The following is a 67039-nucleotide window of genomic DNA, read 5'->3' on the forward strand; positions in this document are numbered from 1 at the left end:
ATTGCCTGTCCATTCATCCTCAGAGGCCCACACTGCATCGCTTTGCAGGTGGTGGTGGCCTGCATGGAAGAGGAGCCTGCAGCGCCACCTATAGGGCTTGGGAGGGATGGACTCATGGACCAGAGATCCTGGCTGCAGCAGTGCCTTCTGGTCGTCGTCACACAGAACTGAAACTGCAAGGTGCATGCTGGGATAAAGGCGTCAGGGAATGATTCACTCCCTGTGAGACTAGGCAGGGATCTCTTCCAGTAACACCAGAGCCCATTGACTTTACTTTTTCCTTATTTTATTTTTTCTAAATTTTATTTAAATTTATTTAAATAAATTAATTAAAATGTATTTAATGTTATGCCCGGGCTGGAGTGCAGTGGCATGATCTCACTGCAGCCTCAACCTCCTAGGCCCAGGTGATTCTCCCACCTCAGCCTCCTGAGTAGCTGGAACTACAGGCACATGCCATCAAACCTAGCTAATTTTTGTATTTTTTGTAGAGACGGAGTTTCACCATATTGTCCAGGCTAGTTAAATTTTACTTTTTAAAAGGCTAAACTCAAAACTTCTGGGCTCAAGCAATTCTCCCACCTCAGCTCCCCAAGTAGCTAGGAGAACAGACATGTGCCACCACACCTGGCTTATTATTTTTAAATGATGTGTTTGCTTTTATTTAGTGTTTTTCTATTTTTGGAGACAGGGTCTTGCTTTGTCACTCAGGCTAGAGCACAGTGGTGTAATCATAGCTTACTGCAGCCTCGAACTCCTGGGCTCAAGCAATCTTCCCTCCTCAGCCTTTCCAGTAGCTGAGACTACAGATGTGCGCCACCACACCCAGTTTGCTTTTATTTTTTATTGACACATAACTGTATATATTTATGGGTTACAGTGTGATATTTTAATACATGTATACAATGTGTAGTGATCAAATCAGGGTAATTAACATATCCATCACCTCAAACACTTATTTCTTTGTGTCGGGAAGATTCAAAATGCACTCTTCCGCTGGGCTCAGTGGCTCATGCCTGTAATCCCAGCACTTTGGGAGGCTGAGGAGGGCGGATCACGAAGTCAGGAGTTCAAGACCAGCCTGACCAATGTGGTGAAACCCCGTCTCTACTAAAAAAAAATTAGCCAGGCGTGATGGCACTCACCTGTAATCCCAGCTACTCAGGAGGCTGAGGCAGGAGAGTCACTTGAACCCGTGAGGTAGAGGTTGCAGTGAGCCAAGATCGTGCCACTGCACTCCAGCCTGGGCAACATAGCGAGAATTCATCTCAAAAAAACAAAAACAAAAAACAAAAATTCCACTCTTCTAGCTATTTTAAAGTATAATTCAATAACAATAAGTTGTTAATTACGGTCGGCCTATGGTGCTATGTAACACTAGGATTTATTCCTTGGACCTAGCTGTACTTTCATGTCTGTTAACCAGCCTTTGGTGGTTTTACTTCCTAAATGATCCCAAGTGTGCCACCTTCTGCCCTCATCCTGGTCCAGACCTCTATCATCTCTCCTGAGAGCAGTCAATGGCCTCCCACTTGCCTCTTGATCTCCCTGCTTCCCCTGCTCATTCTCTACACAGCAGCCCAAGGGAACCTTCTAGAATCTGACACAATGGCTCTTCTGCTCACACATCCCCTCTCACACATGGCTGCCAGTGGATGAAGACTTCTCTGACCCTTTTCAGCCTCATCTCAAATCTTCTCCTCCTCACTTCCCAGATCCCAGCTCTGGCCCAGCTCCTCTTAGTTCCTCAATCGTCTCTCTCACTTCCTCTTCTGCCTACCCACCACCTGCCAGTCTGAGTTGGTGCCCGAATGCTTAGGACTGAGGAAAACAAAAGTTGATTTGGCAAGAGGAAGGATGGTGACCCAGGATGGGGAAGAGAGGACTGGATAGTATGGGAGGAAGAGGGGTCAGGAAAGGCTCCTGGGAGGAGTGGGCATCCAAGCCAAGGCTTCAGGTATGGACTGGGGGTCTGGGAGTGAGCTGTGGGGGGCTGGGGATGGAGTTGGGGTGCCCATTCCAGGAGGAGTCCTATTTGGGTAACAGCAAACATCTAGTTTGACTAGAAGGTACGTGTAGGGGACAGTGAAATGACTGTGGGAGATGGAGCCTCAAATGCCAGGGACTAGAACCTGGTCAATCACAGGGAATCAGATTCCAACCCCGGGTAGCCTCAGGCAAATCCCCCACCCATCAGAAGGGCCTCTGCTTCCTCATTGATAAGATATTGTTGGCAGGGCACTGTGGCTCATGCCTGCAATGACAATACTTTGGGAGGCTAAGGTGGGAGGATCACTTGAGCCTGGGAGTTCAAGATCAGCCTGGGTGACTCAGGGAGACCCTGTTTCTACAAAAAAATACAAAAATTAGCTGGACGTGGTGATGCACACCTGTGGCCCCAGCTACTCAGGAGGAGAGCTTGAGGTTGGGAGGTCAAGGCTACAATGAGCCATGATTGAGCCACTGCACTCCAGCCTGGACAACACAGTGAGATCCTGTCTTTAAAAAAAAAAAAAAAAAAAAGACAGGATATTGTCACAGTCCCTACCTTACAGAAGATTGCACACTTTATAGCTCAAATAATACTCAGGCCAGATCTCAAGGTACTAAACACACATTTGGGATGGAGGTGATGGACAGGCAGAAACTTGAGCCAGGGCTGTCTGGTTAGCCACTCCAGGTGTCAGTCCCAGCTTCCTCACCAACCACTGAGAGATCCCAAGCATGTCCTGCCCTCTTTTGTCCTGGTGTCCCCAAGAGAGAGAAGAAACAGAGTCCCCAGGCATCTGGTAAGAGCCCAAAGCTGCCTGTCCCTGGCTCAAGATATCTCCAAGGAATCCTCCGAAGATTTTAAGGGTAAACTTAAAATTCCTGCAGATTTTGCCCTCTGCTCTATAATATCCAGTTTTACTAGAAAAATAATATTTTGCATCACTTATTCATAGATTTGATATTATTCCTTTCTTAAATGTTCAATGGAATTCTCCAGTGAAGCCATCTAGGTCTGGAGTTTTCTTTGTGGGAAAGTTTTTAACTTCAAATTCAATTCCTTTCATGGATATGGGCTGATACGGTTTGGCTCTGTGTACCCAAATCTCATTTCAAGTTGTAATCCCCATGTGTCAGACGAAGGACCAGGTGGGAGGTAACTGGACGATATGGGCAGTTTCCCCCATGCTGTTCTCATGATAGTGAGTGAGTTCTCAGAGAGCTGATGGTTTTAAAGTGTGGCACTTTCTCATTCTCACACTCACTCTCTCCTGCTGCCTTGTGAAGAAGGTGCCTGCTTCCCCTTTCGCCATGATTGTAAGTTTCATGAGGCTCCCACAGCCATCCAGAACTGCAAGCCTATTGAACCTCTTTCCTTTATAAATTACCCAGTCTCAGGCTTTTTTTTTTTTTTTTTTTTTTGAGATGGAGTCTCGCTCTGTTGCCCAGGCTGGAGTGCAGTGGCATGATCTCGGGTTACTGCAACTTCTGCCTCCCTGTAGCTGGGACTATAGGTGCGTGCCACCACACCTGGTTAATTTTTTTTTTAGTAGAGACAGGGTTTCACTACGTTGGCCAGGCTGGTTTTGAACTCCTGACTTCAAGTGATGTGCCCTCCTTGGCCTCCCAAAGTGCTGGGATTATGGGTGCGCGCCACCATGCCTGGTTAATTTTGTATTTTTAGTAGAGACAGGGTTTCATCATGTTGGCCAGGCTGGTCTCAAACTCCTGACCTCAGGTGATCCACCTGCCTCAGCCTCCCAAAGTGCTGGGATTACAGGCGTGAGCCACCGCACCCGGCCCAGGTTATCTGTTTGAGTTTTTGAAGTTTGTATCTTTCAAGGAATTTGTTCATTTCATCTAAGCTGTACTGAGCATCCCACAAATTCTGAAATGTCATATTTTCATTCCGTTCAAAATGCTTTCTAATCTCCTGTTTGATTTCCTCTTGCTCCAAGGATTATTTGGAAGTATATTGTTTAGTTTTCAAATATTTGGGGACTTTCCAGAGATCTTTCTATACTGACTACTAATTCAATTCCACTGTGGTTAGAAAACATCCTTTGTGTGTCTTGAATTCGTTTCAATGTATTGAGAATTGTTTTGTGACACAGAGTATGTGCACTTGAAAAGAATGTGTATTCTGCTGTTACTGAGTCAACTCAGCGACAGTGTTGTTCAAATCTTCTCTATCCTTACTGATTTTCGTCTATTTGTTTTATTGAGAGAGGGGTGCTGAAATTTTCAGTGTTGTGAATTTGTCTATTTCTTGTAGTTCTATTCATTTTTGCTTCATTTATTTTGAAGCTGTTATTCGGTTTTAGGATTGCTAGATATTTTTTAAGTGAAAGCAAGTTTATTAAGAAAGTAAAGGAGGCTGGGTGCAGTGGCTCATGCCTGTAATCCCAGCACTTTGGGAGGCTGAAGTGGGCAGATCACGAGGTCAGGAGTTCAAGACCAGCCTGACCAATATGGTGAAACCTCGTCTGTACTAAAAGTACAAAAATTAGCCAGGTGTGGTGGCTCGCGCCCATAATCCCAGCTACTCAGGAGGCTGAGGCAGGAGAGTTGCTTGAACCCAGGAGGCAGAGGTTGCAGTTAGCCAAGATCATACCACTACACTCCAGCCTGGGTAAGACTCCGTCTCAAAAAAAAAAAAAAAAAAAAAAAAAAAAAAAAAAAAAAAAAAAAACAGAAAAGAAAGTGAAGGAATAAAGAATGACTACTCCGTAGGCAGAGCAGCCAGATTGCTAGATTATTAGGATTACTGGGTTTTTAGAATTGTTATTTGTTATGTTTTCTTGATGAATTGACATGTTTATTATTTTGATATGCCCCTCTTTATCCCTGGTAACATTCTTTGTCCTGAAATCTACTTCTTCTGGTATCAATGTAGCCACTTCAGTTTTTTTAGATTAGTGTTAGCATGGTGCATAATTTTCTATTCCTTTAGCTTTACACTATTTGTATATTTATTTTATTTCTTTTAAAAAGTGGTGGGGTCTCACTCTTGCTCAGGCTGGGATTCAGTGGCACAATCATGGCTCACTGCAGACTTTGAATTCTGGGGCTCAAGTGATCCTCCTGCCTCTGCCTCCTCAGTAGCTGGGACTACAGGCACATGCCACCATGCCTAGTATTTTATCATTTATTTTTTATTTTTTGATACATTTTTTGAAAATAAATTTTATTTATTACTGGCTCACTGCAACCTCTGCCTCCTGGGTTCAAGCGATCCTCCCACCTCAGCCTCCCGAATAGTTGGGACTACAGCCTCATGCCACCATGCCTTTTTTTTTTTTTTTTTTTGAGATGGAGTTTCACTCCTGTTGCCCAGGCTGGAGTGCAATGGAGCAACCTCAGCTCACCGCAACCTCCACCTCCCATGTTCAAACGATTCTCCTGCCTCAGCCTCCTGAGTAGCTGGGATTACAGGCATGCGCCACCATGCCCGGCTACTTTTGCATTTTTAGTAGAGATGGGATTTCTCCATGTTGATCAGGCTGGTCTCGAACTCCTGACCTCAGATGATCTGCCCACCTCAGCCTCCCAAACTGCTGGGATTAGAGGCATAAGTCACCACGCCCGGCCCCCTTATTTTTTATTTTTAGAGACAAGATCTCACTATGTTGCCCAGGCTGGTCTCGAACTTCTGGTCTCAGGGGATCTTCCCCGCTCAGTCTCCCAAAATGCTGAGATTATAGGCACAATCCATTGTGCCCAGCTTTATATTTAATGCAGGTTTCTTACAGTTAACACACAGTTGGGTCTTGCTTTTTAAATCCAGTCTAATGGTCTCTTCCTTTTAACTGGGTGTTTTGACCAATGACTTTTAATGTGATTAGGTATTGTTGGGTTTAAATCTACCATCTTGCTATTTGGGTTCTATTTGTCCCGTCTGATTTTTGTTCCCCCCCCCCTTTTTTTTTCTTTCTTTTGAATTAATTGAATATTTTTGAGATTCCTTTCACTCCTTTGTTGGCCTATTAGTCACAACATTTTGCTATGCTATTTTTGTGGCTGCTTTAGAGTTTATAGCATACATCTTTACTTTGTCAGTCTACCTTCAAGTGATGTTACTACCACATCATGCATAGTATAGGATCCTCACAATAGCACACTTCCATTTCTCCCCTCCTGGCCCTGGAGGTATTGTCATTTTACTTCTATTCATGTTATAAACTCAACAAACTCTTGTGAGATTTTGATTTTGCTTTATACCATTGATTATTATTATTTTTTTTTTTGAGATGAAGTCACACTCTGTTGGAACTGCAACCTCTGCCTCCTGGATTCAAGCGATTCTCCTGCCTCAGCCTCCTGAGTAGCTGGAATTACAGGCGCATGCCACCACACACAGCTAATATTTTGTCTTTTTAGTAGAGATAGGGTTTCACTATGTTGGCCAGGCTGGTCTCAAACTCCTGACCTCAAGTGATCCACCCGCCTCAGCCTCCCAAAGTGCTGGGATTACAGGTGTGAGCAATCGCATCCAGCCTATTGTTATTATTATTGACAGCAGACCAGTAGAATATCTGTCAGACAAAAACAGAGATTGTTGGCAAGTATCCCAATAAAAATTTGTTACACTTTTTTGTTTCATATTTATTTTCAACTTCAATGAATCCTGTCCTAGTGTATCACAAAATATTTTTAAACTCACAATTATAAATACAAGTTGAGTATTCCTAATCCAAAAATCCAAAATCCAATATGCTCCAAATTTCAGGCCAGGAGCGGTGGCTCATGCCTATAATCCCAGCACTTTGGGAGGCCGAGGTGGGTGGCTCACCTGAGGTCAGGAGTTCAAGACCAGCCTGGTCAACATGGTGAAACCCCGTCTCTACTAAAAACACAAAAAATTAGCAGGGTGTGGTGGCACGTACATGTAGTCCCAGCTACTTGGGAGGCTGAGGCAGGAGAATTACTTGAACCTAGGAGGCGGAGGTTGCCGTGAGCTGGGATCGTGCCATTGCACTCCAACCTGGGTGACAGAACAAGACTTTGTCTCCAAAAACAAAAAACCCCACAAATTTCAAAGTTTTTTGAGTGCAGACATGATGCTCAAAGGAAAATGTCATTGGAACATTTAAGATTAGAAATCTTCAGATGCGGGCTGCTCAACCAGTAAATATAATGCAAATATTCCAAAATCCAAAAAGATTCTAAATCCAAGACACTTCTGGTCCCAAGTGTTTTGGATAAGGGATACTCAATCTGTATCACATTTATCTCATTCATTCAGACTGTTTGACTTGCCAATTTAAATCAACATAAACAGAGTCTTCCACTTAACGGTTCATTTGAATTCATTTGATGGCCAGTAAGCACATGAAGAGATGTTCAACATCACTAGTCATTAGGGAAATGCAAATCAAAATCACAAGATACTACTTCACACTCACTAGGATGGCTATGATTTTATTTATTTATTTATTTTGAGAGAGGGTTTCACTCCTGTCACCCAGCCTGGAGTGCAGTGGTGTGATCTCAGCTCACTGCAACCTCTGCCTGCCCGGTTCAAGTGATTATCCTGCCTCAGCCTCCCCAAGTAGCTGAGACTCCTGGCACAGGCCACTGTGCCCAGCTAATTTTTGTATTTTTTGTAGAGGCAGGCTTTCGCCATGTTGCCCAGGCTGATCTTGAACCCCTGAGCTCAAGCAGTCCACCTCGTGGTGGCTTACGCCTGTAATCCCAGCACTTTGGGAGGCCGAGGTGGGTGGATCACGAGGTCAGGAGATCGAGACCATCCTGGCTAACATGGTAAAACCCTGTCTCTACTAAAAATACAAAAAAAGATTAGCTGGGCGTGGTGGCGGGCACCTGTAGTCCCAGCTACTCGGGAGGCTGAGGCAGGAGAATGGCGTGAACCTGGGAGGCGGAGCTTACAGTGAGCCAAGATAGCGCCACCGCACTCCAGCCTGGGTGACTGAGCAAGACTCTGTCTCAGGGGAAAAAAAAAAAAAAAAAAAAAAAAGAGCAATCTACCTGCCTTGGCCTCCCAAAGTTCTTAGATTATAGGAATAAGCCACTATGCCTGGCATGATGGCTATTAAAAAAAAAAAAAAGAACAAGTGTTAGCGAGGATGTGGAGAAATTGGAACCTGTGTATGCTGCACAAATGAAAAAGGCTGCACCTGCTGTGGAAAACAGTGTTGCAGTTCCTCAAAAAGTTAAATATAGAATTACCATATGACCTAGCAATTCTACTAGGAATATACCCAAATGAACTGAAAGCAGGAACTTAAATAGGTCCTTGTACACCTATGTCCACAGTGGGATCATTCACAATCACCAAAAGATGAAAGCAATCCAGGAGTCCAGCAACAGGTAAACAAAACACAGCACACACACACACAATGGGATATTATTCAGCCTTAAAGAGGGAAGAAATTCCAACACATTTACACAGATAAACCTCAAAGACATTATGCTAAGTGAAATAGGCCAGCCACGAAAGGACGTATACTGTGTGATTTCTCCTATTCAAGGTACCTAGAATAGTCAAATCATAGAGACAGAAAGTAAAATGTTGGTTGCCAGGGTCTAGGGGAGGGGAGAATAGATAATTATTATTTAATTTCAGTCTGGGAATATGAAAAGTTCTGGAGGATGAATGGTAGTTGATAGAGTTTGGACATTTGTCCCCTCCAAATCTCATATCAAATTGGAATCTCCAATGTTGGAGGTGGGGTCTAGTGGGAGGTGTTTGGGTCATGGAGGCAGATCCCTCATGAATGGCTTGGGCCATCCCCTTGGTGATGAGTGAGCTCTCACTCTGAGTTCACAGGACATCTAGTCATTTAAAAGTGTGTGGCACCTCTCCTCACCCCACACATGCTCTCTTGCTCCTGCTCTGGCCATGTGATGTGCCTGCTCCCACGTTGCCTTCCACCATGATTGTAAGCTTCCTGAGGCCTCCCCAGAAGCAGATCCAGGTGCTATGCCTCTTGTACAGCCTGCAGAACTATAAGCCAATTCAACCTCTTTTCTTTTTTTTTTTTTTTTTTTTTTTTGAGACGGAGTCTTGCTCTGCTGCCCAGGCTGGAGTGCAGTGGCCAGATCTCAGCTCACTGCAAGCTCTGCCTCCTGGGTTTACGTCATTCTCCTGCCTCAGCCTCCTGAGTAGCTGGGACTACAGGCGCCCGCCTCGTCGCCCGGCTAGTTTTTTTTGTATTTTTTAGTAGAGACGGGGTTTCACCGTATTAGCCAGGATGGTCTCGACCTCCCAAAGTGCTGGGATTACAGGCTTGAGCCACCGCGCCCGGCCTTCAACCTCTTTTCTTATAAATTACATTGCCCAGTCTCATTGCCATTTCTTTCTTTTTTCCCCTATTCTTTTTGAGACAAGGTCTTGTTCTGTCATCTGGGCTGGAGTGCAGAGGTGTGATCATGGCTCACTGCAGCTTCGACCTCAGCAACTCAAGTGATCCTCCCACCTCAGCCTCCCAAGGAGCTGGAACTATAGGTGTATGTCACCATGCCCAGCTAATTTCTGTACTTTTTTATAGAGATAAACTTTTGCCATGTGGCCCAGACTGGTCTTGAACTCCACTCCTGGGCTCAAATGATACCCCTGCCTCAGCCTCTCAAAGCGCTAGAACTGGTTGCACCATGAAATATACTTAATGCCACGGAATTGTACACTTACAGATGTTTAAAATGGTAAATTTTATATTTTGTACATTTTACCTCACAAAAAATTGATTTGAAATTACTTATTTGGAATCAAAATTTTTTATTCTCTCATATATATTTATAATTTAAAAAATTGAGGCAGAGTCTCAATTTCCAAGGCTACATTGAAACTGCCTTTGCAGAAATTAGAACAGCGAGAAAATTATGACAGTGAAATCTGATCTAACCAACTCCATCTTGCTTTTAACCTCCAAACCGCCCTTGGTCATTCCTGGGCATGGGGCTCGCTAACCTTGGGAGAAATTAGATTTGTGGTTTAAATGATAGTGACTCTTCCCAAAACTGAACGGCCTTTGCAAAACTAATGAAAGTCCACTAAGTGAGGAGGATGAAAGGGGCCTGGATTCTGCTAAGAATAGTATTATGTTGGTGCAAAATAATTGTGGTTTTGCAGTTAAAAGTAATGGCAAGAACCACAATTCCTTTCACACCAACCTAATAATTAAATGATTACCAGCCATTTATTCTGGAGGTCACAAGATTTAAAACTTCCCCGTTACTCCTGTAAATAACATCACAAATTGGCCCTTTGAGATATCTTTTCAGGCTTTTTTTTTTTTTTTTTCTCCCAGAGTCTTGTTCTGTCACGCAGGCTGGAGTGCAGTGGCATGATCTCTGCTCACTACAACTTCTGCATCCCGGGTTCAAGTGATCCTCCCACCTCAGCTTGGAGGCGAAGTAGCCGAGTAGCTAGGATTACAGGTGCCCACCACCACACCCAGCTAATTTTTTAATATTTTTAGTACAGACAGGGTTTTACCATGTTGGCCAGGCTGGTGTTGAACTCCTTGACCTCAAGTGATCCTCCCTGCCTCAGCCTCCCAAAATGCTGGGATTACAGGTGTGAGCCACTGTGCCTGGCCTGGTCTTGAACTCCTGACCTCAAGTGATCCGGCAGGCTTTGCCTCCCAAAGTGCTGGGATTACAGGTGTGAGCCACCATGCCCTGCCTCTTTTCAGGCAATCTTGGCTCACTGTAACCTCTGCCTACCAGGCTCAAGCGATTCTACTGCCTCAGCCTCCCAGGTAGCTGGGACCACAGGTGCCCACCCAACACCGTGCTCCGCTATTTTTTCTTTTTATTTTTTTGAGATGGAGTGTTGCTCTGTGGCCCAGGCTGGAGTGCAGTGGCGCAATCTCGGCTCACTGCAACCTCCGCCTCCCAGGTTCAAACAATTCTCCTGCCTCAGCCTCCCGATTAGCTGGGATTACAGGCGCATGCGATCACGCCTGGCTAATTTTTGTATTTTTAGTAGAGATGGGGTTTCACCATGTTGACCAGGCTGGTCTCGAATTCCTGACCTCAGGTGATCCACCCGCCTTGGCCTCCCAAAGTGCTGGCATTACAGGCATGAACCACCACGCCCGGTTTTTGTTCGTTTTTTTTTTGACAGGGTCTCACTCTGTCACCCAGGCTGGAGTGCAGTGGTGCAATCACAGCTCATTGCAGCCTTGACCTCCCAGGCTCGATCGATCCTCCCGCCTCAGCTTACCAAGCAGCTGCCACCACAGGTGCACCATCATGCCTGGCTAATTTTTTAAGAGAGTCTCACTGTGTTGCCCAGGATGACATCGAACTCCAGGGCTCAAGTGATCCTCCCACCTGGAAATTGTAACACAACTCACAAAGTGCTAGGATTAGAGGGGTGAGCTGCCACGTTTTCCTAATAAGACAACTTGTTAGATAAATCACTCATTTTCCCTCATGCCAGGCGCCCTTGCATCCCCTGCAGGTGCAGCACCCTGCTGAGGCCACAAGCCCAGTGCTTTGGTTTGACTTCCCATCGCCAATGCAGAGAACCACTAGAGAGTTTAACTAACAAATTTTTCCTGTTCTCTTGAAGTTTGTCTTTTGCTTCCACTGAAAAAATTCAACTTTCCTGCCACCCTTGCCTGTGCTCCATCTCCTCCAACCTTCTAAAAGCCCCCAGAAAAGCCTGCGGAGCTGGCTGGGGAGCCGTCAGTGGTACCCCTGTGGGCACAGCTGCCCCCGTGCCTCCACTGGTGGCCACTGCTCCTCCCTCTCTCTCCAGGTTGTCAAGCTGCCGCTGCCACGAGTTCTGCCATCAGCACAACCACTGCCTGCCATCTCTCACAAGAAATGCCAGGCTCATTAAAACCTCCACCTGCTGGCCACAGCAACCGCCTCTTAATCACACCAAGTGGCGGTGGTTAAACTACTTTACTAAACCCATCATCTCACCTCCACTGGCTCCCCTTCCCTGAGAGCTCACTTTTGATCCAGCCTCACACAGGCTGAAGTAGCACTAAATTAGGCCTGGCCTCGGCAGTGCAGGTGCTGCATCGATGGCTGCCCAGGGGTGGGAGCAGAGATGCTGTTCCTCAGGGGACCGCATGTCCTTGGGCCAGGGTGCCTGGTTGTTGGACCAGGATTCCCAGAGTCATGCACACCCCAGCCTTTGTCCGGCTCCCCGGCCTTTGCTCAGGCTGGTTCCTCTACCTGGGACTGCCTGACCCCAGTGTCTCGCCTACTCATTCTTTTTAACTTTTAAAAACTGTGAAATGTCATATCCATAAAGAAAAGCAAATAGAACAAAAGAACAGTGTAACAAATTATTATAAAAGGACACCTGGGTAACCAGCCATCAGATCAAGAATCAGAACACCTACGTGTTCTTTAAAAGACACTTTAAAAAATTATGGATCATTTAGAACACAGAGACAAGCACAGAGACTAAAATAGGCAACAAGCATCCTCATCTGTGTGACTCTTGAGGCCACCACCAAGGCAGCCTCCAGCAGAGACATTGCTGGTCTTCAGTGCTCACAGAGTGCCAAATGACTTTCCAGGAGAATGGGGGCAACTTACATTCCCACTGCTGCGAATATCACCTCCCCGCTGCCGCCACCCTGCCCAACACCTACACCTACCACCGGCACTGGGTATTATCAGACTTGAAAAGTTTTGCCAGTCTGACTGTAGGACCTACTCATTCTTTGGGTCTCAGGATTACATGTTCCTCCTGATGCAGGGCAGATGAGCCTCATAATCGGGGCTTAGCCTGGGAGGGTTCTTGGCTTTGCCCAGGAAAGAATCAAAGGCCAAGCAGTGGTGTTAGACAGCAATTTCTTTTTTTGAGACAGAGTCTCCCTTTCTTGCCCAGGCTGGAGTGTAGTGGCATGATCTTGGCTCACTGCAACCTCTGCCTCCTGGGTTCAAGTGATTCTCCTGCCTCAGCCTCCTGAGTAGCTGGGATTACAGGTGCGTGCCACCACATCTGGCTAATTTTTGTATTTTTAGTAGAGATGGGGTTTCACCATGTTGGCAGGCTGGTCTTGAACTCCTGAGCTCAGGTGATCCACCTGCCTCTGCCTCCCAAAGTGCTGGGATTACAGGTGTGAGCCACCGTGCCCAGCGGACAGCTATTTTTATGGAAGCAACAGTGTACAGCAGCAGCAGAGGCACTGCTCCTTGCAGGGCAGGGCTACCCCACAGGCAGTGTGCCCTGAGTAGTCACTCAGAGGTAGTTCTGCAGTCATATTTATACCCACCTTTAATTACATGCAAATTAAGGAGTGGATTATGCAGAAAGTTTTAGGAAATGAGTGGTAACTTCTAGGTCATTGGGTTGCTGCCATGGAAAAGGGTAACGGCTGGGTGTTGCCATGGCAACAGTAAACTGACATGGCACACCAGTGGTTGCATCTTACAGAAAACTGCTTGCCCCCTCCCTGTTTTAGCTAGTCCTCAATTGGGTCCAGTGTCTGAGCCCCATCTCCAGAGTCAAGTCTCACCTCCTACTTCACCCACTTCCAGGAGACCTTCCCTGGTTGCCATGGCCCACCCAGGAAGAGCCAGCACCTCCTCTGTATGCCCACAGCCTGGGTGGGCACCCCTAGTCACCACACCACCACGTACTGTGATTGTCTTTACACATCTGCCTCCCCACTGAGGCCATGAGTTCTATTCCTTGATTGCATCAGCTTCCCACCACCCTGCAGAGCCCCCAGCATGCCATCACAGAGTGAATTAATGAGTCCAGCCTTCATTTCAAGGTCAAGACCACTAATGCACTAAAGCCTCCAGTACCAGATCTGCCCTTAGTAGCTGCTCAAGAAACATCAGCTCAACCTGCATATTCATGCCTCAGATGCTACCAGTGGGGGGTACATTTGGGGGTCTCCAGGTTGCTCTGCAGCTGAACCTCTGGAATAGGCTGGGGAAGATCATGAGGGTGGAGGCAGGGAGCTCAGTATGGGCTGTAAGACCCAAACAGGGGCAGAGAAGGGGCCATGTCACAGGTGTCAGCTGCTCTTTCTACTGCTGCTGCAGCTTTCCATGGAATTTTGTGACAGTGGTAATTACCCCACCTTTCCTAGGGTTTGATTTTAATTTGTGCTAAGAACTGGGGTATTTGACATTCAAATTTTCTTTCTCACAATTTAAACTCACATGAGACCCACTTGTTATTCCTATCAATCTTAGATACATTTTCTGCTGTGGAGCTGGCTGCTGGCCCAAAGCTCACGGTGAGAGGAGAAGTGAAGGTCCCTGTTTCAGGGACTGGAACCCACTGCTGATTCATGACTCAGGGCTCTGTACCCCACTCCCAAGCTAGGAAAAGTGTGTCCCCTTCCTACAGAATTCCTTACACTTATAGCATTGTTATGAAGAGATCATGTATGACGACATGCGAAATGTTCATGGAGTTAAGAATCACATTCTTACATTTCTGGGTGCTTGGTTGCAGTATGAGTTTTCCATGCATTGACCTCTTAACAATCATAAAGCAGGTACTATTATGCACACGCTGGAGATGAGGAAACTGAGGCTAAGAGAGGCTGAACAGCCTGCTCAGAGCCACACAACTGGGATGGGGCAGGCAGGTGTAGACCCAGATCTGACTCTGAGCCCTTGTCCTATGGTTTGGCCACCAGCACTGCCACTCCCTGGCATACGCCCAGCAGAGTATGCATATGGGTCCATTATAAACAGGGGCATTTGATATCAAGCAATTGACAAACCTGAGCTAGGGTTTAAAGACTTTTTTTTTCAAAACATACCTTTTTTCCAGACAGGGCATTCGGGAACAATTAAGGTAACAAAATCCACTTTTGATTCAATGCAAATATTTTGTGAAGCACATTATTTTTAACTTATTACTCAGGTAAAGTGAGTCTAATTGGCTTAACTGTTTCTCAACTCATGATTTACAACCCAGAAAGTGGCTTGGAGAGGCCTTGCCAATGCTACTGATGGCAATGGGCTGCCTAATGGGCTGGGGCCTGCTGCCACTGCCCTTTTTGAGACAGAGTCTCGCTCTGTTGCCTAGGCTGGAGTGCAATGGCACAATCTCGGCTCACTGCAATCTCCGCCTCCTGGGTTCAAGGGATTATCCTGCCTCAGCCTCCCAAGGAGCTGGGATTACAAGAGCCTGCCACCATGCCCAGCTAATTTTGTTGTATTTTTAGTGGAGATGGGGTTTCGCCATATTTGGCCAGGCTGGTCTAGAACTCCTGACCTCAAGTGATCCGCCCACCTCAGCCTCCCACAGTGCTGGGATTATAGGCGTGAGCCGCCGTGTCTGGCAGCTGCCCTGCTCTTGAGCCGGGTCCCCACCCTCGACTGGGCCAGCTAGCCTCCACCACCCACCTGCTGGAGGACATGAGCTCTAAGGCCCTGGGTTTTGGTCATCTGCCACCGTTAATGCCACAGGCAGCACTAGAGGCCGCTCCTAACTTTACCTACTTCTTATCCTTGTCCCTCCCCGTACCAGAGCAGGGGAGGGGAAGAGAGCATGAGAGGCAGGCTGTGCTGGGGTGGAGCAAGCGCTCAGTGGACACTCAGTATTCACTCACTCACCTGTGCTCATTCCTCAGCATTGACTGGCCACACACCACGTGCTGGGCTCACTGTGGGCTTGCAATGGGTGGAAAGGACACTGAGCCAGGATTCTGCCCTCTAGGAGGTGGCATGTTGGGGAGGCAGCTGGCTGTCCTCTTTGAGGGTCTCCCTTCATCCCTGCCACTACTTTCCTGTGCAACCCTGGCCCAGCCCCTTCTCCTCTCTAGCCTCAGCTTCCCCACTGTGAATCCATGGAAATTCCCACTAGAGATCCGTAATCTCCCAGGGTCCTTCCAGCTCCAAGTCAGCCTGCCTGTGCCCATCATTGCTGCCCTCTGCTGTCCCTGCCTGCCACTGGCTTACTTCTCTCTTATTGGACCCTCTGACGACAGGAAGTAGGGAGCCCTCGTGTTCTCTGACAGTCCCTAAGCAAGACCAGGAAAAGATGGGAGAATGTCCTGTTGTCTCTACAAGAAACATGACAAGGGAACCAACTCACAGATGGAAGGAGCCCCCATTCCATAGCTGTAGGCCATATCCCTCAACCTCTCAGAGCCTGGGTTTGCTCACCGGTAAAAGGGGAGAGTCCCGGCTGTTTCCTCACGGGGCTGTTGTGAGGGTGAACTGCAGGCAACCATGCAGGAAAAGCATCAAGCACAGTGCTTGTCCCAGGGTATTCTGACATGGGCTCTCAGGTCACACGCCATGAGTGCCAGGCACAGTCATGCCTGTTGAGTGATGCTCGTCAAGGTCCTGGCACACAGCACTCACCTGTTCCATGAAGGAATACACAAATTTGGGAACAGGGCACAGCACTGTCCACCCCACTCACAGCTCCTGCGTCCACCATGCCAGGTGAAATTGATAGAAAGCTAAACTCCCCTCTCCTAAGAAGAAAAAGGAAAAGTACCTTCTCCAAAGCTCTGAGCTTTGTCCAGTACCTAATGTGGGCTGAGCAGCAAATGTCAGGGCCTTCAGAGTTATGTATTTCAGGATAGGGACAGAGAAGAAATTAGGGGTCTTTGTATTAGTCTGTTCTCACACTGCTAATAAAGACATATCGGCCAGGTTCAGTGGCTCATGCCTGTAATCCCAGCACTTTGGAAGGCCGAGGTGGGCAGATCACCTGAGGTCAGGAATTCGAGACCAGCCTGGCCAACATAGTGAAACCCCATCTCCACTAAAAATACAAAAATCAGCCAGATGTGCTGGCAGGTGCCTGTAATCCTAACTACTTGGGAGGCTGAGGCAGGATAATCACTTGAACCTGGGAGGCAAAGGTTGCAGTGAGCCAAGATTGCATCACTGCACTCCAGCCTGGGCGACAGAGCAAGACTCTGTTTCTAAATAAATAAATAAATAAATAAATAAAGCCAGGCGCGATGGCTCATGCCTGTAATCCCAGCACTTTGGGAGGCCAAGGCAGGAGGATCACCTGAGATCAGGAGTTCAAGACCAGCCTGGCCACATGGTGAAACACCATCTCTACAAAATATAAAATTAGCTGGGTGTGGTCGCAGATGCCTGTAATCCCAGCTACTCCGGAGGCTGAGGCAGGAGAATCACTTGAACCTGGGAGGTGGAGGTTGCAGTGAGCCAAGATTGTGCCATTGCACTCCAGCCTGGGTGAGAGTGAGACTCAGTCTCAAAACAATAAATAAAATAAAGACATACCTGAGACTGGATAATTTATAAAGGAAAGAGTTTTAATTGACTCACAGTTCTGCATGGCTGGGGAGGCCGCAGGAAACTTACAATCATGGCAGAAGGTGAGGCAAACACGTCCTTCACGTGGCAGTAGCAAGGAGAAGTGCAGAGTGAAGTGGGGCGGGGCGGGGGGGGGGGNTCCCAGCACTTTGGGAGGCCAAGGCAGGAGGATCACCTGAGATCAGGAGTTCAAGACCAGCCTGGCCACATGGTGAAACACCATCTCTACAAAAATATAAAAATTAGCTGGGTGTGGTCGCAGATGCCTGTAATCCCAGCTACTCCGGAGGCTGAGGCAGGAGAATCACTTGAACCTGGGAGGTGGAGGTTGCAGTGAGCCAAGATTGTGCCATTGCACTCCAGCCTGGGTGAGAGTGAGACTCAGTCTCAAAACAATAAATAAAATAAAGACATACCTGAGACTGGATAATTTATAAAGGAAAGAGTTTTAATTGACTCACAGTTCTGCATGGCTGGGGAGGCCGCAGGAAACTTACAATCATGGCAGAAGGTGAGGCAAACACGTCCTTCACGTGGCAGTAGCAAGGAGAAGTGCAGAGTGAAGTGGGGCGGGGCGGGGGGGGGGAGCCCCTTATAAAACCATCCAATCTCGTGAGAACTCACTAATTATCATGAGGACAGCCTAGAGGTAACCACCCCCATGATTCAATTACCTCCCACTGGGTCTCTCCCACGATTACCTGGGGATTATGGGAACTACAGTTCAGGATGAGATTTAGGTGAGGACACAGCAAAATCATATCAAACTTCTAAGGCCCACTTAAGAAGCCTGATTTCAGAACTGGCATTCAAGTTCTGAAGACTTAAATCACTGAGGTTATGTGAAGGGTTGATTCAATCTGACGACCAGACCCAAGGAGTGCCCCAAACCTCACACTTCTGGCCTGGTCTGAGCTGTGCTGCCTCAGACCTGGCTCTCACCTTTGGGGGCCTTTCTCTGTCCCCATTTCCTTTCTTTGCTGCTGGGTCTTATATTTTCAGCTGCATGTATCTCCCCCTGCCCCAACCTAAGGAGATCAAGTGCCTGGGAGGATGGTCAGGACTCAGGAAATCATAACCAGCTCCCCAGCCTCTGGCATCACACAGGGTAGTCGTCCGGGGTCACGTGCTGGGCACAGTCAGGGTGCAGGAGGGAGCTGAAGATCCCATCCAGCTTGGAGGGAGGCCAAGGAAGAAGCAGGTGCACAGTGAGCTCATGGGCATGGTGGCTCACGCCCGTAATCCCACCACTTTGGGAGGTCGAGATGGGAGGATTGCTTGAGCTCAGGAATTTGAGACCTGTCTGGGTAACTTGGTGAAACCCCATCTCTACCAAAAATACAAAATTAGCCAGGCAGGGTGGCACATGCCTGTGGTCCTAGCTACTCGGGAGGCTGAGGGTGGGAGGATTGCTTGACAAGCCCATGAGGTCGAGGCTGCAGTGAGCTGTGATGGCACCACTGCACCCCAGCCTGGGTGACAGGTCAAGACCCTATCTCTAAATAAATTAATAAATAATAAATGGGTGAAGGTGGCTGTGACGTTGGAATGGTTGAATTTAGGGCCGTCTGGAGATTCTAAAAATACCAGGGAGCTGTCTAGCTGTAACCTCCACATCTTTGAACCTCTCCAAAATGGTCCCCCAGTATCTCTTTGTTGAAATATTTCCCCAGGGAGTAGTGACATGAAGTGGGAAAGTCAGTGCTCCCTTCCGCGGAAGTCCTCCCCTGCTGGGGTCTGCGGCCTCCGCAGCACCCGCAGCGCCCGCGAGCCTTCTGGCCGCCAGACGGCGCTGTAGCCCAGCTGGGGCCGCATGCTTCCCGCACGGTCCCTCCCTGGCCACCAATCCTCCGCCCGTGGTCTTCCGCGCAGGCGGCGCTCAGGTTGCGGAGGGGGTGCTCGGGCCTCTGCGGGCCACGGCTGGGCCGTACAGGCGGTTGACTTCGCCTTCCAGGGTGTAACCTGTTCAGAGTAGCATTTTCTGTCTTCACCAGGGTAACTGGGCAAAATGCAGATTCCCCAACTGGCTCTGGATCTTGGAGCAGGTGGGACCGCAGGGGCAGCTTTCAAAGTACGGATGCCCGGGCCCTCCACAGATCACCGCGTAAGTAGACCAGGGCAGCCTGGCATCGGCTTCCAGTGACAGCCAGGGCTGAGACCCGCTGGTTAGAACTTGACGCAGGACCAGCGCATGCTGAATTTGAGAGCCACTGCCTTAAAGGGACCTGGGGTCTGGGCAGTCCATTCATTCATTCATTCATTCACTCGTTCATTCATTCATTCATCCATCCATCCATCCATCCTTCCATCCGTCCTTCATCTCTGCAGCCCTTCCCTGTGCCTAAGACTTTGGGTCCCCTCACGAGCTGGCCCATGGAACCACAGGGTAGAATCTGGCTGCATCTTTGATTCTCTCAATGGCTTTTTGCCGATCACTTGGCCCTGCACCACTTTCCACGCCAGGAGAGTATTCAACTAGTTCCCCGGCTGCTGGGCCTTCTGCTTGCTTCCAGTTTTTCCCAATTAATCCATGCAGTGGTGGGCTTCCTGGCAAGCCTCCTGGGGCCCTTGGGTGAAGTTCCCAGGTAGCTCTGCCTGAAAGGCACCACTGGGTCATGGGTGGGTGCATTTAACTGCCCACCTGCAGTCCAGTTAGAGGGCTTGCACTTGAAGTGCAGTGTGCAGTGGACAGGCCTGCTCTCCTGAGCATGTTTCATTCCACCGGAGCATGGGGTCACAGTGGCTGCTGTTTCCTATGCACCTAGTGCATGCTGAGCTCATGTCCTGCACTTAGAGACATCGTCACAGTCCACCGCAGCCATCATGGCACTCCCCATTTTACAGTAGAGGAAGTTAGGGTGCTGGAAGGTTAAGTCATTTACTGAGGTCACACAACCAGGGACATGCACAGTTCAAACCCAGGGCTGTCTAGTAGCCGAGCCCGTGCTCCTGCCTCCAGGCCCTCCTGCACCCATGTCGCTCCGCCCAGCACTGATGGGGCACCCAGCTCTATTTGGCCCTTTCACAGGGGGACCAGGCTGGCTGCTGCTCGAATACCTACTTGGCAGGTGGGAGGCAGAGGGCAGTCTGCCTGCTTCAGGGTCCCCAGGTCCCAGCGAAAGTGTGGTTCAGGGCCCAGCCATAAGAGGTATTTCCTGAGGCTGCTGGGTCAGGCCTGGCACCCACCCAATGGCTGGGAACCGGCCTGGAATGGTGTAGCCTCCCAGGCGGTTTGGCAGTGTCCTTAGTAGCTGCTTCCTGTCCTGGGCTGCTTGAGGTGGAGCTCACGGGCACAGCCCCTGTCCTTTCCTGGGCTCTGCCTGGCACCACTGAGTATCAGCAACAGTCTTACAAGGGCCCGCCAGAGTCAGTTCCATGAGGCAGGGGATTAATGGTCTGGTTTTACAGATGAGGAAACTGAGGCCCATGAAGGAACTCGAGTGCATGGTATGTAGGTGGCAGAGTGGAATTCAAACCCCAGGCTTCTGATTCCAGGCACCATGTTCTTCCCACCACCCTCCACTGCCTCTGGCTGATAAACAACCTATTCCCCCGTTCCACACTGGAGAAAACTGGGCTCGAGGTGCAAGGCTCCACTTTGGTGCTTCAGGAGGATGTTGGGAAGCTCTGAGTTCAGACACCAACCATGTTTTTGTTCTAACCTCCCTCTGAATGGCTCCATGGGGTTCTTGGGGAATGTGTGTTGTGGCAGAGGCAGGGAACGGGGGCCCCCAGGCACCTCCTCTGGGCTCCTACAGCCCCAGTGTCCCAGAACAGAGCCCATGCCATGCTGCCAGTTCCTCCACCTGTGAGCCCACGGGACAAGCACTTCTGAGGTTTTGCCTGCTGTCCTGGACACCCAGCCTGGCCCAAGGCAGAGCAGGAATTCAAGAGGAAGTTTTCCTAAGATAGGAGGTGGGGAGAAGGGGACATTTGGTCTCTTTGGGGAGAGTTTGGCCCCCATCCCTGCAGCCCCCTCCCTGAGCCAGCACCAGCCCCATACCATCCCGCCCTCTCCAGTTGTGGAAACTTGTACCTAAGCCCAGAAAAATGAACTTGCTGGAACTCAGCTGCTTGGCTGCCTGGGCCAGCCAATCTGGTGCTAGGAGTGTCTCGCCCCCATCTAGGGACAGAGGGCCAGGGCTAGACCAGAGGGTCTGAAGAGCAGGCTCTGCCTGAGACCAGTGCCCGAGACAGCAGGGCAGGAACAGAAAGAGGGAGAGGTAGTGAGGGAGGCAGAAACAATGAAAAGCCAGGAGAGGGGGGAGATATGGAGTCGGTGGGGAGGAGGGCAGAGTAGACTCACTGTCTCCAGCTGCGCACACTCAGGGGGGATGCCGGCGCCTCCTGGTCTCCTGGAGCCATTCCTCACCTGCACGACAGGCACACTGGAGCATGTCTGTCAACCTTGGCCCAGTCACTCGGCATTTTTCCACCTTTCTCTCCCACCCTGCCTGTGTCTCCTTCCCCAGGTAGGCAAAAGCTGCTATGATATAGATTCTAGAACTTAGACACAGACTCCTCTGCGGCAAAGGCAGGGATAAATGGTAATGAGATGAGGAGTTACAGCTATGGTCTCCTTGCCTTGCCCCCATTTTAGAGGAAACTGAGCCTTTCTTTTTTTTTTTTTTAAAGAGACAGGGTCTTGCTATGTTGTCCAGGTTGGTCTCAAACTCCTCGGCTCAGGCAATCCTCCCACCTCAGCCTCCCAAAGGGCTAGAATTGTCAGTGTGAGCCACCACGCTCACCCAATACTGAGGCTTAAAATGGTCAAGTGACGTGCCCACATCCTTGTGGCTACTCTGTGATTTAAATCCAGATATGCCTGAAGCCTGAGCTGTATTTTCTTCCTCTCCTCCCTCATCTGGGGCCAGCCTCAAAGCCTCTGCTTATGCCTTCTACTTCTCTGCCCTTCCAGAGACAGCTACAGCTGGCCCCATCACCCCACAGAGACACCTGGAGCTCCCTGTAGCCACCCGGAAAAGTCTTCTGCTTTAGGCCCAGGGTCCTGGGCCAGAGGAAACTCATAAATACAAACACATTTGCATGAAGGCCCAGCAGTTAGCTTCCGGGCCAGTTAGCTTCCGGGCCAGTGCTGCCAAAAGTGGGAGTGGCCACCACCAGCTTCCTGGGACAAATGTGTCCTGACAACCAGGTTGGTACCATTTGGTGTTTATTTAGACACACAAATAAAAGAACCTGGTGGTTCAAACAGCTTGTGCTCCTTTTTTTTTTTTTGTCGTATATATATTTTTTTGAAAAGATCAACATGTCACCCATCCCCATGGTTTTCTCTACTGAGCAATATATACAGCCTATTATATATATATGTCTATATATATAATATATATTTTCAATAGATAACTACATTCAAGTAATGAAACACAGGATTTACAATTTTCCTCCGAGGGCAGAGGAAAAGCAGATTCACACACAGTTCACAGAGGAAGTACCATGAGAGCCTGGCCAGACAGGAGCCAAGGCCGCTCTGGGGGCAGGGGTGGGGCCAGCAGCAGAAGTCACCACAGTCCCTCTGCTGCTTATCGTGGGGAGCGGGCAGGTGTGGGTGGAGGGCGGGGCTAGCCTACTCTGTCCAGGAACCTCAGTCTTCCAGGAGGTGCTCGAATTTGGGGTTCACAAAGGAGAAGCCGGCAAACGCAGACTGGTCCATGGAGTCGATGAGGTTCTTGTCGCTGTAGGAGAGGCGTGCCTTCTCGTTCAGGAACTCCTGGTCGAAGTTGCTGTAGTCTCTGGGGGACTTCTACAAGCAGAGGGCAGGGGTGAGCGAACAGGACGTAGGGAATGGCCCTGTAGACACCCCAGGCTGGAGTCCCTGCAGGGCTGGGCCAGGCCAGAGCTGTCCTCACCCAGAACAGAAGAGGGAGCCTCCCCTAGCAGCCTAAAAGGAGCCCCACAGAAAAGAGGCTGCCATTTCCCCAACAGGAGAAGGAAAGTGACCAGGGAGCTCTGGGCCTGGGTGAGGAGAGGTGGTAGCCTCCTGCTCAGGGGCCACCAAATCATAGCCCATGGAGGCCAAATCTCACTCACCATCTGTTTTTGTGGGGCCCACAAGCTAAGAATGGCTTTCGCATTTTTAAGTGGTTGGAAAAAAAAAAACAAAAGAAAAATATTTCATGACATGAAAATTAGGTGAAATTCAGGCCGGGCGCGGTGGCTCAAGCCTGTAATCCCAGCACTTTGGGAGGCCGAGACGGGCGGATCACGAGGTCAGGAGATCGAGACCATCCTGGCTAACACGGTGAAACCCCGTCTCTACTAAAAAATACAAAAAACTAGCCGGGCGAGGTGGCGGGCGCCTGTAGTCCCAGCTACTCGGGAGGCTGAGGCAGGAGAATGGCGTAAACCCGGGAGACGGAGCTTGCAGTGAGCTGAGATCCGGCCACTGCACTCCAGCCTGGGCGACAGAGCGAGACTCCGTCTCAAAAAAAAAAACAAAAAACAAAAAACGAAAATTAGGTGAAATTCAAATTTCACTTTCCATAAAAAAAGCTTTTGTAATACACAATCATGCCTATTTGTTGATGTACTGTCTGTGACTGCTTTGAGACCATCAAGCCTGAAAAGTCCAAAATATATACTATCAGGCTGTTGACAGGAGAAATTTGCTGATTCTCTGCTTCTAAGGATGTGATGGGATGGTCACACAGAGAGACCGCAAGCTGGTGGCCCTTTGGCCAAACTGAACTGGCAAGTATAATCATTTCAGCTTGAACTGGGTTTTAATGGAATTTCAACCTGTATTTTATTTATTTTTATTGATGTATATATTTTGAGATGGAGTCTCACTCTGTTGCCTAGGCTAGAGTGCAGTGGCATGATCTTGGCTCACTGCAACCTCCACCTCCCAGGTTCAAGCGATTCTCCTGCCTCAGCCTCCTGAGTAGCTGGGATTATAGGCTCGCGCCACCGTAACCGGCTAATTTTTTGTAGTAGAGACGGTTTCACCATGTTGGCCAGGCTGGTCTCGAACTCCTGACCTCAGGTGATCTGCCTGCCTCAGCCTCCCAAAGTACTGGTGTGGGCCATCGCATATTTTAAAACTGAACAACCTATATTTTAAAATTGAACAATGCAACATAAACATCCAGATTTCCAGCTTCTTTTGAAAACTGGCAGATTAAAGCAGCCCTGGGCCTACTTCCTGCCCACTCTTGGTGATGAGAGCCCCTGGACAGCCCCTGCCCCACTGACAAGGGGTACATCACATCTGCTTTGTGTTTCTTAGTGCAGAGAAGGAAATCGACCAAAAGTGAGACTGAAAGCAGGCTGTGTGATTTTCTTGCAGCTGGCCTAGCCTGTCAGTTACATGCTCAGCCAGGACACGTCTGAGTTTGAGGTCCTTGGTATAGGGGAAGTGCTCTGTAGCCTCAAAGCACAAATGTGGGGTGCATTACACAGGCTGCCCAGTGGGAGCTGTGTGCCCTGGTGGAGGAGGGGAATCAAAGGAGACCAAGGGAGTGGGAAGGAAGAACTGTGGTCACAGAGGGGCCACATAGCCCCAACTTTCTTAGTGGCCCCACCTGCCTTTGCTCTCAGGCTGGTTCCTTGGTGGCCCTGTAGATTCTGGGCCTGTGAGTGAACCATCCCCTCTTCCACCTGGAATGCCTCCCAGCTGTCCCTTGTCTCACTTCTTCCAAGGGAGCCTCTCAGACCTCCCAGCCCTGCTCTAGTCTCACTTCTTCCAAGGGGGCCTCTGAGACCCACCCTCTTCTCTGCCACCTGGGCTCCTGCTGACAGACCCACTCAATAGCAACTGATCATGTGTCCTGGGGTATCTCTTATGCTGTCATCTCGTATCACAAATTGTCATCGGTGTGCAAGTTTCTTATCTCTCCAACTAGCTGCGAACTCCTCCGGTTCTGGGACTGCATCTCCCACTTTGCTGTGCAGCCAAGCACTGTGCTCTGCATTCAACAGAGACTCAGGACTCCCCATATGTATTGGAGAATGGATTGAATGGAGTAATAACATGAAGTTTTAACTCTATTTCCCAAAACAGGGTCCTGTGCATAGATCCACAGTCCCCAGTGTGTGCTGACTGACTGAGTCAGGAGGGAGAGGATGAGAATACAAGGGCAGCAGCTGTGACTGAACATGCTGTGGAGATAGGGGAAGTAGACTCGCTGGAAGAAGGGAGAGGTGGAAAGCGTGTGAGTGATGTAGGAGAGAGGGAGGGCAGGGGAGGAGGAGCCCAGCCCGGAGACAGTGCGGGGCAGGATCACATACCACTTTGGGCCTGAAGGGTGGCTCCAACCTCCGCTTTTCTAGCAGAGTCCAGTTTATGGTCTTGAAGAAGGGGTGGATTTTGATGTTTCCGGTCACTCCCAGCCTCTTGGTTGGTTCCCTTTCAAAGAGCTGCAACCCAGCAGGGATCCTGGTTAGCACCCGAGGGCCATGGGAAATTGGAGCGTCAGCAAATCCCCAGCAGACCCAGGGATGCAAAGCCAGGCTTGCCCCAGCCCCGCAGTCAGCCTGGGGAACAGTGGGGCTGAGGGAGATCACTCTGGCATGCAGTGCTCCCAGTTTCCCCAGAGATGAGAGGCTCTGGGCTGGACATCCACGACTCTGCTAATGGGACTTTTTATTATTTACTATCTCCCTGGCCCACAGCTGAGCATCGTATGTTTCTATTTTCTTCCCAACAACTCTGTGAGGCAAGACTGCTCATAGCCCCATTTTGCAGATAAGGAGACAAACTCTAAGAGGTTGTGACCAGCTAGTCCCAGGCGGAGCCAGCGTTTGGCCTCGGGTCTGTCTGTCTCCTGACCCTGGGCCCTTAGTCACCATGTCAGGCTGATTCCATGCACAGGACTCGACAGGAGTTCCTGGGAACATGGTGAGACAGCACTACCCTTTATGTTAGGACTGTGGCACCACTGAGGCTGCCATTCCAGAGACAGGAAGCTCCTCACCCAAAGCCCAGTGTCTGCCAGCCCCTGCCCCTACCCCTGCCCAGCCCAGCCCAGCCCAGGGCCTGCACCTTCTCCAGGATGTCCTTGGACTCCTTGGTGATCCAGCGGGGATAATGCGGTGTATCCACACGGATGGACTCGAAGAGTTCATCCTCATCATCACCATGGAAGGGGGACTGGCCAATGAGCATCTCGTACAGAAGGACCCCGAAAGACCACCAGTCCACCGAGAATGTGTACTTTAGGCCCTGTAGGATCTGAGGGGGAGCAGGTCAGCAGGAGCTGAGGTGCTGGGGCTGAGAGGGGCCCCTGGGCACGAGCCCTAGCCAGGCCACCTTGGCCTATGGGCTTTGGCTTGGACCTCACTGCCCTTGGGAAGCCTTCCCCCGCCCACCGTGGGGAGGCAAGGTGCCTGACTGAGCGGGGGTATGGAAGGGTATCGGCTCACCTCAGGGGCGATATAGTCAGGAGTGCCGCAGAAGGTGCTGGCCCGGTTCTCCCCGAATATATTCTCTTTGCACATCCCAAAGTCGGCAATCTTGATATGGCCATCCCGGTCCAGCAGCACATTGTCCAGTTTGAGGTCCCTAAGGACAGGGGACAGGTAAGAGTCAGCAGGGGCCATTTCTTCTCCTTCCCCACCCTGCCCGCCATGTCCTAATTTTCAGCCATATTAGTCCAGGACTGTCCCCAAGAGTACAAGGTAATGAGAAAGAGAAAAGGAAGCAGGAGAAAGAGATCCTAAAAACAGGTGCTTCTTGCAAGTCCGCTACTGTGTGCTAAACGCTGGGCACACACCGCCCTACTTCCTGAAACCCAAATGGGGCTCAAACAAGTGATGTCACTTGTCCAGGGTCCCCTAGCAGTCAGCAGCAGAAGTGATCTCCAGGTTCAGTTTTGTCTACTCCCCAAAGGTGGGGACCATGTCTATATTTAGTAGTTAGTCATCTGAGTAGATACTTTATGCATATGGGAACTAGAAATGGCAAACAGTACAAAGTCTGCCTTCCACTGAGCTCAATCACCAGGCTCTCCTTAGAGCAATTCTAGGCATGGACAAGCATATGGCAGCATGCAGCTTGCTCCCACTTTTTTTTTTTTTTTTTTTTTTTTTGAGATGGACTCTCGCTGTGTCACCCAGGCTGGAATGCAGTGGTGCAATCTTGGCTCACTGCAACCTCTGCCTCCCGGGTTCAAGCAATTCTCCTGCCTCAGCCTCCTGAGTAGCTGAGATTACAGGCATCCACCACCATGCCCAGCTAATTTTTGTATTTTTTAGTAGAGACAGGGTTTCACCATGTTGGTCAGGCTGGTCTCAAACTCCTGACCTCAGGTGATCCATCCACCTTGGCCTCCCAAAGTGCTGAGATTACAGGCGTGAGCCATCGCGCCTAGCCTCTCCCACGTTTTAAAGCCTGAATGCTAATATTCGATACACACTCTCCTACAGGTTGGTTTTCCACTTAACAACGTGTCTTGGCATTATCCCACGTCAGTACACAGAGCCTGGCCGCAGCCTTTTTGGTGGGTGTACAGTTCCTACCATAGGATGGAATCATAACTTATTAGATGAGACTTTATGGAACCAGTCTCTTCTAGCAGAAGCTTAGATGACTCGATGGGTCTTCAGAGCGAGATTGATGGCTCCAAGGATGGGCGGGGCAATGGTGTCAAATATGGGCAGTGAGTTCCTAGTTCCTGGAGCTAAACCAGCCTCAAATGGGGGCCACAGGAATGCTCGCACCAGGGTGGGAGGTTTAGGCAAATCCCCAGCTAAAGATTGATTTCCAGCAGAGAAGGAACTGGTGTTGGGGGAATCCTGCTTGCAGCATTTCAGAAGATATGATGGGGCTGGAGCCTCCCCTCCCAAGAGCCCCCCGCTGCCCTAACCCCTGCACCTGTAAATGATGCCCTTGCTGTGTAGAAACTGCAGTCCACAGATTATCTCAGCTGCATAAAACCTGGGCAAGATAGAGAGACAAAGTGTTCTAGGATCTCTGCCGAGCAGCCTCTGCTTCCCCTCGGGCCCTCATCCCACTTCCAGGGGCAAGAAATGCTGCAAATAACTCCATGGACAACCTAAGCATGATCAAGTACATCTTGTATCAGGCAAGTGGGGGCTGGCAGCCCAGGCAGAAAGTTCTGAAGGGAAAGCTCTCAGTGAGCCAGTTCTCTAAGAGTGTATGCATTTATATGCATGTACACATGTGTTTGCATGCACACACACACATGGTTAGTTGGGGGGGCATGTGAATGGGGAAAAGCAGGTCTGGGGGCCATGCACCAGGGTCCTGTGTCCTGTGTTGTGTAGGACCACCATTTGCAAGGCTGCCCTGGCTGTGGCCCACCGAGGGTCCAGAACCCAGAGTATTTGTGCTGAGCCCCCAGCCGCAGCTCACTTGCCACCCATGGCTTCTTATGTGGTGTGGACCCAGGCTATCCCCACATCTCCCCAGCTGCTGCTCTAGCCCATGCTGGCTTTTCTAGGGAGAGGGAAGAAGGCATGGAGGGCAGACTGGCAGTGGGTTCTGAGCCAGTGGCCCTTCCTCCACACTGGGCCCTTCCCCACCATGGCCCTCACATACGTGGCACGGTAGAGTTCAAAGCGGCCTTTGTCCTGGATGTGGTACATCAGGTCCCCCCCGTTGAGGAACTCCATCACAAAGAACAGGTGGTCCTGGGGTGGGGAGGGTGGTGAGCAGGGGTGAGAAACAGGCAGGAGGCTCCCTCACTCAGGGCCACTGGGGCCAACCCCCAACAGGAAACAGCAGGGACAGGCCCTGGCTGAGGGGGACAACTCTGCCCTGGGAGGCATGAGGGGGGAAAGCATGGCCCTGCTTTAAGTGGCCTGAGGGGGAGACACAGCCCTGACTTAGAGGGGCTGAGGGGCTGTGGGACATGGCTGTGGCATGGGGCGGTGACGGCAGGAGGCCCAGGAACCTTGGTCTGGAAGGTGCAGATGAGGTGGGTGAGAAAGGGATTTTCTGCGGCGAGCGTCAGCACCCGCTTCTCAACCATGGTGCATTCCACGTCGTCGTCGATCAGGACCACATCCTTCTTGAGGGCCTTGACAGCAAAGTACTCTCCTCTGCCCTTCAGCTCTCCAAGCAGCACCTGATGGGGAGGCACAGGTGCTGAGCAGGGGAGGACAGGGCAGGGGCCACAGCCCGATTCAGACTCCCGCCTCAGCCACCTAAGCAGGAAGCAGCCAGGGTGGGGTGGGAAGCAGATACCCGGCTCACAGCCCTCACCTTCCCAAAGCTGCCTTTGCCCAGGACCTTGTGGAAGATGAAGTTGTTGATGTTGCACTTGCTGCTGCCCTCCCAGATCTTGCCGTAGGTCCCACTGTTGTCTGCCCGAGAGATGGCACCTCCTCAGATCAGGGTCTCAGTCTACACAACTCCCCTCCCCCAGGGCCCGGGGTAGGCTGGGGGAAGGGGCCTCAGAGAGGAAGGGGCTCACTCCCCAGGGCCGGGGGTTCCTCCCATATCTCACTTGACAACAGAAGGAAGGACAGTCCCCTGTCTTTGGCCTCAGGGGGAATACAAACTGTACAGGGGCAATGGACCCAGCTTCACCTTGCGAGTCCTCCCCAGCGACTCCGGTCTTCTTCTCGAAACCCTGGTATATCCCAACAGGCTCTGAGGAGGCCGAGTCTGATCTCCGGGAGGCTCTCTGGGGAGAGAGCAGAGGTGGGGGGCCAGACGGTCAGACCATTATCAGAACTCCCAGCCCAGAAGGAAGACCCCCAGGTAAAACTCCACCCTCAATACCAAGAGGAGACAACAGGGGCACAGCCCAGGCCCCCTACTCGGGCTGCGTGTACACACGCACACTCTTCCCGGAGCCCAGAGAAGCCTCAGTGGTCTGAAAGGCTCTGATTACAAACAGAAGTTTCGTAAACAGAACCCTACCTTCCCAACCACTCACTCAATAGATTTTATTTGACTATTTAGCTTCATTTCTGATTGATTCTAAAATTGTACCTTTAGGTTTCGTGGCATCCCTCAAGCCCCACCCATGTACAAACGTCCACACCCAAAGTCTTAGTTCAAAGTGTTCCAACACCCAATCCTGTGGTCCCCACGTTCACCCTCAAAGAAAGAACTGCTTGAATAATGAATTTCTCATGAACAAAACCCCCCTTCCTCTGCTGCCTAAATTCTTGAGTTGGATCTTCCCGAAGTAGAGTCCTGGGTCTAAATATACCCTGGCTGTCTGTGGCTCCCCAGCAGTGGCTGTGAGCCTTGATTGTCCCTGACCCCACTGCCCTATGTCCAGGGTCCCCATGGCACCTGCCCACCTGGGTGACTTGGTTCAAGGCCTCGGCCAAGAGCTTCTGGTTGATGCCGCAGAGGTTGGCCACCTTCTCCCGGCATTTATGGTGCACATTCATGCCACAGTCTGAGGTGAGGAAGAAGTGGGGCTGTCAGTCCCGGAGCTCAGCCAAGGGCAGGGGCAGTGTAGGAGAGGGGCAGGAGAGCATGAGAAAGGAGGGCTTTAGCGGGGTCTGCTGGGTTCCAGTTTTTAGGAAAACATTGATCTGAAGCCATCATATATACTTCAATCTCTCTTTTTTTTTTTGAGATGGAATTTCCCTCTTGTTGCCCAGGCTGGAGTGCAATGGCGTGATCTCGGCTCACCACAACCTCTGCCTCCTGGGTTCAAGTGATTCTCCCGCCTCAGCCTCCTGAGTAGCTGGGATTACAGGCATGCGCCACCACACCTAGCTAATTTTGTATTTTTAGTAGAGATGGGGTTTCTCCATGTTAGCCAGGCTGGTCTCGAACTCCCAACCTCAAGTGATCCACCCACCTTGGCCTCCCAAAGTGCTGGGATTACAGGTGTGAGCCACCACGCCTGGCCAAGTACCTCAATCTTTCATGTTTGTTTGTTTGTTTGTTTGTTTGTTTGTTTGTTTGTTTTTTGAGATGGAGTCTCCCTCTGTCACCCAGGCTGGAGTGCAGTGGCGTGATCTCAGCTCACCGCAAGCTCTGCCTCCCCAGATTCGTGGCATTCTCCTGCCTCAGCCTTCCAAGTAGCTGGGACTACAGGCACCTGCCGCCACACCTGGCTAATTTTTTTGTATTTTTTTTAGTAGAGACGGGGTTTCACCGTGTTAGCCAGGATGGTCTCAATCTCCTGACCTCAAGATCCGCCCACCTCGGCCTCCCAAAGTGCTGGGAATACAGGCGTGAGCCACCGCGCCCGGNTTTGTTTTTTGAGATGGAGTCTCCCTCTGTCACCCAGGCTGGAGTGCAGTGGCGTGATCTCAGCTCACCGCAAGCTCTGCCTCCCCAGATTCGTGGCATTCTCCTGCCTCAGCCTTCCAAGTAGCTGGGACTACAGGCACCTGCCGCCACACCTGGCTAATTTTTTTGTATTTTTTTTAGTAGAGACGGGGTTTCACCGTGTTAGCCAGGATGGTCTCAATCTCCTGACCTCAAGATCCGCCCACCTCGGCCTCCCAAAGTGCTGGGAATACAGGCGTGAGCCACCGCGCCCGGCCAATCTTTCATGATTTAAAGAAAAAGGAAAAACCAGAAGACATGGGACCTAATTCAAAACCCTTCAAAGAACATCTGGGTCAACTTAAGCCGCTTTCCCTCCAGGGTCTTCTGTCTCATCTCTAAGTGAAGCAGAGGGCAGTGGAGGCGTGTCTGGGCACCTGCCGGTGTGCACCACGCCTGGCTTCAGCATCCTCTGCTCACTGGCCCCTAACAGGGACTCTCTAGGTCCTGCTTTTCCCCTCCAAATGGCTTAGAGGGGTGGACTCACCCACCTGTGGTCACACAGCAGGTAAGTGGCAGAGCCAGTCAGGCCAGTGAGGAGGGTCCACCAAGGCCTCACCCTCATCAGGTCCCTGAATGAGGTGCCCGTCTCTAGGTGAGGGGGCGAGGGCAGTGTGAGGTGGCTGGAATTCACAGCACCACCAGCTGGGAGTGCCCCTCCTGCAGCCCAGGGGCGGGGTGGCACGCACCTTCACACTTTAATCCCTGCTTCACCAGTCCCCAGAGCAGGCTGCCGCAGTGGTCACAGAAGGTGGGGCTCATGTAGTTGTGAACCTTGAAGCGGTGCGGCATGTCGATGTTGAAGCGTTCTTTCTGGAACTGGGGACGGGGGTATCACAGGCTGAGGGTCAAGTGCCAGCTCCAGCCCCTTCTTCAGCCCCTAGCTCTCCCCCAACCCTGGGCACAACATCCCAAGAGAGCTCCACTGGGAGAGACAAGGAAAGACTAAGAAAAATGGGGAGGGAGGGTAAGCTATCCCCGGAGGGCAGGGAGAGGGCGTAAATCCCTCCCACGTGGCTAAGTCCCCCGATCCCAGCCCTGCCCCAGCCCCAGGCTCACTATGGTGTCCCGGCTGTTGGCCGCAGTGCCAGTACATCTGCCGATGATCTTGTCGATGCATTTCTTGTGGATGGCAGCGTTACATTCTTGAAGAGGCACAGGCCCAGAAGGGGGAAGGGAGGGCACCGGGAGGGGCAGAGTCTATGAGCTGGTGCCTGCCAGTCAGTCCAGCCCTCTACACAAAGCCACCGTTCTCCTGACCACCCACACCCTCACCCAGCGGAGGCACAGTGCTTGAGTCTTCCTCCCGCCAGCCCTCGAAGGAGGGGCCTGGAGAGGTTGGAGTGGAGAGGACAGGCCAATCTGCAGGGGCTTAGAAATGAAGGAGTCCTAGTGGGCAGGGAGGTGGGCAGAAGTTAGGGGGCACGGGGCATCTCAATATGAGAAGCAGGGGCAGTTCTTTCCCTCTTCCAAGCCCTGGGATAGCAAACAGCTCCTAAATGCCCTCTCTCACACATGCATACGGACACGCCTCAAAACAGACCCTGTACATACACACAAAGCATGTGTAATGATGATAACAAACTTCTTACACAGAACGGCTGCCAGTGGAAGGCACTTAAAATACAGCCTTACATATCTTACTCCATTTGATCTTCACAATGACCCTATTATACATTATAATTACATCTAATTTATAGATGAGGGCCAGGCACAATAGCTCACGCATGTAATCCCAGCACTTTGGGAGGCTGAGGTAGGTACGTCACTTGAGGTCAGGAGTTCGAGACCAGCCTGGCCAACATGACAAAACCCCCATTTCTACTAAAAATACAAAAACTAGGCAGGCATGGTGGTGCACGCCTGTAATCCCAGCTGCTTGGGAGGCTGAGGCAAGAGAATCGCTTGAACCTGGGAGAGGGAGGCTACAGTGAGCTGAGATCACGCACTCCAGCTTGGGCAACAGAATGAGACTCAGTCTAAAAAAAAAAACTATAGATCAGGAAACTGAGGCACAGAGAGGTTAAGTAACTTTGCCTAAGGCCCTATAGCTAGGACGTGGTAGAGCTAGGATTCAAACCCAGGCAGTCTGGCACCAGCCTGTGGCATCTCATGCATGCACCCTCAGGGAGAGTGTGCGCTCAGAGACACCCACAACTACACAGAAGCACATGCAGCCACTGTGTGCTAGTACAGGTCCTATCACTGCCTCTCCAGGGAAAAGAGGCCTAGCGCATGGCCTGGGTTGGTTTCTGCGTGAATACTCTACTGTGCCCAATTGCCATCCACCAACTCCCGGTCACTGAATACAGAGCTGGGAAGAGAGACGCAGAACTGGTTTTCCAGAGCAGCAGCAAGCCAGCCCCAGCACTCACTGAACTTAGCTGCTGTATCTACACTGGGAAAATTCACGTGCATACACTCTCTGAGCGCACACAGGCACTGGCACACACACAGGCACGGGCACACGTAAGCACACACGGGTACATACGTACAAACTGGCCTGTGGAGACACTTACGCCTGCATTTGTAGCCTTGTTTGTTGAGGCCCCTGAAAGGCAAAACCCAGGCAAAGTGAGTGAGTGGGGACTGGGATCGGCCCCCACTACCCGGCACCACCACCAGTGGGCATGGCCAGTTCTCACCAGACAAAGTCTTTGCACACAGAACAGAAGGTGGGTTGCCCAAAGAAGGTGGCGATAAACTCATGGTTCTTGATGTAGTGGATTTTGGCCTGCTTGATGGCTCCTCGGCGGTTCATCGTTGGGAACTTGGCCTCGTCCTCACTGCGCATAGACTGTTTGCAATCTGGGGACCATGGAGTGGGGAAGTCAGCCCTGGTATCTGGGAGGGTGACACCCCTGCACTCCCTCCCAGGGTGGTCCTGGACAGTCTGCCGAAGGGACCCGCTTCCCTACGCCTCAGTGCTGGCTCTGCCTCTGAACCAGGCAAAGGAGCCCCCTCCATCCCCAGGGAGTTCTTACCCACGTCCTCCAGGAAATACTGAACAGACATCAACACCTTGGCCTGAGGCTGCAGGTCCAGCTGTTGGGGGCCAGAGGCCAGGGGAGAACAAGGTCAGTGAGGGCGGCCTGGGCCAGGCCAAACTCAGAACCCGCCCCCATGGCTGGTCCCTCAAGGCCAAGGCAGCCCCGCAAGGCCTAGCCAGACACTTGTCTGCCCAGTGTGGGCAGGGCCCTGCCTGAGCCCCACCCCTGAGCCCCACCCCCACACTGTACCCAGGGGTATTATTACATTTAGGGAAGTGAAAGGGTCCAGCCCACACCCAGCCTAGACACATAGCTGGGGAACAGAGCAGGAAGGGAAATTCCCCACCCCTACCCACTGCGGCCCCCTTAGCAATGGAGGCCCCTACTCATGTGCACGTGGAGAGAGACAGACACACTCATCCTCATGCACACACGCTGCTCCTCTGTCTGTGCCGAGGGCTCCTCATGCAGACTGGACAGTCTTGAGGGTGGGACCTGAGCCTCTATCCCCTCACCTCTCCCAAGACACAGACCTGGTGACTGATATCCTCCCTTGGGGGAGTGGAGACAGCACAGCCAGAGGCCCCTCTGTGTCTCTGCCTGACTGGCCAAGGGTCAGTACAGCCTTGTGTCAAACTCTCTCCCATCCCAGCCCCCTCACCCCTCACAGGAGGCTGATCAGAGTCTCCAGTGGTCACAGGGCCTTTCCTGGTGGAGACATCTTAGTTACATCCCACATGTAACCCCAGGGGACTTCTGCCAGCGCTGGCATCCTGTGGCCACCCAGAACACACAGCTGCACATGGCCAGGTGGCCACTTGCTTGTGCTGAGTGTCCATTTCAGCAGGTAAGTAGATGAGACCATAAGCCTCCCCTTCTCCCACCTCGTTGCTGTTAAAGGTCACTATGTTGCCCCCTCAATGGCTGCCAAGGTCTAGAATATATGCGAAGATTCCAAAAAGAACTGGAATAATGGGTGCCTCTGGGAAGGAGGCCTGGTAGCCTGGTTTTGGGGCAGGGACACACCCTTTTGTGCAGTTAAAAATGTTTTACTATGTGCATATCCTGCCTTTCCAAAATTAAAAAGGAAAAAGTAGTCACAATAAGGAAGTTGGCTGTCTTTAGCACCTGCTATGTGTCAGGTTCTGCAATAAGCCCTGTACATCCAGCTGCTCCTTTCATTTGAACAACTGACCCTGAGGTAGGCACATTTAGTAGCGCCCTCCCTTAACAGATGTGGAAGCAGAAGCTCAGAGAGGCTGGGAATCTGGTGAATTGCAGAGCCAGGATTCACACCCAGGCCACATTGGCTGCAGGGCTGGACTGGTGGCCAGCACAGGGCCTGGTGCCCTTCAGCTGTGCTCACTAACCGAGCCCACGCACTGATGCAGGCATGCGCATGCGAGCGTGAGCGCGTGCGCACGCACACACATGCGCGCACACACACACATGCGCGTGCGCACACACACACGGCACGGCTCGTGCGCCCCTCACCCAGAACTCAGCCTTGCCGTTGTTCTTCTTGCAGCGCTCGGCCAGCACCGACACACCCACGGTCACCTCAGACACTGGCTCCTCGGCTGCCCGCATTAGCACGATCTGGATGACGCGGCCCTCGTAGATGTGGGCATCGAATGTCGACTTCCACTCAGGATACATGGTTGGTTTCTTCTGCACCAGTGTTTTCCCACGCTCTGCAACGAGGCCAGGCAGGGAAGGTTGGGTCAGGGCCCCTCTGTCCCTCCCTCCTGGATCTCCACGGCCTTCCCCTGGCAGAATCTGCCTGACTCTTCTGCTCTGAGGGCCTGCTGTGGTCCCCCAGTGTCCTCTAGAGCACAGAACTGTCTCGGGCACCCTGCTAGGTCCTCCCTCCAGGCCTTTGTTCCTGCTGGTCCCTCTTCCTGTGTCCCTCTTGCTCCAGCTCCATTTAAATGTCGCCTGCCCTTATGTATTCACTCAGGGAACATGGGCTGACAGCTCCTGCATGCCAGCCATCATATTCGAGGCGTGGAACACAGCCGAAAGAAAAGCTACATCCGGGGCCTGTCCTCCTGGATCCCCAGGCCCGGGTGGCGAATGCACCAACTCCTTCCTCAAGTAACTGTTAAGTCACAGCTGTGTGAGACTGAAGAGGGTAAGGCTGGTAGTGCTAGACTTGCCTATGGTCAAGTGGCCACAGGGTCAAGCCTAAGGGTCAGGGAAGATTTCCTAGAGGAAGGGACAGTTCAGCTGAGAGCTGAGGGACAACTAGGGGTTCACCAGGCCAGGGCAAAAGCAAGAGGGAATGGTGTGAGGTATGTGCTTCCTCCAGGAAGTCCTCCCTGAACTCAGGTTCAGAGGGTGCCTTCTCTGGGCTTCCCTATTGCAGGACTCACTGCTTTGTGACAGGCCTGGTTTCCTCACCTGACTATGAACCCCATGAGGGCAGGGCCAAGTCAGTCCTGGAGCATGACAGTATCCTCAGTGCCCAGCACAGGCCCTGGCACAGACGGACATGTAAAAACTGTTGGGTAAAACAACCAGTGGAGGAGGAGCCAGAAACTCCAAGCCTTCCAAGGAGGGCTCAATTTGGCCAGTGTTTGCGGCCCTATAGAGACTCAGTGGCCTCTGCCTTCATAGCTGAATGGGGCAGGGAGCCAAGGATGAGGAAGAGCAGAATCCTTCAGAGGTTGTAGGGAACAAGGCCAGGGCCCCTCCAGTCCCTCCAGCTGGGCCCAGATTCCCAGCCCCTCTCCAGGGTCCAGCCTCCAGGCCTACCTGTGCTGAGCGCCTCCTTCATCTTCACGGCACAGAAAGGCTGGTTCGCCTCGTCCTCAGCCTGCAGGGAGCCCAGCTCGTAGGAGTTGAAGGCGATGCGCAGGAATGGCGCCATGGCAGGGCCTGCAGTGGGCCTGTGCACACAGAGGGATGAGGCCAGGCAGCTGGGCAGGACTAGTGGGAACAGTCACAGGCAGCACTCAGGGACCCACTCCCCCAGGCCTCTCCCACGATTGGATTTGGCTCACATGGTGCATATACACACTAGTCTCAGTTGCCAGTGTTAAAAACTGAGAGGTTTGCCGGGTGCAGTGGCTCACACCTGTAATCCCAGCACTTTGGGAGGCCAAGGTAGGCAGATGGCCTGAGGTCAGGAGTTCGAGACCAGCCTGACCAACATGGTGAAAAGCTGTCTCTACTGAAAATTAGCCGGGCATGGTGGTGCGTGCCCATAATCCCAGCTACTTGGGAGGCTGAGGCAGGAGAATCACTTGAACCCGGGAGGCGGAGGTTGCAGTGAGCCGAGATCGCGCCACTACACTCCAGTCTGGGTGACAAGAGCCAAACTCTATCTCAAAAAAAAAAAAAGAAAAGAAAAGAAAAACATTGAGAGGTTTATGTAAGTCTGGATTTGTGGCGTCTCTGGTAACACTGGAAAATGTGACGTTGGGCCCACTGGGCAACAGCCAGCTAGCAATGGGATGGCTGCCCTCCATCCATCTACCCCAGGCCAAGGGCACTCTCTTTACTCCTCCTCAAAACCTACGTGGGCCCTGGTGGCATTTGCATCTGTCACCCCAAGATATTCATTTGGGGAGTCACTCAGTGCCTCCCTAAGTACCCTATTGCTGGGCACCTACTCCATGCCAGGCACCTGGTATGTGCCATTGTCATCTGGTAAGGGGATGGGACAGTGCCGCCTCTTTCCCATCCTGCCCCATGCAGCTCTTCGTGATTTTCTAAGTTTGGGGTTTTTTCTTCATAACCACCCAGGCAGACAAGCAGGGCCAAAATAAACACCCCCACTTTTCAAATGGGGAAACTGAAATTCTAAGGCAGAATCAGAACCAAAAGCTGACATTCCACTAACTTGGCACCCACTTTGTTCAGGGATCAGGGCAATGAGAGGCTCTGCCTACATCAGTGTGCCTGACCCTTCTAACTTGATCTCTTGGGGTCAAGTGCCTCTTGCCTGCCTGGAAGGTTGTCTGCACCTTCAAACTAATTATTTCCCCAAATATAAAACAGGTGGGCATGGTGGCTCACTCCCATAATCTCGGTACTTCAGGAGGCCAAGGTAAGAGGATCACTTGAGGCCAAGAGTTCAAGGCAGCCATGATCGTGCCAGTGCACTCCAGCACGGGCAGCAGAGTGGGACCCTGTCTCTTAAAAAAAACCCAAACTGCCCAGGCGTGGTGGCTCATGCCTATAATCTCAGCACTTTGGGAGGCCAAGGTGGGCAGGTCACCTGAGGTCGGGAGTTTGAGACCAGCCTGGACAACATGGTGAAACCCTGTCTCTACTAAAAATACAAAACCTAGCCTGGTGTGGTGGCACATGCCTGTAATCCCAGCCATTTGGGAGGCTGAGGACAGGAGAATGGCTTGAACCTTGGAGGCAGAGGTTGCAGTGAGCTGAGACTACGCCATTGCACTCCAGCCTGGGCAACAGAGGGAGACTCTGCCTCAGAAACAAAACAAAAAAAACAAAACAAAACAAAACAAAAAACCCAAACTGTATTTTAATGTACAATGTAACGCTGAATGTGCCTTGCAGATTCACACACAGCAGCTCCCACACTCCTGGGTTTCTCACCATTCTCTAGGTTAATGTTCACTATAGTAAGTGACCCACTTGTGAAGGACACTCAGGTGTGTAAGCACCTATGTGTACACTGGCTTCTGCCCAGGCCCCACGAGGTTGCTCCATAGCCTTGGTTGAGGGAGCGCTCACTTGATTTTGTGCACATGCATGTGTATTCACTCCATCCTGAACATAAGCCAGCACACGGGGCACACTCAGACACACACGTGTGCATGCACACACAACAGCTGCCCAGCCCCAGATGACTTCCTCCAGCTCCTGCACAAGGTGGCCAGAGCAGCGGCCAGATCTGCTGGGAGCTCCTAGCTCAGATGAGCTCACAGCAAATGCTGACCTCACCCTGCAGCCCAGCCCAGTGAGTCCAGGCAGCCCTCTGAGGCCAGCAGATGCCAGAGCAGAGAGCAGGACCCAGGCGGGCAGACCCCACCACATCCCCTGCTCGGCCTTGGCTCCTACTCAGTGGATGTGAGAGTGGGTGTGCAAGCTCATGCATGTGCCCAAGTCCCAAAGCCTTCAGCTTGACACCAGCAGGTGGCCTGTGTGCCAGGCCAGCTGCCCATGACCTCTTGGTGGGCCACAGAGAGAGGGCCAGCTGGGGGCTGCTGCTGACTGCTCCCCAGGCTGCAGCATGCATGAATTGGTGCATGTGAGGTTGCACGGGTCTACTGGTGCGTGTGATTATATGCAGCCATTGGAGTGGGTGGCACATGGTGGGCACTCAGTTAATATTGGAGTGAAAAGCAAGCTACGTGGGCCTGGCCTCGCACATATGCAGGAGTCTGGTTGAGCATCCCAAACCCATAAGCAAGACGGACATCTTGCCCCTCTTGCTGCCTGGCTTGGCCCTGAGGGTCCAAGAGATCCAGCACCCAGGTGAGTGCTCCCTGGATCTGGAATGATTGGCAGGTCTGTGTCCACACATCCAGGGCCTGATCCAGCAGATGCAGCTCTGCTGTTAGGAAAACCTGGAGACCCAGCTGGAGCAGTAAGCAACTTCTGAATGCCTCGGAGGATGATGAGGGTTGAGGGGATGGGGCGCAGAGATAAAGGAGGAGCAAGTGTGTTGCAGGTGGCCTGGACTCCTAGGGGAGAGAGGCTCAGGGCAGTTAATGTGGCAAAATGATGGCCAGGCTGCCTGGGTGCTGCACCCTGACACCAACGTTGCCTTGGCTGTGGACTTTGTGCAGGTCACTTGGCCTTTCTGAGCCTCAGCCCTCCCATTTCCTGATGAGGAATAGTCTGTTGGCTCAGAGTTGTGGTGATAATGAAAACTCATGTAGGATGATGGCTACAATCAACCCAACAGGCCTTGGGGAGGGGGGTCCTCTTACCGCTATCACGCCCTCTCACTGCAGCATCCATCCCTCACTGTGCACCTCCCTTCACAGTTTACAAAGCGCACTCGCATCCCCCACCGCATCCATTCCCCCTGCCCGGGAAGACAGCCTTGGTTACAGATCCCACTGCTCAGAAAGGGAAACCAGGTCTCCATGAACATACAACTCACTCAGGAGCACCAGATGCTCCAACATCGGCCAGCCAGGTCCTCCTCCCAGCCACCAACCTTTGGGGCCCAGCCCTGACAGCCCACAGGCTCCATGGCTTCCCCTGCCCCCGGCCTGCCCAGCAGGAGGTATCCGTGGGGACCACCCCAGGACTGCATGGAGGGTGGAGGAGACAGTGGGTCAGAGAAGCCCCACGAGGGTGAGGCAGAGCCCAGGATCTTCCCACCCGAGGATGGCCCTCCAGCTCTCTCAGGCCACACTCAGAGCAGCTGCTGCTCACAGTTAGAAGCCACCGGAGGGAAAACCACAACCACAGCAGGCCCCAGCCTAAACCTGCACCGCCAGGCTGCAGCGCCATGAGAACTGGGGAGCCATGGTCTTCATGGGCTGCCCCAAGGCTAACCAGCAGTAACCACAGGGTCAGACCCAACCTCCTAGGACTAAAACCAGGGCACGGGCTCTGGCCAGGTTCTGCCACCTCCTCTGCCCCTATTTGTACTACCCAGAGCCCCACATCTTCTTCTATCACTGTGTGACCCTGAGAGAGGTCCTGGGCCTCTCTGGGCCACAAGTCCCTGCTCTGCACAGCAGAGTCAGAGTCTGCCCCCTACCTCTCAGAGTATATGGCAGGGAGGAGGGGGTGAAGCAGCAGCACAAAGGCAAGGTGTGCTGACTATTTATAGCCCCCATGCAAATAGGACCCAGCCCACGGAGGCCCCAAAGGAAGACTGCTGGCTCAGCTCAGACTCATGGCTACTCTGCAGGGCCAGGGGATGCCTGGGGCTGGACCCCACACAGCCTCCATGGGGACAAGCTCCTTGGAGCCAGCCAGGCCTTTCCCAGCTGCCTAAGGGCTCCTAGTCTCTATTCTGCTTCTCCAGCCTACAGCAGAGGCAGTTTTATGAAGCAGAGAGCACCAGACTAAGGGTCAGTGTCTAGGTATGAATCTTGGCTCCTCCATGTACAAGAAAGACAGTCCTTTTCTGAGGCCGACAATGTCGCAGATTACCTCTGTAATTACATTAGCTCACTTTATCCATATGCGGATCCAGAAGGGATTTTACTGATGGGCATTTTACTGATGAAGAAACCAAAGCTCAGAGAAGCTATGTAACTTTCCAAGGTCACACAGTCAGTAAGTGGTGGAAGGATAAATCCAGGCCTGCCTGATGTTGCAGCCCAGGTCCTTTCCAGTACGCCATGTTGGGAAGAAGAGACCAAGAGAGATAAGAGGGTAGAGGTGGAGAGAGGAGGGTAGAGGTGGAGATGGATAAATGTGCCAGGAACAGCACACACAAACACACATGAAGACCAAAAAAACAGGGAGGTAAGGGCTCCAAGAGACAGGTACTCCATGCTTGACCAGTGGTCTTCCCCGCTGACCTCACCACTTGGACCAGCCTCCATTTCCAAAACCTGGGGAAGGGCCAGGCACGGTGGCTCATGCCTGTAATCTCAACACTTTGGGAGGCCGAGGCGGGCAGATCACCTGAGGTCAGGAGTTCGAGACAAGCCTGGCCAAGAAGTGAAAACCCGTCTCTACTAAAATACAAAAATTAGCCAGGTATGGTGGCAGGCACCTGTAATCCCACCTACTTTGGAGGCTGAGGCAGAAGAATTGCTTGAACCTGGGAGGGAGAGGTTGCAGTGAACCGAGATCATGCCACTGCACTCCATCCTGAGCAACAGAGTGACACTCTGTCTCAAAAAAAAAAATAAAACAAATAAAACAAAAACAAAACCTAGGAAAGGCTTGGTCACACTGGATCCCAGCCCCAGTGAATGTGAGCCCCAAATCAGCAGCCCATAGGTAAGGAAAGGCAGTAGCTAGGCCAGGCCAGAGAAGGCAGGTCACCTCCTCTGGGACAAATGGAAACCTGTTCCCAGCCAGTACCCAGCAGCGGGCAAGGCCAGCCTCAAGGTGATCAGAGCGACCTTGGGTTTGGAGCTCCCAGGCACAGAACTCCGGGTTGTCTCCAGCAGACAAGTATGTGTGCTACACATCCACATGTGTGCTGGTGTATACCAGCAAAGGAGGCTGGGGTGAGGGACATGGCCTGAGGAGCACCAGCAGGAAGAGGAATGCATTTGCTAATTTTTCTACATCACATGTAAATTGTTGGATAATGGTTTTGTCAAAGGTGAAAAACCCTAACAAGCCAATCTCTCTATAAGAGACAGGTCTTCAGAGACTGGCATGCCCATCTCCCCACTGTACAGAGGAGGAGACTGAGGCCAAGGGAGTGCAGTCAGGGTCCCCTGGCTCCCAGATCCGGCCTGGTCCCCTCCACCCCATCCCTTCCCTGGTGTTTGATTCTGCCTCACAGGCCACAGGGTGATGCCTGTTGGTCAGAGCAGTAAGCTGGGTTGGAGGAAAGAGGCTTGATCAGGCTGCTGGGGGGAGGTGTGTGAGAGCAGAGTGAGGCTGCCTCAGAAATGTCTAAGGGAGAAACGAGGTGGCATGTTGAGGTCAGTCAAAGCAAGGGTAATGAAAGACCAGTTGCAGCCCCTCGTGGGTATAGGGGGGTCTGGTTCCCTTGAACAGACTACCGGGGAGCAGGGGATGTCCCCCATGCCACCTACTGCAGCCCTGTCCCACACACACCTGACACCTGTCACGGAAGCCACAACTGCATAGTAGGTGGCACAAAGTGGGGGCCCTCCTAAGGATGCAGACTTTGCCTGGGGGAGTCCACAGTGCAGCCTGCCACAGCCTTGCAGATGAATAAAGGAGGGTGGAGGAGACCAAGGCCCAGGCAGGGGCAGGAATGACAGTGAGAGGAAGTGTGATCAGCAGGAGGGTGCAGGGCTGGTCCTGGCAGTCATGGCAGGGCAAGGGGGCCGGGCATGGTGGAGCTGCCAGGTTGGGTAGGCAGGTAGGTGGTAGCTGGGCTGGGAGGCTGGCCGCCTAGATGGCCTTCCCAGCGGAAACAAGGCAATGAGGCCATGCGGGTTTCACAACCCAGGAAGTGGGCTCAGCAAGAGGAACAGGAGGTGGGAGGGGAAAGGGTAGCAAGACCCTTTAGTGTTCCTCCACCAGGGCCCGTCCCCTAGCCTCTACATGTGCTGAGATAAGAACCAGATCTATGGACTCAGGTCACAGCCAAGTCCCAGAGCAAGGGATGCTCCCCACACCTGCTCCTCCCAGCACAGGTACCTCATCGCCCAGCCAGGGCTCCTCCTGGGCCCCTCCCTCACCCCACACAGACCAACCACTGCCTGTAGCCTCTCCTCCCCTTACCCAGCTCCCTCCCCGCTGTCACCACCTCTGGTCCTTCCCCTACCCATTCTTCCCACAGCTGGGAACCTCCTAGGCTCTCACTGCCCCTGGAGAAAACCCAGACCTCTCCAGGCCTTCCAGGCTCCCCACTCCCTGGCCCTGTCCTGCTCTCTACCTCAATCCCTGCTCTGGCTACTCTGTGAACATGTGTCTCATTTCCCAGCCCCCATGTTTTTGCAGATGTTGTTCCCTCAGCTGGAATGGCCTTCTGAATTCCCACAGATCCTTCCAGGCAGCTCAGAAGGCTGGCCCTGGGGGACTCTTCCCACCTCTCAGGAAGCTAGCTGCTTTCCCACTGGTAACCTCTGCCACACCAGGCCCATAGAACTACAGCCTGGTGGGGGCCAGTCACATAAATATGTGATTACAAAGAAGAGTAAGACCTCTGTAGGATGCGCAGCACAGGCAGTGAGTACTAGGGAGTGATGGGGGCTGGAGTAGAATGGAGGCTGCAGGGACCTGTTGGCTGGGGGCCTTTGATCTGAGGGGTCAGCAGGAACATAATGACCTGTCCTGCCAGAGGGTCTGGAGGGGTCAGAGGGGCAGGACTTGGGAGCCTGGCTGTCATCAGCTCACATCCACCCCTGCCAGCTTGCGTGGGGTAGGGCCTCCTTGGAAGGAAGCCACCAGGCACAGGCCTCAAGTCACCAGCCAGCCCTGGGATATGAGGAGTCCTGGGCTCAGTCAGAGGGGCGTGCCCCAGGTACCCCGAGAGAGGAACAAAGGCCCCTTCATGGCAAGAGCCAGAGAGCCAGATCCTGTGAGGACAAGGGGCCTCTGTGAGGAGCCAGGGTGGGGGACGCAGCTGGGTCTCTCCACGAATAACCACACATGTGTGCACACACAGGCACACCCGCCAACCCAAACAGCACACAGGGAGCCCCGCTCAACATCAGACACACACACGCACACAGCTGGAGCCACAGGTACGTACACACACTGCTATGATGACTCAGATGCACACACACACAGAAACACACCCCCTCACTGGCTCTCACATCTCAACAGACACCCAGGCCCACACAGACCACACCCAACCACATAGGCTCCACATGCACGTGGGGTGCCACAAGCTGTAATGTACACACTGGCACAGAGATGCTCTGAGGCAGACACAGAAACAAACATACAGGCCTGGAAGGACCCCACATCCCTGACTAGTCTGGCATCATGAGAGTCCAAATTTAGCTTTTTCCACCGCAGCCCCCAGGCACAATAGCTGGGGAATGGAGGAGGGGCAGAAGGGCAGCTGGTGTCAGGCTAGGCTGGGCCTTTCCACCCAGGGAGGCGAAGAAAGTCCCTCTTAGTCCAGAGCAAAGTCTAAAGTGTGTAAGGGAAGGAGTGGGTTGGTCAGGCGCATCACTGGGCAGGCCTCTGCCCGCCCGCCCACCTGCCTGCAGGGACCTGAAGCTGTGGTGGAGGTTGATGGTCACAGGTGGCAGTCACAGGCCTGGTGCACAGGGGGAGGGGAGGGCTTGAACCTGTGCTGGTAGGGCAGTAAGCCGGGCACCCCAGGCGCAAGTTCCATGAGCTCCAGGCTCACTGTGCAGAAACCGAAAGAGAGGTTGAGCAAGTTCAACCAAAGCCACAAAGCCAATGGGGCAGACCCGGGGGAAGTGGGGAGAGAGCCTCCAGCTCTAGTCCTAGAACTGTCCATCTGGCCTCCAGCGGGGTGAAGGTATGTGTTTGGAGGTAGGAAGAGCTCCATCAGCCCCCAATACAAGAGCCTTACTCCTTAGCCCTTCTTTCTCCCACAGAGTTCCCATGATTTTCCAGATTGTTTACCATTGGAAACAATCGTTTTGTGTTTGGGAGAAGCCAAGATGGCCACCTAAGCCTTCTGCCAGCCATCCCCAGGATCTGGGCAGGGTCCACATGATGCTTTCCCACTTTGGGGATCTTGAGAAAGCTGGGAGAGAGGCAGGACCATCCTACATGGTGGGCCATCCCACAGCAGGCAGCTGACAGAGGAACCGACGAGCTTGGACCTAGACAGGTCTAGCTCAGATCTGCTGCCTGGGTGCTCCGCGATCTTGGCCCAAGTGCTCTGGTGTCTTCCAGACTTCCTTGGATCGGTGGGAAAAGAGGCTCTGTTAAGCCCTCCAGCCACAGGGTGCCCTGTTCTGGCCTGAGGCTCTAGGCAGAACCGGGCTGAGGCAGGCAGCATGAGTCCACTGGCAGAGGCTGGCCAGCTACTGCCCCTCCCAGGGTTCCAGCCTCCCTATCTCAACAATGGAGACCTCTAAGCTTTCTCCATCCCTGACACTGGAGGACCCTGAGATCCTCCTCCCACACCAATAACCCCAGCCCACAACCTACACCATGGCAGACATCTGATCCAGCCTCAGGCCTTCGCGACTGCCTGCTGTGCAACGGCAGACATCTGATCCAGCCTCGGGCCTTGGCGACTGCCTGCTGTGCTCTGCCTGTTTACCCAACACGGCCATAGACATGATCCAAAGCTTCCGGAGCTGTTGTGAAAACAGCGGCTCAGCCACCACAAGCCTGCCCTCCTGGGTGCCTTGGCAGGGACCTTTGAGGGATAGCCATCCCAGTCCTGTTCCTGGGGCCTCTCAAACGCTCCCCAACCCCTTAGAAGGCCTGTTGAGCCCTCTCCGCCCCAATCCTGACTTTAGGCTCCCTGTCTTTACTTTGGGCCCAGACCCTCCTGAACTTCAGGCTTGTGGGCCCACCTGCCTCCCTGGCTTCACCACATGAAAGACTCCAGAAGAGCTCAAGCCTGCCCACACCAGTACCCCACCATTTCCCTCCCAGCACTCCTCATCCACTAGGAGTGCATGAGCTCATGCAGTGGCTCAGGCCAGACAGCTCCTCCTGCTCCCCACACAATAAGGCCATCCCGTCTGCCACTGCAGCCTGTCCTCAAGTCTCAAATCCTCTCTTCTCCCACCACCACCATCCCCAGGCTCTGCACCTGCCTTCTGACTGCTCTCTATCCTCTACCCTGGCACCCACGGTCCCGCTGCTCCAGTCACCAGAAGAGGCTTTTCAGACGGATTTTGTCACCCCCTACCCAAGCCCCCAGTGCCTCCCATTGCCCCTCTGACAAGCCCAGACTCCTCACCTCAGCCTGCTCCATGCAGCCTGGTCCCTGCCACCGCCTCCCCCCCAACGCCTCGCTGCTACCTCCCTGACCTCTCAGGCAGCTGCCTTTCCCTCACTCCTGTGCCCCAGCCACGCTGACCCCTTTCAGTTCCCGGAGCAGCCAGTTCCTTCCCGCTTAGAGGCCTCTGGGCTTGCTGTTCCGTCTTTCTGCTCCACCCCACCCCACACAGTGGCTCTTTCCCATCATTCATGTCTCACACGACACTCCCTGATCTGCCCATTTCACAGATGAGGAAAGTGGGGAGCAGTCCAGTCCCTGGCTCAAGGGTGCACAGCCAGTAAATATTGAGCAAGGATTCAATCACGGTCTGTCTGATGCCCGCATAAGTCCTGCTCCTAAGCCTTCAGGATACCCTCACCCACACTCCCCACCCAGGCCCATTCATCTTTCGCTCTCCAGCCCTCAGGCCCCTGATGCTTGCATCACTGTCCTTACCACTCCTCAACATTTCTCACCCCTAGCCTCTGGGTCCCACACAGTGAAGGCCAATGCTCAGCCCAACCCTGACTGTGCTGACCTTCTTCGTGTCCCTGGGACAGGCTGGGCCCTGCCCCCAGCTGCTGTGTATGTAGGGGGTTTTCTAGCTCCCCCTACTCTTCTAGCCTCCATCATACCCAGATGCCCACTCCCTGCCCCAGCCCAAAGGCTGACTCCAGGGGTCTGAAGGGTAAGCAGGCTGGCAGGAGGGCTTACGTCCACCCCCTCATTCCCAGCCAGTTCTCCCAGCCTAATGTTCTGCAGGAGGCCAGAGCTGGAGAGTGCCAAGGGGAGCCCTGAGGGGGCAGCAGGCAGCTGCAGACTGCCTTTCCCCTCCCTGCATCCATTTGTCATGAGATCTATTTTCTCCCTTTGAAAGGGAGTGAGGGGGAGAAGAGCAGGCAAGGGCTGGGCTGCTGAGTGGGCGGAGCTGCTCCACCGGGAGCTCCTCTCCTCAGAAGACATGGAACCTATTGAACCAGTAGGGTGCTGCCACTGGAGGCAGAATTGAGGGGGATGAGGGAGTCAGAGACCTGGCTCCTCGGCCAGGCTCCATAGCACCTGGCCATGTAACACCGGACCAGTGCCCAGCCCATCAGATCATAATGCCCCCTCATCAGTCCCACTTGCTATTTTTTGAATAGTTCCCATGAACTGGGCACTAAATGCTTTACATAACTACAGTTTCTACTCATTCAACTCTGACAATGTGCTAAGCACGATGCTAGCTACTTTGCATATGTTATCTGTCATTTCTGCTCAACTTCATCAAGATGGATGTTATCATTATCTCATCTGTCAGGGGGAAACTGAGGCACTGAGAGGCAAAGCCACTTGCCCAGGCTCATTCATAGAGCTTCTGGGAGCTGCCTAGTCACTGAGATGCAGCCCAGCCATCACCACTCTCAAGGGGGCCATGCCTACCAGAGCTGATGCTCTTGAGCCTCGGCTTACAGGGTCAGAGCAAGAAAGGTGTGGGGACGAGAAAGTTGTGAGGACTGCAGGGGACTTCATGACCTGCCCCCTGCCCTTCTCCTAGAGACCCCCAAAAAGGCCTGGGCAGCCCTGGCAGTGAAAAGCCTGGTCAGTCAGCCTAACCCGGTGGCCAGATGCTGCTTCCCTGGGCAGGCAAGGGAGGGGCGGAGCAAGGCGTAGAGCCGCGGACAGAGGGCTGGTCAGTCCCACTCCAAAACCACTTCCTGGGCAGCCCAGAGGAAGTGAGCCTCCGGAAACGCCTCGGACAGACAGGCCTCTCCCCTAGGCCCAGCCTTTGGGAAGTGAACAGACCGCCCCTGCCAACCTCTTAGTCCCTAGAGCCCAGCAACTCCACTCCCTCTAGGCATGGATGCTGTGGGGGACACAGGCATTGATAGGACCCCCACCCACTGTGGGCACACTGGCCTCATGGCCAGACAGCCTACTTCCTCTGCTGTGGCACTAGGCACACGGTGCTGGCACAGCTGACACGCCTCTCCCCTGCACTCGTATCTCCCATCTCCCATGCCAAGCCCTGGTCGGCCTGGAGCCTGGGGCCCAGGTGGGAGGATGGCTGCTGAACGCATGGGCAGAGCCCACCTACCAGGGTGGGCCCAGCCCCCCCTTAACCCCCTGAATCACACGCCACACCTGGAAATTCCCCCTCCAGGTGCCAAGATGCAGGCGACCTTGCTGGGCTGTGACTCTCGACCAGGGCCTTCCTGACACCAGAATGGGCACAGTGTGGTATGTGTGGGAAGGCATTTGAGTGCATGGATCCAATGGTAACTGGGAGAGTCATCTGTGTGTGCGTGAGTGTGCCAATGGGTGGCTGGCATGTGAGCACCTGTGAACCTGCATGCCCCCACTGGGTGGTGCACGCACAGGAACTCATGAGTCTGTGGGTGTGCATGGCCACTGCAGCCTGGCTTGCCATATCCCTGTGTGAGCACGCATATGTCTGTGCAGCTGGCGGGTGATGTCTGAGGATTTACCGTGGGCTGTCTCCAAGACTAATCAAACTCCTTAGAAAACAAGGCTGAGTGACGGAAAGGGCTGGCTCTTCAGAACTCAGGTGGCAGAGGCCCCTACACAGCCAAAGGCACTTCACTTCCTCCATACCAGGTTTAGGGATAGGTCCAATACACAGAAGGCCCAGTGAAGACTATTCCTGTTCTGCCCCAACTCCTACCCCAGGAGTGAGGGCCCTGACCTCCTTTCTGCCCCCTAACCCAGAGTCAGGCCCAGGAAGCCCAGCCCTTATGGCTCTACTCACAGACCTATAAGTGTGTAACAGCCAGTGGGGTTGGCTGCGGGGGTCTGCTCAGGGAGCACTCCTGGAGGAAAAACCATCTATGCTATCCCCCCACTGTCACTCCCAGGCTCCAGCTTCATTAGCACCCATACCCACCGCCAGAACCCTGCTCACTGGGGCCCAGTCACCAGCCTGGAGTGAGTATGGAGTCACCCACAGCAATGTTTTCATGGTAGTGGGGCTGAAGGAGGCAAGGCTTGCCCCAAAACGAGGAATTTCCAGCTTTCTGAGGCTCTTCAGAGAGACTGCAGCCTTCCCGGCATTGTTCCAGACTCTGCCTAGCTCCCCTTGAATCTGGAAGCTGACGAGAGGGACTGAGCCCTGCTCGGGGTCCAGAGAAGTGGGGAAAATGGAGGGGCCTGGGGTGTGGAAGACAGCTCAGCTGTACCTGGAGCTGGAGACCCCATTCCATCTCCCTGCAGTGTCCAACCCACTGTGGGGCCCACGGGGAATCTCATCGTCCTTGTGTGACGATGAGGACAGTTTGAGGCAGATACAGGGCCAAGGAAAAGCTGATACATCCACCCTCAATCCTTGGCCCACGAGCCACCCTCTCTCTAACTGACCAAAAAAGTGTTACTACTTCTTGCCCCAAACTAATGGTAGGCCCCAGGCCTCTGAGCTCCAAGGCGAGAGCATTCGGGGCCAGAGCCAGGTTCCAGGCAGGAAGTTCCTCACGAGCAGAGAGCCCCCCTCCATAGACAGGGCAAACAGCTGCGGCCCCTGGCCACACAGGGCCCACAACCAGATCAAGGACTCTGCATGCATGCCCAACACCATCCAGTCCCACAGCAAAGGACAGGGAGGACAGAGAGGAAAGCCACGCCTGCGCACCGTCCATCTGCCTAAGAGAACTCAGTCCTACCTGGGGCTCCCAGCTCCCACTTGTCCTTAGTCCTGGCTCCTGCTGCTGCTGCAACACACCAACCACCAGGAGAAACAGGCCTGCACCCTTGCCTGGCCCGTTCCCTGCGGACCTGTAGGAACAGGAGGAAACAGCTGAGCTGGGAGGCACCGCCAAACAGGCTCTCCCCATCCGCCAGTCCCGGCATGGCTGACTGTTCAGTCTCTCCTGGCCCTAAAACTTCGGGTCTCTCTGGATGTGGCTTTCCCTTCCTTGAAATGTGGTGTTGGGTCCAACTTTTCCTGGACACCACTATGTGTCCATTCCATGTTAGGGGCTGGAACACTGTGTCCCTGCCTTCAGCACATTTCCAGCCTGGTGAGGAAGCCAATAACACAGCAAAAACCTGTTCCCGACTCTCCTGTCTGCGGGAGGTTGCCCTGCAGGCTTAGGAGTCCTAGGGTGCAATGAAGTACCACACCACTTTATGGCCTAGAGCAATTCCCCTGAGCCTCAGTTTTTTTAATGGGGAAACTACTAGCCCCCTCTCCCCAGGTGGTTCTGAGGTTCCAATGATGTGGCGGGCCAGCTCCTGTGCTGGACTCACGTTGAGAATGCCAAATGACTGACTTTTTTTTTTTTTTTTTTTTTTTTTTTAATGTGGCAGGGTCTCGCTCTATCACCCAGGCTGGAGTGCAGTGGCACAATCTTGGCTCACTGCAACCTCCACCTCCTGGTCTCAAGTGATTCTTGTGCCTCAGTCTCCTAAGCGGCTGAGATTACAGGCGCGCACAACCACGCCCAGCTAATTTTTGTATTTTCAGTAGAGATAAAATGTTGTCCAGGCTGGTCTCAAACTCCTGACCAAGTAATCCACCGCCTCAGCTTCCCAAAATGCTGGGATTACAAGTGTGAGCCACCGTGCCCAGCCTGAAGAGTGACATTTTTTAATCTCTTGTTTTGTGCCTTATAGTTCAGGTGATTCTCACATTACTATTGTGCCCATTACACAGCTGAAAAAACTGAGGCCTGGAGATATCCTGGAAGGAAGAAATGGCAAAGGTAGCAAGGTACTCTGTGTCTCCTGGCTGAAAGGCCTAAGCATTTTTTCTGAAGGCCAGCTCAAGCCTCTAAGAAAGATTCTGCTCCCCAGATGTGAGCCCCTCCCCAGCTGGAGACCCCATCACCATTCCCTGGGGTAGAGGCATCCTTGGCTTTATCTTTTTGTCTGTACTTTAAATTATTTCTAATTTTAATCTAAACTGTGCCAGTTAAATGGTGTCAGTGCCCTGCAGTCACAGCTCTGAATCACCCCCCACCCCTCTCTCCCCCATTGCTGCTACTGACACTAAGGGCTGGTGAGGGAGGGGCTGTCATGCAGGCTGAACAGGGCTGGGTATTAGGGGCTCTGTCTGGGCATCCTTCCTCCCTCAAGCTGCTTGGTCAAGGAGATGGGAAGGGGCAACAGACAGGCAGGAAATTGGGTTGGATACTGTCTGGGCTTTCTTTAACCCCAGCTCCCAGGAGAATGGGAACCACATAGCCGGGGGTGGTGACAACATAAGACTTCGCATGTGCTGTGTTCTCACTATGGGCCAAGACTGTGTTAAAGGACCTTTAACATAGGACCTTTTGTCCTCACAACTTTCTCCATTCTGCAGATAAGGACACTCAGCCTTGAGAGGCCTAGCCTGGGTCTCTTGCTCTTAACAGGCACAAGCAAGTATTGGAGCCCAAATTATTCTTGGATCCAGAGCCCGAGGTCTTGGTCACAACACTGCTAGCCCCAAGACTTGCCCTCTAGCCCTCTCCATGTGCACACCCACATCCTCATGGTCTCCCACACACTCACACACCCACACTGGGCTCTCACCTTCCCTCCCAGCACTGTCACCACACACCTTGTCACACCCCCTCCTGCCGCTAACACCCACGCCCAGGCACTCTCCGTTCCCCACAATCACAGTCATTCCCCAAGCATAGACCGTGTCCCACCAGTCACACACTCCTACCGTGACCACACACTGCCAGGCTTACCCCAGTACTGTCCCATCACATAGGCCTCACACCAGCCCTCAGCCAGGTACAGCTGCCCAGACACCTCCACACCTCTCTGTCTCTCTCACACACACACACACACACACAACTGCACACATCACACACGCGCCATACAGCCTCCCTCTGCTGGCCTGCCCACCACGCCCCAGCTCACTCCACAGTAGGAACGAGGAAACCCCAGGGATCAGTCCCCTCCCTTAGTGACCAGGTGAGCCTGGTCACAGAAGCTCAGTGGCTCAGGGAGAGCCACACATGAGTACACGCACATACACACACTCATACAGATACACTCACACATGAGCCTGGTGGGCAGGCACCCAACACCAGGGGCTTCCACAATTAACAGATCTAAGGTACTCGTGGCCAGTTGGTCACCGTGATATACCCAGTATGCAACAGTGAAATCTCCAGACACACAAGGACACACACACTGGCAGACAAGGACACACAAACACACAAGAGTCTGGTGACAACAAAAACACCAAGAATGGTACACACAGTTGCAAAAGACACACACAAAGCCTCAGGACACAAACAGACATACACACATACACACAAGCAAGCCACACATGCGAAAAAGGACACACATGCACAGGCAAGTCCCACAGTGACAGACAGCACAGAAGCTGACACAGACACACGACGTACCCACACACCCAGATACCAGTGACTTAGCACAAGGAGACAGCGTCCATGCATACAGGGTAGGCGTCAGAGAAGGGACCCCCCCCACACACTCACAGCAAATCCTTCTGACCAGGTTTAAGTGGGGGCTCAGTGGGGCTCTCCCGTGCCCCAAGAGTGAGGGAATTGGGGAAGTGGGAGCAGTTCCGATGGTGCTCTCCTTCTGCCTCTCCACCACCAGCCAGGAGGGCTCCCCCCTCCCTCCCCTCACCTGGCGGAGCCCCCACAACGCGAGTGGCATCTGGGTTGGGGGCGGGTGCAGACCGCACCGGGCAGGGGCCACCCTGGGAGGGGTCTCAGAGGGGCGGAGGGGTGGGGCGGTAAGGGGGATGGTGGAGACTGGAGCCACGCCCAGCCCAGAGACGGATGAAGGGACCAAGAAAGACTCTTGAGACCGAAAGAAGAGACAGTGAGGAGGAGGCGCCGCGCGGGTCGGGCCTCCAGGGACCCAGGGGCGGGAGGCGAGGCCCGGCGGGCGGCCTGGCCTGGGCCCCGCGGTAGAGCGGATAGGCGGCTGGACCGGCAGGGGGCGGCAAGCGTGGGCCGGGGGCGCGGCTCCGGGAGAACGGGATCGAGGGGCGGCCGGCGGGGTAAGGGTGGGGTGGGGCGATGGAGCACGCAGAGGGCGAGGGACTGACGGATCGGGTCTTGGAGAGGCGCGCAGGGGGAGAACACAGAGTGGGTGGCGACAGACGGACGGTCACAGGGCCCGGGAGATAGTCGGGAGGGACGGACGGGCCTCTCGGAGGAGCGGGAGACACACGGGCGGGCGGACAGAAAGACCTCAGCCCCCACTATCTGGCGGAGGGACGGACAGACGGACGGGAGGACAGAGTCACCGGCAGGTCTCGGCGCGGCGGGACTTTCGCTGACCGCGGCTCAGTTTCTCAGTTTCGGAAACGGGAACCGGGCCGGGGAGGGGAAGGAAGGGCGTCGCGCCCTCGGGGTAGCCCCGATCCCGCGCCCGGTCCCGGCCCTAACTCACCTCCCGGCGCAGGGGCAGGCGCCAAGGGTCGCGGCGGCGGTGGCGGGGGCGGCTCTCGGGCGCGCGGACCGGGGTCGCCGCGGCGCTCACTGGGACGACCCAGCGGCCAGTGAGGTGTGGGGCCCCGGGCCTCGGCACGGCGGCGGGCGCTGGGGTCGCTCCGGGGTATCTGGGCTGCACCGCGGCGCTTCGGGCCTCCGCGGCGCGGCACACGAAGTGGCGAGGGGGCGGGGGCCGCGGACCCTCCACCCAGGTGGCCGGCACCGCCCCGCCAGGGCCGCCCCTGTCCAGGCCCGCCCACCCGCCCGCACCAGGGCTCGGTGTCCCTCCTGCTCTTTCACTGCGCGGGACCAGCCTGAGTCTCCGGCCCTCGGCCTCGCCCGTGGCCCGCTTCCGCAATCCTCACTGCCATTACGCGAGACCAGCCCCTCAGAGGGAGCCCTTTTAACCCAGAGAGGGCCCGGCTGAGGGCCGCGATGGGGAGGCGCCCCCGCCGCTGGGCCTGGAGGTACCGGCGGGGGTTCCCACCGCTCCAACCACCCTACGCCGGATCCCCATGGCCAACTGGCCCGCCCGTCTTCCTGGCCCACTCCTGCTCTTTGTTGGCTGGAACGTCGGTACGCGGCCGGGCCTCGGGTGCCCGCCGCCAAGGCCCGCTGTCCCAGCTCTGCCCCCAAAGATGGAGCCTGGTTACACTCCAGGCCAGGAGGTTCTCGCTTGGGTCGGCCGCTGGCACTGCCCTCCTCAGGGCGTCCCCTGGGACCCTGCCCCTACCCGACTGGCAGTTGCCCCCTTCGCCGAATTGGCAGTCTTCTTTGTTCTCCTGCCCCCCCATCTTCGAGACCTCTCTATTGCCCCCTGGCCAGGCGCCCTGGCTCCTTTCCCAGACGTGGAGACTTGTTTATCAGCCCATAACTCATTCATTTTCATTCATACCACTCTCATCTATTTCCAATCGAGTGGTCCCTACAGGGCTTCAAAGTTCAGGGGCACCAGTTGGGGTTCCTAGGGGTGTCCATTCCCTGTCCCCAGAGGCCTCAGACAAGCCAAGACATTAATCCTTTATACTGATCCCCAAGACAAGTGTCACTTCCCCAGGAGACAAAAAAAGAGAGTTATCCCAGGGGTCCTGGGGAACCACCTTACGAAAGGGCGGATTAGGCAAGCTAAACACAAGGATGAAAGTGGGGGCACAATCCCTAGGTGGGCCTTGAGCTGAGAAACGGGCTTGTGCAGCGAGTTTGGACTTTTGTTCTTTCTCACGGACGGCCATTGGAGAAAGTGGGTGAAAGCTGTTACAAACCCAGTCAAGACGACCCCGAACCGCCCTCTAGAGGGCTCCTGCGGCGAATAGAATGGGCAAGGGGAGGGCAGGGGGGGACAGGTGGAATGGGGGACAGAAGGGCTGCCATGTTGTCAGCCACCTGGGTTGAGGAACCTGGGGAAGATGGCTGGGGAGAAAAATGTCAAGAACCAGGTGGGTTCCCGGCTATCCTTTGGAAAGAAACAATTTTTCTCTTCACACCCAGGTGAGCATGCTGTTTCTGGGCTGAATGCATTTGACAGCGCTCTTCCTGCCTGGTTGTCATTCAAATGTTTTGCTGGGATTTATGGCACTTCTGGGCGCGGAGCCATAATTTATAGCTGTGTCTCTGTCTGATACCATCACCCACCATCATGCCATGCGCTTCCCTGCGCGTGGACTGGACCGGAAAGGGGAACAAGGGTGGAGCCTTCAGTGACTTTGCCACTTGGATCAGGGTTTCTTTCTGCTACTCCTTCCAGGTCCACAGTCCAGCTCCACCACCTCTACCTCCAACATAAACCAATAGGCCCACCCGTGCAAGGGACTGCAGCCAGAGGGAGGACGACCCTTGCGAAGAGCTCAGGTCCCAGCCACCAGACTTTGGTGGCCTCCAGGTCCAGCCACCAGACCTTTGTGGCCTCCAGGTCCAGCCACCAGACCTTTGTTCCCACTCCCTGTGGTTCACCTTGGAAGAAGGAAATGAATAATCATGGCTATCGCTGATAGGGGCTACCCAGCACCAGGCTCTGTGCTGGGTGCTGGATGTGTGCAATCTGAACAGTTAAGAGGTGAGGGCTGCTGTTAGTGCCAGTTTTGGTGATGAGCAAACAGGCTCAGGGAAAGGAGAAGAGACTTGCCCCAGAGTACACAGCCAGTCAGTGGCAGAGGCGGATTCAGACCGAGGTCTCTCTGGCTCCAAAGCCCATAGTTTACATCAGGGATCTCAATTCCAACACCACTGACCTTTGGGACAGATGATTCTTTGCTGTGGGGGCTGCCCTGTGCACTGTAAGGATGTTTAGCAGCATCCCTGGCCTCTGCCTACTGGATGCCAGTAGTACCTCCCTGCTTTAACTTGTGACAGACAAAAATGTCTCCAAACATTGCCAAATGTCCGCTGCAGGGCAAAATTACCCCTTGTTGAGAATCACTGCTTTGACATATACTGGTGTTACAGGAACAAGATTTACATTAGACAATAGGAAGCACTTTCCTGATCCTCAGGATATGCAAACTTGTGAGCTCAGGGGCTGCAAGCATACACCGGCTTCAGCCAATCTTTCTCCTCTGGAGAAAGGGGAAGTGTGATGTACTCAGAGGGGGGCAGAGGGGCTAAGGCTGTGCTAGCTATGCTGTGGCAAGGGCAGAGAAGGGATGAAGGTGGGCTTCCCTCCAGGCCTTAGGTCCAAGGGCCCCAGGGAGAACAGGTTTGCATGAGGTCTAGGGAGTCCAGAGTCCAGGCCAAGCTTGACTAGAACCAACCTGCATCTTGGAGCTGCTTCTGGGTGCCACACTGGTAGGCCAGGGCAGGGTCCTGATGAGCTAGTATCTGTGTCCCCATAATCTGCCTGGCATCAACAAGAAGGGCCTGCTGAAGCCTGAGAGCAAACCTTTGCTGTGTCACATGCTAACTGTATGACCCTGAGTCGGTGACCATGCCTCTCCCAGCTTCAGAGTTCTCACTTATGAAAAGAGCTGATGACAGACTCATGTCAGGGGTTGAATGAGATGATAAGGGTTAAATGAGATGATATATACAGAGCCTCAGCCAGGCTAGACACATTGCCCAGGGTTACAGCCTGTGACCTGGCATGGTCATGTGCCAAGTCATAGGCCGTCAGCCTTGAAAGAGCCTTCAATGGCCTCTCATGACATGGGACGTAAATCCCTGAGCAGGGCTAGACTCATAGCAGCTGTCTAGAGGTGATACTTTCCTCCTCCTCCAGGTTTGCAGCCAAGGAGATGGGCTAGGGGTGGTGCCAGGCAGCTTCCAGACTCCCACCCATGGCATCCACCCATGGCTGTTCCCTCTGTGGACCTCCTGGAGGATTTATCCAAAGGAGAAGCAGCTTGACCCTTGTCACTTCTGCCTCCTCCAAAGGCCATGAACCCTGGGAGGCCTCCAGACTCCTCCACTCCTGAAGTCCAAGCAACCTGGAAAAGGCCTCCCTCTGTCCCTGAGGTCCATACAGCTGAAGGCAAATGGGGTCCCTCACTTGATCCCTGCCAAGAGTTGGTCCTTGTCCTGGCCTCTCTGCCTTTTGTACCTTCTCTCTGTTTCTGTCTCTCTGTGTCACCATCCTTGTCCCTGAAGCTTTGGTTGCCATGGCAATCCCCATCACACCCAGAGCACTGGCCTGGCCAAGACAGAGTGGGCTTGTGTTTCTGGAGCAGGAGACACAGTCAACAGCGATAGTGCACCTGGGCAAGAGCCTGGGAGGTGCCCACTGGGGACAGTGTAGTAGGAAGGACACTTGGGACATGCCCATGCCTCAGGCCACCAAGACTGTCATCAACAGGAGTGTCAGCTTCAGGCACTAGGTTAAGGACAAGCAAGGACAGGCTAAGGGGACAGTGGCTTTGTGGGTAGTACTGCATAGCAGGGAAGTGCCAGGCCAGGGGCTGGTTCACATCCTGGCTCTGCCCTGCACTGCAGCTTAAATGTGCCTCACTTCCTCATCTGTGAAGTGGAGTTTGGTAAGATCGACTTCCTGAGGCTGAGGGGATGGAAGAGTTAAAGTTCATCCCATGTTGGTGTTACTTGCCAGGCAGAGAGTTAGTGAGGCTGGGCTAATCGCCTCCATGTTCCTTCCTCAACACATTTGTGTTTGGGTGAAACCTGAGACATACTTGGGGGTAGACAAGGGGAAGGTGCGTCCTGGGAGTGCAGAACACAAGGCTTTCCTGTGGCTCTCCCGGGTTGTGTACCCTGGACTGTCCCTTCTCTGCACTGAAAATGGCATAGCTCCTGCCAGCCTGAGTCACCTTTCCTGGCTCCTCTGCCCCGCCCCCAAACGTGTGTGTAGGTGGGGAGAAGGGGCACTGGTGTTGGGATAGTCATCAGCAAGAGCCATTCCCCCGCACGGAGGCCAGGGGACCTCCCAGCTCTTCTCCACCACCCCCACCCACTCAGCTCTGATTTACAGGGTCCCTACTGGGAGGCTCTTGGGGCTTAATCACTCACGGTGGGGAGGTAGGGCAGGGAGGGCTATGAGCCTCACCCGCCTTTCCTTTCGCTCCCTGGCCTGAGGGTGCCTCAACTCCCTGTCCCCACCCTCACCCCCACATCCCCCACATCCTCAGAGGACAGCTCACCAAACCCAGCTTGGCCCATGGCAAACAGTGTGGGGGGTGGCCCTGAGCTGAAAGGCAGCCGCTCGAGGTGGGCAGGCTGGGAAGGACTGACTGCTGGCACACCAGGGTCCCCCAAGCCATTCACACACCTCCATACCCACCGCACAGCCGCGCACATGCTGGTCGGCACGACTCCCGTGCACCAGCACAGGGAGGCCGCTGGGGCCCCACCCTCCCCGTGCCCGCCCCGCCCCAGGGAAGCCTTTCGGAGCGCGGGGCGGAGATGCCCGCCCAGCCGGGTGACTCAAGCCCCACTATAAAACACCCGGCTCTATTCTCAGGTCTGACAGCCACCTGGCTCCAGCCGTCGGGTGGCGCCTTCGCCTCCTCGCCCCCTTTGTTCTCCTTCCAGGAAAGTCAGGAAGACCTGAGCTCACCCATTCCTTGGATGGCGCAACTGAGGTCCTAAGTGTGAGGGTTGTCTGGGGCACTACAGCTGGCCTCCTAGTGGGAACCTCTGAGAAGACCTTGAGGACTGGGGGCTGGATATGGGATGAGAAGTGAAGAAGGAGAGTCACCAAAACCTAGAAAAGTAGCCACACACTTTGGCCGTTCTGATTAAAAAAAAAAAAAAGTAATACATGTCTATTAAAGCAAGGAAGACAGAGACAAGTTTACCGAGGAAAGTAGGAATCTCCCGTAATCGCACAAGTCATTTCATCTCCCCAGACAGACCTGCCCTCCGCACTGTCATTGCATGCTACGAATTGTCTATTGAGGACACAATTGGGGCAGGCTTTGTGAAGGGGGTTGCTGTGAGGCCTTCTGAGACTCAGCAGAGCAGCCTGGGGCTCAGGACTCCGTAATTCTTGCCCTGGGACAGGGATTGGGGGAATCCTAAGCCCCTGACCCAGACTTCACCCAGGGTTTGCCAACAACTCTTGGCAGGACTATGAGCAGGGACAGTGGGCAGTGCCAGAGATAAGTGGTTGGGCCAGTTGGACTGGCAGAGCCTGAGCAGCCAGCACCCTCCATCCCAGGTCCTCCAGTGATATGAGAGGCCTTGGGTACGAGGGCACTTCTGCCAACCCCCTCCACTCCCCCAGCCACTGCCCATCGAGGCCTCCCTACCAAGCCTCTGCTCAGGTTGTGCTTTGCCCTGGAATGCCTTTCCATTAAGCTCTAGCCATTTGACGAGGTCCCATGCAAATGGTCCTCCTGCAAACTGTCCTCCTCCAGGGAGGCTCCCAGATCCCTGCCCCTAACCAGAGGCATCCTCTGCTTCCTGTAAACCCCCCAACTCCACACTGTCTAGTGCAGAGGCTTCAGAGTGGGAAGAACTAGCATGCAGCCCCCATGCTGACTGGCTGTGTGACCTGGAGCAAGTGCCAGCCCTCTCTCAGCCTCAGTTTCTTCATCTATAAAATCTCCAGCCCTTGGGGCTGCTCTGAAGATAAATTAAAATATTGGAAGCAGAGTGCCCATTTCTGTGCCCAGCACTAGAAATAGGCAGCTGGGCTGTTCATGTCCATCTCCCCCAGACCATGAGCTCCCCTGGCAGAGACATGCCTCCTCCCCCAATGCCCAGCAGCCTGCAGTGGGCAGAGGAAGAAATTGGCAGGGGAGGAGCCTCCCCAGGGAGATGAGTCTCACCCTCAGGCTCTGCCCACCCCACCACCTTCACACGCCTGGGCCCTGCTCTGCCTGTAGGCTTCTGCGGGCACAGGCTGTGGCCATCTTGGCCACGGTGGCTAGGCAGGCGGCCAGGCCACTGGGCAGGCCTGGGCAGCACTAATGGTGAGGCCTTGGGGCCGGAAACACAGCCAGTTCCCAGGGCAGCCCCTCAGGGCCCATGGGTACTGGGCAGGCATCCCAGGGCAGTAGGGAGCAGGGAGAAGGCTGGGATTTCTGAGTAAGTGGTGGAATTTGGGTCAAGAGCTGGGGTACTGAATCTAAGCCCTCAGGTGGGCCCCATGCGGGGCCTCTTACACCCTCACTCTAGGCCAGTGGAGTGGGGACTCCTGCCAGCTTCTGACATTTATTAATAGTTGTGCCAGGGTGGGCACTGGAACTGAGGCCTCAGCTTCAGGTACAAGGCCCAGGAACATAGGGGTCTCCAGGTATGGAGGAGGTCTGGGACACTGCCGGGGGGCCTTGTGAAAATGATGAACTAGAATTTCAACTTACCCTCATGTTTTACAACCTGGATATCTGGGAAGTTCATGCTGATGTCTGCCCTAGCACCCTCATGTTGCTAAAGCAGACCTGCTGGTCTGTCTGCTGGAGCGGAAGGGTGGGTCCCTGGTGTGTGGGCTGCTCCAACCTTAGGGTACCTCCCTGGAGGGAGAGCTGGAGGATTGCATGGGAGACTTGGGGGAAGTGTCAGTGGGTTTGAGTGCTGGGCTGTAGGGGCTGTGGCAGGAGTGCTCTGTGGAATCTGACTTTGGATTCAGGTGTGTGCTCCTAGGTGCTAGCTGATGTGTATGTGTGTCAGTGGTAGGGGATACTTGGAGGGAAGCGGGGTAATGGAAATGCCAAGTCTTCCCTCCTGTTCCTCAAGTGCCCTCCTCCCACCCCACCCACACCAAGCCATTGGAATCCGGAGGAGAAGGTCCCAAGGAAGTTTCCACCACTCCCCAGGCTCTGGAGAAGGCAGGCAGCAGCGGAACCACAGCCTCCCCATGGGTGTGCTCTGTGGGTGTGCACGGCATAGCCGTGGTGCAAAGGAAGAAAAAATGAACTTTCTTTCCCCGGGCCGAAGCCTTTCTCCAAGAGAGGGTGAGAGAGGAAAGGACTCCCAGCCCCTGGGCAGGATCCCAGTGGGCCTGCACCGGGGAACCTTCTACCCTGGCCCCACTATCAACCTTCTGCACACACGATGTTCTGCACCCCAGCCAGGCCCCAGTTCACCGCAGAATCTTGCACAGATCTCTCTCACATTGGTGCCTCACACTCCCCATCCTGACTTCTGAATTCATTTGTTTGTCCCCAGGCCATCACCTTGGTCTGGGTACCAGTGTCTCTTGTCTGGCCATTTGTGATGGTCTCCTCTGTTCAGAATACCACCTCCCCACCTCCAGCAATTCTTTTCCTTCACAGCAGCCATACAATCCTCCTAAAGTGTCAAGGACTACTCACTCCCTAGCCCTGAGGCTGACCATGGATCTCTCGGAATAAAAGTCAAAGTCCTCCTGTGGCCACCTGGCCCGGTGTGACTTAGCCTCTGCCTCCCGTCCCCCTGCCAGCCTCAGAGCTCCAGGAATAGGAACGTCTTCCAGTTCCTACCAGACAACATCCTTCAACTTCCGACCCCTGGGCCTTTGCCCATGCCCTTCCCTCTGCTTAGCACACCATGCCTAGCTAACTCCGCTCAGTCTTCTGGTAGATTCTTGCTTAGTTACCACCTACTCCAGGAAGCCTCCCTGGCTAACCTTTAAGCCAGGTTAGGTAGTGCTCAGACATGAGGGCAATGTGTGCCTTTCATCCCACAACACAATCTAAGACCTCCTTCCTCCCTCTGCCTCCCCACCAATCCATGTGTGGTTGCCAAGCCACAATCTGATGCTCCATTTCATCTCCCAGTTCACTGAGGAAGACAGAATAGGGTGACCAGGAGGAAGTGAGGGCAGGGGATGACCGGGGGCATCAGGATGCCTACCACCCTGTCCTTCACATGGCAGCTGGTACCACTGACTGTCCCCCAAATCTGCCTCCCCTGGATTGCCTCGACCCCACACCACCACTGTTCCAGGTCCCCTGGCTATCCCCAGCTCTGAGGGAACCCTAGAAGCTGAGGGGCAGGCCAACTTCCCGGGTCTTGTCTGACGGGGGCCCCAGGTGGGTGTAGGGTGAAGCTTCTGGGAGAAGGCTAAGCGCTAAAGTGCTTACCAGACTAGGGTAGGCCTGGGCAAACATTAGTGAGCGGGTTTGTGTCCAGGCAGTGAGCTGTGGCAGCACTGAGGCTTCCACAGGCCCTTGGTGGACACACGCAATGCCAGTAAGCCTGAGGAGATGCTGGACCCCAGGTAGAGGCCTGCTCAGCCATGCCTCTGACTAGCTGCAGGATCCCGGCAGGGCCTTGCCCCTCTTGGTCTCTGTGGCTCCAGCTACCCAGAAAAGGTGATGGGATAGTAGGAACTAATTTATCCTGCTACCAGGGAGAGGCTGAGTGATTAAAAACCACCTATCAGGACAACCTGCAGAGTAAAAGCAACCCCAGTTTACAGGGGAGGAAACCAAGGCTCAGAGAGGCGAGCCCAAGGCCAGGTGGCAGGGCCAGACCCCGCATCTGTGCAAGGCTGGATGAAGGTCAGGATGAAAACCCGATGGCTTCAGAGGCAGGCGTGCCCAAGCTGCAGGCTTCTCCTCCTGGTTCAGCCCACTCTAACTGTGTGACCTCAGGCAGGTGGCTCAGCTTCTCTGAAACACGTTGGGAGGATGATGAAAGACCCAACGGTCAGTGGTCATGTGGACTGACTGATGGAGCAAAGGAGAGGAGGAAGATGCCTAACTTCCTTGCCAGTTGAGCACAGGGCCTGATGGGAGGATGGACAGGAGTGGGCAGCCACCTTATTGCTGTCTAATTGCCTACACCTGGGGTAAAGCAGGGATTCCCATCCATCCCAGAGACAAGGAAACTGAGGCTCAGGTGAAGCCCGGCCTAAGGCCACACAGGTTGTTGCAGGGCGCTGAGGCCGGAGTCCAAGACCTGGTGTGTTCAATGTCCTGCGGGGGTCTCAGCCCCTTCCCTAGCCGAAGATGGATGCTGCTCTGGGGCCAGTTCTGCTGCCTGGTAGTCAGTTCTGACAGGGACATGACCAGGACAACGTCTCAGGAAACTAGAGCAGGGGCGGATATTCTGCAAGGCCTGCTTGCGGGGGACCAGATAGTGGCCTGGATTTCGGCCCATGGCCCACCAGAGGAAGGGAGGGAGGCCCACAAATACTGTTTTCCTCTGCCACAGAGATTACAGAGGAGCCTCCCTGCTGTCACATGCCTGCGTGCCTCAGCCTCCTAAGTAGCTGAGATTACAGGCATGTGCCACCACGCCTGGCTCATTTTTTGTATTTCATAGAGATGGGGTTTCACCATGTTGGCCAGGCTAGTCTCGAACTCTTGACCTCAAGTGTTCTGCCCACCTTTGCCCTCCAGAGTCCCCTCTTCCTCTCCTCATGCCTGAGGGGCAGCCCAAGCCCCTGAGCCCGAGTCTGCTGAGGAAGTCAGAATGCATGAGTGAAAGGGCCTATTCTTACTGGAGGTGTTGAAAGTGGTGGCCAAGGTCAGGAGTGTCCTGGAGCTGCTGGGGGCTGGTGTTCTGGCAGGGAGCTCAGTCACTCAGCTATGTGACCCTGGGCACATCACCTTCCTTCTCTGGCTTCCACTCGCCACTAACAGAAGCTCGTAGACAGTAGACAAGAGGAGGGCCTAGTACCGTGCCTGGATCAGAGTGAGTGCTCAGTGGATTATTGCCAGCTTTGTTATTATGATTTAATTTGATATCCTCAGGGTGTACTTTAGGGTAGGACAGGAAAGCTTGCATGGCCTCAAGCCCTCTGTATAAAATCTAAGGCTTGGCTACATCCGGTGGCTCACGCCTGTATTCCCAGCATTTTGGGAGGAAAAGGCGGGCAGATCACTTGAGGTCAGGAGTCCGAGATTAGCCTGGCCAACATGGTGAAACCCCATCTCTACGAAATACAAAAAATTAGCCAGGCGTGGTGGCACGTGACTGTAACGTCAGCTACTCGGGAGGCTGAGGCACCAGAATTGCTACAGCCTGGGAGGCAGAGGCTGCAGTGAGCCAATATCATGCCACTGCACTCCAGCCAGGGTGACAGAGCGAGACCCCATCTCAAAAAAAAAAAAAAAAAAAGTTCTGTGTGAGGGCCAACAAAGCAGGGAAGCCTTCACCAAAAAGGTGCCCTTGGTGCTGGGCCAGGAAGAGCAAGAAGGAATTCCTTAGTGGGCAGTGGTGGAAGGCAGAGAAGGCACTCCAGACAGAAGGAACAGCCTGAGCAAAGACTTGAAGGTAATGAGCCCGCTGCATCCAAGGCTGACTCTAGGGAAGGCTGAGGGGCTGCAGGGTAGGATTCACAGGGCACTGGTTACTGCTGGCAGGTGCCCCAGGGGCCAGTTGAAGATTCACACTCACAGTGGCCTTGGGTGCCATACAACAGCCTGGGCTTGTGGTGAAGATCATGGGAAATGAAGCTTGGAAAGAGGAATTTCCAGGCAGAAACTGGAGGGCAGAAGATCTGGAGGAAGGTCACTCAAGGCAGAGGAAACAGTAAGAGCAAAGGCTGGAGGCAGGTGTGAGTGCACCAGGCACCTTTAAACAAGTGGAAAAATGAAGCCATGACCTATATGATTCATATGAATGCTTTCTGGGTCTCCAGAGCCAATCAGGCAGGAACCAGAGTGCTGGTCATGCCCCAGCCCGATGCAGGGGTGGAAACTCAGAGCCCAAGACTTCCACCGGCCCACACGCCCAGCTTCCCTGTCCCAAGGAAGTACCCAAGGCCAACTGCAGTCTGCTCCAGAAGCACAAAATGTGCCCACATGAAAGGGCATTCGTGGGTACGAGTGCAAGGAGACTTTCCAATAAATCTTTGCCCTTCTGACCCTTGCTCTGCAAACTTGGCTGGCTCAGCCCTTAAATGATGGGCTGCTGGGACTCTGGCGAGCAGACTCAGCGGTGAGTATAGGGTGCTCCTGGGCCACCTGGAACCCTTCCTTTCCTTCACTGTCAATTCTAGAACCTGAGTCTACAGGTCTCTGGGTTTCCAGGAGCCATCCTTTTTGGCAGTTGAGCCTTAGATCCTGGATGTTTTTGTTCCTTCCCTAGCTGCAAGGTCACCCCTTGAGTGCCATGTCCTCTCCTCCTGATCACTCCCCACTGCCACCACACATATGACTCCCACCCTGTGAGGGCCGGTTACACAGCAGGTACTCAGTGAAGACCAGCTTTCCTGTGTTGACATCGCTGTGCCCAGAGACAGCACTCAGCAACCTTAGTGACTACATGTTTCTTGGCTTCTTTAGCCCCTGGCCTCCATATGGCAAGGGCTGAAAGTTAAACTGCATGGGGTTGGCCTGGACTTCTGGGGCTCCCTGCACCCAGGAGCACTAGCAGACCCTGCCCTTGAAGTCTCTGTGGGATCCAGAGATATTTGATCTCTGCCATGGGGGTCAGAAGCAGCAGGCAGGAATGTGCCCAAGAGAAGAGGGAGCAGTGGTGCATGATTAAGCACTGTGGGGCAGGCCTGCCATGCTAATGGTCATGTGGTCCGTAAGTACTCAGGTTCACACGGGGTTGTTTCTCCTACCTGGAGCCTGACTTCCTTCTCTGCCTGCTTCGAGATGAGGGAGTTTTGGGTGGGAAGCTACCATCACTTCCTTTATCATCACCCTGGTCGCTGTTGGGTGAATGTGCAAGGACACACATGTGCATGCATTCTTATGCTTAAGAGCCATGGCGTGGGGGCAGCAGGGTAGGAGGTGCCAGGTATAAGCAGGTAAGAGTGTGTGACCTCCAGAGATGGCTCAGGCTCAGGATCCGACCCTGAGACACCCTCATTCCACACCACCCCAGTGGAAGTTTTGCCAACCTCTTTCCACATAAGACCAAGGCCTTCCCTCCCGAGGGGAGGAGGAGAAGGGGACAGAGCAGACAAGGAAAATAGTCCGCCGTGCCTTCCCTGCCTGGATCCTCCTGCGTGCTCTACTCCATGTCCCAGAGGGCCTGCGTTGCTTCGCATTGACTCTCCCAGCTACCCAGGCTCCCCGGCGCAGCCCCTGCCTCCAGAGACTGGGCAAAAGGGAATCTGTGGGCCAGGCACAGTGGCTCACGCCTGTAATCCCAACACTTAGGGAGGCTGAGGTGGATGGATCACTTGAGGTCAGGAGTTTGAGACCAGCCTGGCCAACATGGTAAAACGCTGCCTCCATTAAAAACACAAAAAATTAGTTGGGCATGGTGGCATGTGCCTGTAATCCCAGCTACTCAGGAGGCTGAGGCATGAGAAATGCTTGAACCTGGGAGGTGGAGGTTGTAGTGAGCCCCAAGATCATGCCACTGCACTTCAGGCTGCTGAGACTCCACCTCAAAAACAAACAAACAAACAACAACAAAAAAAGTTGGGGTGTCTGTGGAAGCTATGGGATCTTTTATTTATTTATTTATTTATTTATTTATT

At 53.6% G+C, this 67039-nt stretch overlaps 1 protein-coding gene across 3 annotated transcripts; it reads right to left on the bottom strand.

Moving 5' to 3' along the window:
* Window positions 1-22355: 22355 nt before the first annotated feature.
* Window positions 22356-54475, bottom strand: PRKCD (protein kinase C delta). Of its 3 annotated transcripts, none has more exons than XM_017851894.1 (19): window positions 54245-54475; window positions 50539-50650; window positions 37171-37304; window positions 35908-36107; window positions 34408-34468; window positions 34069-34231; window positions 33943-33974; window positions 32483-32568; window positions 32113-32242; window positions 30436-30536; window positions 29711-29807; window positions 29384-29484; window positions 29073-29246; window positions 28718-28809; window positions 28031-28093; window positions 26581-26719; window positions 26201-26389; window positions 25447-25575; window positions 22356-22960 (listed from the first exon to the last, which is right to left on the bottom strand). In XM_017851894.1, the coding sequence occupies exons 3-19, from the start codon at window positions 37283-37285 to the stop codon at window positions 22802-22804; spliced, it is 2031 nt and encodes a 676-aa protein (XP_017707383.1). In that variant the 5' UTR covers window positions 37286-37304; window positions 50539-50650; window positions 54245-54475; the 3' UTR covers window positions 22356-22801. The 3 variants fall into 3 exon arrangements, with proteins under 3 accessions (XP_017707383.1, XP_017707387.1, XP_017707384.1); XM_017851898.1 differs by having other exon boundaries at window positions 35974-36107; window positions 54245-54321; XM_017851895.1 differs by lacking the exon at window positions 50539-50650 and having other exon boundaries at window positions 54245-54463.
* Window positions 54476-67039: the final 12564 nt, after the last annotated feature.

This window comes from Rhinopithecus bieti, unplaced genomic scaffold (genome assembly GCF_001698545.2).
Source record: "Rhinopithecus bieti isolate Rb0 unplaced genomic scaffold, ASM169854v2 scaffold_33647, whole genome shotgun sequence".
In the NCBI taxonomy this organism is placed as follows: Eukaryota; Metazoa; Chordata; class Mammalia; order Primates; family Cercopithecidae; genus Rhinopithecus; species Rhinopithecus bieti.

What these genes read in the sequence shown, in the direction of transcription:
- PRKCD (XM_017851894.1), bottom strand. Translation starts at nt 37,285, where the DNA reads ATGGCGCCATTCCTGCGCATCGCCTTCAACTCCTACGAGCTGGGCTCC. An exon ending in ACAAGGCTACAAATGCAGGC is followed by an intron (nt 32,569 to 33,942) that starts GTAAGTGTCTCC and finishes TGCCTCTTCAAG; the next exon opens with AATGTAACGCTGCCATCCAC. An exon ending in AGCAAGGGCATCATTTACAG is followed by an intron (nt 26,720 to 28,030) that starts GTGCAGGGGTTA and finishes CCCTGTCCTTAG; the next exon opens with GGACCTCAAACTGGACAATG.